Raw genomic sequence first — 69,314 nt, forward strand, 5'->3', positions numbered from 1 at the left:
TTGCCCCGTAGGTAACAGTGTGCTAAGCTTACATAGCAACATTCTGGTAACCATTTACCTATATTAAACTTTACACACAATGCCTCTTTTTCACATCTGTGGTAAAGTGGACACACATACTGCAGTGTTTGGGGGAACAAATATCTACATGTTATAACTGACTATAAATGTGGTAGCCTGAATGTCGTGTTATGCTGCCCAATTGAAGGTGGTGTCGGTAGTCAATCCTTGGTCCCCCTCTATTTTTTCACCCCAAAACATCCCTCCATTATCAAATTAAGCATGCATTTATGCCACAGGACATGTCCTATCAACCAGTTCCTTGTTTCACTCAAATTATACCACAAATTTCTATACTCCTCATTTGATTTAGTATCTTCTCGTCGGTAATCCAGTCTTCCCAATTAATTTTCAGCATTACCCCATAGCACAACTTTTAAAAAGCTTATATTCTCTTCTAAACCATTTGTCATCCACTTCATTACAGAGCTGCCTTCGCAAAAAAATTTCTGACAGATTTGTATTAGATTTTAAATAAATTGTCCTTTTCAGAACCATTTTTCTTGCTGTTGTCAGTCTGAATTTTATATCCTCTCTACTTTGCCCATAGCCAGTTATTTTGGTGCCCAAATAGCAAAACTTATATACTTCTTTTAGTGTCCAATTTCCTAATATCACTCCCTCAGCGGTGTCTGACTTAATGTGACCTACATTCCACTACCCTTGCTCCCCTTTTGTTGATATTCATATTATAAGCTATTTTCAAGATAGTTCCATTCTGTTCAACAGATCATCTTAGCCTTTCAGTGTGTCATTGGCAAGTCTCTAAATTTTTACTTCTTCTTCCTGAATGTTTATTCCATTTCCTAATTTCTCCTTGGTTTTCTTTGCTAGTCACTCAATGTAAAGACTGAATAACATCAGGATTCGACCATCTGGCCAAAAAGAAACACACAATGAGGCCCATTTTAAACACTGTCAGGTGTCGATAATGCTGTATCACAAGTGTATGTGGCATCTCTGTGTCCTTCACAGAAGTCACTCAACATCTGACACTGTTATTGCCCTTGTTATATACCTTACCAAGCCTGGGATCAACAGTAGTGGACTCTGATGGCCATTCTACCTGACACATAATTGCAGCTCTAATCATTTACATACCCGCTGACTGAGTGTACGAGTATGAAATTACACTGATACCATTTCTTCTGAGTGCTTTACTGCCCCCCCTCTTGTCTTTCTTTTTTATTTTTCCCCTCGTAAATCACTACAGACAAATGCCAGGATGGTTCCTTTGATAGGGCACAGCCCTTTCCCATCCAAGATCGTGCTCCGTCTCTAATCACCTTTGTGCTGATGGGGCATTAAACCTAATATTTCTTCCCACTTTTTTTGCCAGGTGGAGTATACTCCTAGCTCCTTCGGATAAACTGGTTCATGAAACTACCTCTGTAGGTTTTCCTGGGATAGTTGGTGTGTATCTTGATGCACCTACCAGTTCAAGTTTATTAGCAATTCTGTGATGACCCACACTGAGCCAAACAAACCAGTGACTATTTATGCCACCCTTCTTTGTACATGTTCAGTGTTCCCTGTCAGTCCTATGGGCCCCACAGCCTTGAGTAGCATTCTATGGTGGAATGTGCGAGTGTTTTGAATCCACATCATCATTCCATTTCATATTCCATAAAACTGTTGCAAGGAGGAATTTGTAGGAGTTGCCTGATTCAAATTGTGCACAGTTTTACAATGCAGAACATTAAAAGGGTGTAGCTGATTTTGTCATCTCTTTGAAATCTTATCAGGATCTGACTGGATATTTGTGCGCCTTTCTTTTTCCAGATAGCACTTCTAACGTTCTCTGGACGACTGGAGACAGTGTGGTACTGGGGTGCAAGACTCTCATGTTTCTTGCAGTTGAGTCACGTATTGTGTGCAGCCGATCTTCTTCTTGGGTCAGACAGCTGCGTTGATCTTCACAAACTCTTCTTCTCCAAAGACTACAGCTGGTTAAAAGAATTTCAAAATAGACTTCTTTTATACTCTTGAAATGATTCTGTACTCTCAGGATACTTTTGTTCAACTCTGTTATATTTTCATCTCCACAATAAAACAACTTCACAAGTTTCACACAAGCATTCAACTTTCGTGAGTCAACTCCGTCTTGGACCATTAGATACTAACAGATACAATTAAGATATGTTTGGTTTAATAACCACTAACAAGTCCAACATCAGAAAGTCGAATGTAAGTGTCTTTAGTGTAATACATAATTCATTTGTTCACAACAATTCAGTCATTACACCATCAAGAAATAGAGCACGCTTGCTCCTTGTACTGGACACGCAGCTTCTATGGTGCGTGCTGCAAACACTTGTCTGCGCTGATCGATCGTTACTGTCGGCCATATTCTCCCAATACACGTCCAACACAGAAATCGGCGGCGAGGTAGACATACACATTTCCACTCTCTCATCCCTGTACTTAAAATATTGGGTGTTTGAGATGGTGGGAAGCCGAGTGTGTCTAGAACTAGCACTGAAATTCTCGAGGCACTACATATCCCTCTCCTTAGCTCGAACACGCAATATTTTATACATATTCATTATGTACATTCACACAAGATAATTCTTTATTTTTTAACAGTGCCTCTCTTTTTACTAATAACCATGCATATTTTACCACAATTATAATACATGACCCTTTCCATCCATGCTGGAGTTAGTTCTTTGCAATCTTCTTTTCTATTCGTCTTCCAATCATAAATTACAGGTGTACATAACTCATTAATACTCTCCTGCTTTGTTCTTACTTCCTGTACTACTTTTCCTGTGTATGTACTTATTAATTACTTATTGTAATCTGGAGGAACTCTGGGTAAAATAAAAGTGTTCCCTTCTTGGACATTTGTAAACCTGAAACTTAATAGGGCTATTGATGCATAGAATTCAAACTTACCAGACTATTTCCTCTAAACGTGTGACTTCTGTATTGCCCTTTTTTCCCTTTAGGAACAGTACCTGTATCTTACATGGGTTGATCCTAGGAGTACCCGTTCTCCTTCCATTTTGGTAGATATGCCCCTTTCTTATTCCTATCCTCCTATGGTACAGGTCAATTCCCTTTTGGTGCCTGTCTGCACAGTATATGTCAGTCTTTCATAGGTCTGCCTATCCGCCCTTTTTTCTCATCCAATACATCTCGAGTGCGCCCTCTGGGAGTCGACCGCCAGATTCATTGCCCTAGCATACATTCTTATGTATACTATTTTTAAATATTCTCTGGTAAAATTACAAATTTACTTAACACTTCTATTCCACTTTCTAATACTTCATCTAATACACTATAGTCCTCTTTCACTCCTCACTTCTACTATATACAGATATCATGCCTACACATAGTAGACGCTAAGTCTACCTGTATTTACTAACTCCCAGCAGATACTATACCTTTTCTCAACGGACTAACACAGCGCATGTAAATATATATTTGAGAGAGACAAAAAAATAATGATGCAGAACCGTCACATATCAGCAATGTAATATGTGCATCTACTCAGATCTTTATTCCCCTACATTCCTTGGCAGTTCTGACATCACTTCAGGTTCCTAATTCATAATTCTCCTGTTTGTGTTTAAGTGTATCTTTGTGTGTATCCTGATTCTTCGGCCTACTTGTATGAAATAAGTTGAAGGTTATTGGAAACCACAGAAAATAAGGACTTCAGCGATATAAGTATATGCATGTGGAAAGAGGGAAAGACAGAGCAATACTCAAATGAGAAGTAAGGAAGGAAAAAGTAGACATGATTGCTAAGATTGAAGAAGAGAAAGAAGATAGTCCCAAAGACAGGAAAACCCTTCCCACCCCCCTTCCCCAGTATCCCTACTCCACTGGTACTTGAGTGAGAAGTCGGAGGAGGTATGATGTTAAACGTCTCCTACAGAACGGAGATTCTCACCTTCACCTTTGAAGCCTCTGAAGAAAAATCTTAGCAACACCTATGGAATGGCAAATAGTGAAGAATCAGTTACACTTGTCTGCGAGGGTTGTCTGAAAAGTGGGGTTTGTGATTAGTGTTAGTCCTGCTCGTACTTACACTACCCACCCCTTCCAAAAGTGATACAAACCCTCCCATTTACATTACAGATCACAAAAGGTATACAGGGTGTTACAGAAAGGTGTGGCCAAACTTTCAGGAAACATTTCTCACACACAAAGAAAGAAAATATGTTATGTGGACATGTATCCAGAAACGCTTACTTTCCATGTTAGAGCTCATTTTATTACTTCTCATCAAATCACATTAATCATGGAATAGAAACACACAGCAACAGAACGTACCAGCGTGGCTTCAAACACTTTGTTACAGGAAATGTTCAGAATGTCCTCCGTTAGCGAGGATACATGCATCCACCCTTCGTCGCATGGAATCCCTGATGCAGCCCTGGAGAATGGCGTGTTGTATCAGAGCCGTCCACAATACGAGCACGAAGAGTCTCTACATTTGGTACCGGGGTTGCGTAGACAAGAGCTTTCAAATGCCCCTATAAATGAAAGTCAAGAGGGTTGAGGTCAGGAGAGCGTGGAGACCATGGAATTGATCCGCCTCTACCAATCCATCGGTCACCGAATCTGTTGTTCGACTGAAATGTGCAGGAGCTCCATCGTGCATGAACCAAATGTTGTGTCGTACTTGTAAAGGCACATGTTCTAGCAGCACACGTAGAGTATCCCGAATGAAATTATGATAACATGCTCCATTGAGCATAGGTGGAAGAACATGGATCCCAATCAAGACATCACCAACAATGCCTGCCCAAACGTTCACAGAAAATCTATGTTGATGACGTGATTGCACAATTGCGTGCGGATTCTCGTCAGCCCACACGTTGATTGTGAAAATTTACAATTTGATCACGCTGGAATGAAGCCTCATCCGTAAAGTGAACATTTGCACTGAAATGAGGATTGAGACATTGTTGGATGAACCATTCGCAGAAGTGTACCCGTGGAGGCCAATCAGCTGCTGATAGTGCCTGCACACGCTGTACATGGTACGGAGACAACTGGTTCTCCCGTAGCACTCTCCATACAGTGACGTGGTCAACGTTACCTTGTACAGCAGCAACTTCTCTGATGCTGACATTAGGGTTATTGTCAACTGCACGAAGAATTGCCTCGTCCATTGCAGGTGTCCTCGTTGTTCTGGGTCTTCCCCAGTCGCGGGTCATAGGCTGGAATGTTCCGTGCTCCCGAAGACGCTGATCAATTGCTTCAAACGTCTTCCTGTCGGGACACCTTTGTTCTGGAAATCTGTCTCGATACAAACTTACCGCGCCACGGCTATTGCCCCGTGCCAATCCATACATCAAATGGGCATCTGCCAACTCCGCATTTGTAAACATTGCACTGACTGCAAAACCACGTTCTTGATGAACACTAACCTGTTGATGCTACGTACTAATGTGCTTGATGCTAGTACTGTAGAGCAATGAGTCGCATGTCAACACAAGCACCGAAGTCAACATTACCTTCCTTCAATTGGGCCAACTGGCGGTGAATCGAGGAAGTACAGTACATACTGACAAAACTAAAATGAGCTCTAACATGGAAATTAAGCGTTTCCGGACACATGTCCACATAACATCTTTTCTTTATTTGTGTGTGAGGAATGTTTCCTGAAATTTTGGCCGTACTTTTTTGTAACACCCTGTATAATTGTTCTATAAAAATCGAAAATTATACACTACGATAACATAGTTGTTTAGTCATTCAGTTTACACAGTTTGCAGTTGTACCATGATATTATCTTTATACTAGTAGTATATTCTATTCATTTCATTTCATGTCTAAGAGATCACTGTCCATTTGTGATTCTCTTAAATTCGTTCTAATCTTGTAGGCATATCCGGTTCCCTGCATACTAAAATCATAAGATAGTTTAAGAATTCAAGAACAGATTACAGAATAGTTTAAGAATTGGAGGGAATTCAGTGCAGGAAAACTAAGTTTGAAGAAACATAAAAAACAACTAGGGATCCAACGGTCATCACTCTGCCCATTAACACAGAACGTTAACGTCCCTGGGTGACAGATGTGACTCCGCCTGGATCCCATGGATCTGATATTAATCTCACTCGAGCAAATGCAAACCGGTACTTTTCGTTAAATTTTGTGTGAAAGTCTACCCACAACAAAACAATCACCACTTTACAACATAACACAACATCAGGTAAAGTTATTCTGTTTTCTACCTTGTCATGGACAAGTTTGAATTCTTCGCCCAAGTCGTTTATAACCTTGTTAGTATCATTAGGTTTGGAAAAAGCAGCAGTCGCAAACGTTTCCGGACATTCTATTCTCGGAAATTTCTCGATCTATATTTAGCTCATAAGGTTCTGCCAGACTACTTACATTTATAATGTCAAAGTAGACTATTTTTTTCTTTGAAATTTTGTTCTACATTATTTACTCGCGAACAGACATCTCATATAGTAACAGCTCATATACTAAAACCTGGAATTTTCGACTGCATAATCGATATTAATTCCATAGATCAATCTGTGCTCTCTTTCATGATACTTCCTGGCTTATGGAATTAAATTTAATGCTACGTGCATTTCCACAAAATTTTAATTTTCCACTAAATTCAGATTCTACATTATTACATTTATCTTCAATATCAAATTCTAGTTCTTTAGGTAAGTCCTGAAATTTGTTATCCTGCTTTAGGCTAAGGTAGGTGAATAGTTGGTTTATGTCAGTGTTTAAAGAACTAATTAGTTCACTCTTTAAATCTTATTATTAAGAGTGTCAAATTCAGTCTTTAACAAAACCATATTTGCTGCTTGATTGTTCAAGGTTTCACTTTGATTACTTAAAATTTCACTCTGAGCATCTAATTTACTATTTAACTGGGTATTCACTGAATCTAACTTAAGGCTTAAATTTGCACTCAGTTCATCTCTCTATGAAGCATTTTGAGCATTTGACTCTGTTCTCTGGTCTTCTAACTTAGCATCTAATCTAGAATGTACTAAACCTATTTCTCTCCTTAGAGTTTCATTCTGGGATTTAATTAGATTCATTAATTCAGACAAATCTGGCATTTCTCTGGTCACTCTAATCGCTGTGACTGGTTCTGCTAGTTATTGTTCTTGATCCATATTTTTATTGATTTTAGATCTAGTAATCATTTAAAGAAAATTCACCACTGACTACAATATCAACACTAACAGTTTATCATTTAATCGTCCCCTCCACTTTACCAACAAATTATTGCTTTTTGCTCACCCGGCATAGAGTTCTAGCTGCGTTGGTGAGCAGATGTGTAATCAGCACTGGTGGACAGTACTGGTGCCGGTGGCGTCGAACGTTGGTTTCAGCGTTGTCGTCGGGGAGCGGACGCGGAGTCAGCACCGGTGTGCAGTGGCTGGTGAAGTCGGCATCGGTGGTTGGTTACTGTGGCGGCACAATGTACGTGTGTGAAGACTGCTTACCCTCCATACTTGGTCTTCTTAGTCGAAAAGTTGAGGACTTATCTCCAGTTTTCTTTGTCATTACTTTCTCACGTCTTTTACAGCATTGTACTCCCAACTTTCTTTTATTTGTTTATTTGACTCAATACGATTACTGGCAACAGTTCTCATATGTTGTTAGGCCTGGTTGCTATGGCAATGCCTAGAATCTTCTTTCCATTTCTGTTTTTAAATTCCCATTTTCTTCGAGTCCTGTCACTTAGGTCGCCACGTTCTAACATTCTCTGAATGACTGGAGACAGTGTGGTACTGGGGTGCAAGATTCACACGTCTCTCGCAGTTGACTCACGTATTGTTCTTGGGCAGACAGCTGCGTCGATCTTCACAAACTCTTCTGCTCCAAAGACTATAGCTGGTTAAAGGAATTTCAAAATAGACTTCTTTTCTATTCTCGGAATGATTCTGTACTTTCAGGATACTTTTGCTGAACTCTGTTATATTTTCACCTCCACAATAAAACAACTTCACAAGTATCACACAAGAATTCCACTCTCGCGAGTCAATCCCATCTTGGACCACTAGGTACTAACAGATACAATTACAATATGTTTGGTTTAGTAACCACTAGCAAGTCCAACACCAGAAAGTCGAATGCAAGCGTCTTTAATTTAATACATAATTCATTTGTTCACAACAATACAGTCATTACACCATCGAGGAATAGAGCATGCTTGCTCCTTGTACTGGGCATACAGCTTCTATGGCGCGTGCTGCAAACACTTGTCTATGCCAATCGACCGTCACTATCGGCCGTATTCTCCCGATACACATCCATCCTGGACACAGAAACTGGTGGCGAGGTAGACACATTTCCACTCTCTTATCCTCGTACTTAAAATATCGGATGTTCAGGACGGTTGGAAGCTGAGCGTCTCTAGAACTTACACCGAAATTCTTGAGGCACTACACACTTTATTGTAGTTAACTGTAGCTTATTCAGAATGGGTCATATCTTTATTTCACAATGTTGTTATTGTTGCTGTACTCTTTGGTCTGAGGCCTGGTTTGTCAAAAACCTCCATATTATTTTGTCCTGTGAAAGGCCTTCCTCTGTATGTAATTATTGCAACGTACATCTACTTGAGCTGCAATGGAGCCTTGGTCTGCCTCACCAGTTTTAAAGCCACAAACCCCTCCGCCCAAACAAATACACATTTACTTCCATTACAAAACTGACTATTCCTCGCTGCCTCTGGAAATGTCATATGATGCTCTCTCTTCCTTTAGTCAAATTGTGCCACAAAGCTCTTTTCTACAACATTCAACTCACTACCCCTTCATTAGGTATCCTGTCTGTCTAATCTGCAGCATTTTTCTATAGTGAAACATTTCAGAAGTTTCTATTCTGTTCTTGTCTGTAAGGTTAAATGTTTGCATTTTACTTTCGTATAAGGCCACAACTCACACTAATACTTTCAGAGGAGATGACTAAGTCTTAAATTTGTATTTAGGGTTAACATATTTTTCTTTTTCAGAAAAGCTGTTCTTGCTATTGCTATTGTTAGTCTACATTCTTATATCCATTTTAGACTTCACAATATCAATTTTCTCTCTCTTTTTTTTTAGGTTATTGCCTAACGATTGTTCTGAAAATCTAAACTTAACCAGAATGTTTCATCTTATTCTAGACTCGTTTCCCTAATGTATTTTTACAATTTCTCAGCTTACCGTATTTACTCGAATCTAAGCCACACTTTTTTTCCGGTTTTTGTAATCCAAAAAACCGCCTGCGGCCTAGAATCGAGTGCAAAGCAAGAATCGAGTGCAAAGCAAGCGGAAGTTCTGAAAAATGTTGGTAGGTGCCGCCACAACTAACTTCTGCTGTCGAATATATGTAGCGCTACACAGGCATGCTTTGTAGGCACAGAGATAAATACTGGCGCCAAAACCTCTGCGTCAGTAAATAAATTTAAAAAAAAAAAGGGTGGAAGACGAGCTTTTTTTTTTCTCCGCCCCCAGTTTCGACCACTGCATTTTCATACATTATCCAACGAAGTAAATACAAATTCCATATTGTTCATCTTCGAAAGTAGCAGAATTTCAATGTACTACGAAAATCCGACTGGCAAGACTGTTGCTAATAGGAACCTGATGAAATGTGAATCACATGCAGTATTCTCTTCACCATAAGAATAATACGAATATAAACATTTTTCCATGTATTCTTTCGTGTTTGCTGCTATCTCATTTAAATCATGTCTGCCTAATAAACTACGAAACTAGAGTGAGACAACTCAGAAATGAAGCACGGCAACTCAATAGATTTTTAAATCTAAAATGACTAATTTCTGTGCAGAATTTGATGTACTAAAGAAGCGGCCGCAAAGATTTTCAAACGGAGAAAAATTTTCGCCTAACTCTCGTTCAGAACATGTTCTATCATACGCAGTCTATTATTTGGTTCTTGTTGATCATTATCAAAGAAAGCAGCAGTGTAAGTAACAACAAGTGGCAGTCACTTGCCATTGTTTCGCTAATGAGACAATTCCTCTCTTTTTTTAATTGTAAGCGGCGGTAGCGCGCACAAAAGCAAGCCATGCCGCGGGCGGCGACAGGCCGTAAACACGCACTATCAGAATGCGACAAACAATGCATGACGCAGTACAGTAATGCATTTTCAGCTTAGAGTGACGTAAACACCTATAACAAAGAAAACGGCACTTATCAGATCAAAGCAAAATAAGCAATCGATTCAAACCAGACGAAGCACTTGAAAAAGGAAGGGTACCCGTATAAATACGGACGGAGCGCCTGACGCATAGCAATGGCTACCTGGTAAAGCTTAACTGCTAAGCTTACGACTCGAACCAAACTATTGTAGCTGTATCGTCTTTCATTCGACCTAAATTGTGTCTCATATTACAATGGACCAACTTTGTTTCGATTTGAAGGTGCGGTCTAAAACTTTTCTCTCCCCTTGAATTTCGAGTCTCAAATTTCAGGTGCGGCTTAGATTCGGGAATTTTTTTTTCCCTTGATTTCGAGTCTCATTTTTCAGATGCGGCTTAGATTCGAGTGCGGCTTAGATTCGAGTAAGTACGGTAGTCTAGTCTGCATTTCACAGCAAATACAATATGGCCAGAGTCTGTATCCGCTTCTCAAAATATTTTGCAGTGTAGAGGCTTGTTTTTAAATCTCTGTTTCGCCATGATATAAACTAGCCAATGTCTCCAGGTCTGTTCCTCATAGGCAGCCTTCTTTCTTGATTCTTAAATGGAGGTTTTGCAATGATTAAATCATGCTGTATACCAAATTCATTTCTTTCTCACAGTAAGCTTTTTCCTGCTCTATCTTCCCCTCCTCATCTTCCTCCTCCTCCCAGACATTGAACTTCAGTCCACCATGGTAATTTTCATTTCCTTTAGTACACTAAATATTTTTCCTTTCTATAACATAACTATACGATTAAGGGATATAACATTTCCCCATTGGATCTGCAGTATACCTGATTTGTCTTTTCAAAGGAAAATTCAGAAGAGAAAAACTATAAAACTGCAAAGCGACCACATGATTGGCCAGTACTTCTGTTCAGAAGGAAAAATTCTGTAACTACCCAAACAAATATTTTAAAGTGAAAAAAAAAATATTCATACTTTTTAAAACTATTAGTTATTCTTTTCTTTGAGAGGAAAGAGGGGCAGGCTGGGGAAGATTAGTAAGGAGGACAGGTCACTTGGTTTTTAGGATGGGAGGGACCAAAACCTGTGTCACTGATGCATTGTTGCCTCCCCACTGCAGTAAGGCCCATGTTTTACAAGGGGAGGTATGTTGAAGTTCTAACAGCAACCACATAGTCTTCAAACAATTTTTAATTTGTTGTACATCCTTTTCAAGCACGTAAAAGTCTTGTGCTCACTGGACTGTGATATTCATTAAATGTCTCTGTGTATGAGCATAGTGATTTAAAATGGAATGACCATATAAAACTAATAATAAGTAGGACAGTTGCCGGACAAATTCAGTGACAGAATCCTAAGAAAGTGTAGGCTGCCCACAAAGGAGGTGGCCTGCAAACACCTCATTTGATCGACACTACAGTATTACTCCTCATTCTGAGATATTTACCAGATATGATTGACACAGGAAATACATAACAATAAATAAACAATAAAAAAGATGCCATTTCCATCACTGATTAATAAGCATGAAAGTGTCAAAATGTGTTTCTAATTCTAAAGACAGATGAAACAGGGAGAGGTCCTATGCATTGTATTGTGGTTTGCTGTTAAAATTCCAGTAATACTGATTCCTAGGAGAGTCTACCAACAGATTGCTTCCTCCTACATCTGTTTAGTGAAAAGGCCAAAAATGCAAAAACAGACAGATTTTTAACTCATATTGAGGATTACCAAGTCACTCTGTCTGTGCAGCATTTGTGATTGCACCCTAAATGTGAATTTGCCTTGAAGACAGAACTGCAACTACAATGAGATGGTGCCTACAGGTAATATTGAAGTGTGTATCTAGGTAGTTTTCATACCTTATAAAGGCAGTGATGAATTCTGTCACACCAGTTACAACAACATTACTTTTCAAATAAAAAGGTGAAAAAAATGTGTGTTTAGCATTCCATCAGACCATGGGATGCCCACTATTTACACTACTGGCCATTGAAATTGCTACTCAAAGAAGAAATGTAGATGATAAACAGGTATTCATTGGACAAATATATTATACTAGAACTGACATGTGGTTACATTTTCACTCAATTTGGTGCATAGATCCAGAGAAATCAGTACCCAGAACAACCACCTCTGGCCGTAATAACGGCCTTGATACGCCAGGGCATTGAGTCAAACAGAGCTTGGTTGGCATGTACAGGTACAGCTGCCCATGCAGCTTCAACATGTTACCACAGTTCATCAAGAGTAGTGACTGGCGTATTGTGACGAGCTAGTTGCTCGGCCACCATTGACCAGACGTTTTCAATTGGTGAGAAATCTGGAGAATGTGCTAGCCAGGGCAGCAGTCGAACATTTTCTGTATCCAGAAAGGCCCGTACAGGACCTGCAACATGTGGTTGTGCATTATCCTGCTGAAATGTAGGGTTTCGCAGGGATCGAATGAAGGGTAGAGCCACGGGTCGTAACACATCTGAAATGTAACTTCCACTGTTCAAAGTGCTGTCAATGCGAACAAGAGGTGACCGAGACGTGTAACCAGTGGCACCCCATACCATCACGTCGGGTGATACGCTAGTATGGCGATGACGAATACACACTTCCAATGTGCATTCACCACGATGTCGCCAAACACGGATGCGACCATCTGATGCAGTAAACAGAACCTGGATTCATCCGAAAAAATGATATTTTGCCATTCGTGCACCCAGGTTTGTTGGTGAGTACACCATCGCAGGCACTCCTGTCTATGATGCAGCGTCAAGGGTAACCGCTGCCATGGCCTCCGAGCTGATAGTGCACGCTGCTGCAAACGTCGTCGAACTGTTCGTGCAGATGGTTGTTGTCTTGCAAACGTCCCCCATCTGTTGACTCAGGGATTGAGACGTGGCTGCATGATCCGTTACAGCCATGCGTATAAGATGCCTGTCATCTTGACTGCTAGTGATAGAAGGCCGTTGGGATCCAGCACGGCGTTCTGTATTACCCTCCTGAACCCACCAATTCCATATTCTGCTAAGAATCATTGGATCTCGACCAATGCGAGTAGCAATGTCGCGATACGATGAACCCCGATAGCGATAGGCTACAATCCAACCTTTATCAAAGTCGGAAACGTGATGGTACACATTTCTCCTCCTTACACGAGGCATGACAACAACATTTCACCAAGCAAAGCCGGTCAACTGCTGTTTGTGTATGAGAAATCGGTTGGAAACTTTCCTCATGTCATCACGTTGTAGGTGTTGCCACTGGTGCCAACCTTGTGTGAATGCTCTGAAAAGCTAATCATTTGCATATCACAGCATCTTCTTCCTGTCGGTTATTTCACGTCTGTAGCAATTCATCTTTGTGGTGTAGCAATTTTAATGGCCAGTAGTGTAAAGAAAAGAGTAACATTCATTGCTCACAACAGAGTTTACAAAGGCGGATATGGTGTCTGCATACAAATTTGCTACATCATGGCATCATCATTTGGCTCAACATGTGAGATATTGACACTGTGGTGGTTTCAAGAAAATAAATAAAAGCTCTAAAAGCAGCCACTGCTTCTGTCATCACTGCCACCACTGCAATACTGTGCAAGAGATCCTACCAGTGTGCAAGAGATCCTACCAGTATTCTACTCTGCGGACAATTCTCTGTATTCTTTGTTAATGGCTTATGTTACTTGGGTATAATTTAAAGGCAGTAAAATACTTGCAGGAGTAGCTACTCAGTAATTGCGTGCTGGACTCTATACCCCAAACTTCAAGGTTTAAGCACCACTGGTTCCTGTACTAATAAGAGTGCCACTTCTGACAATGCTTTCAGGAGATGAAAAATGCTGATTTGCGTAACAGAAAAGCACTGATGAAGATAAATTGTTCTTCTGGCCTATTTCTGCTTTTCTTTAATGCACGCAACAGTACACTGATATTAATGAACCTGTCCCAAGGCAATAATTTTTCACTCCTTGCAAAACAAAATCAAGACTATGCTTTCATTCTAACTTGTTTATTGTATTTGCAAAACATGATAAATATGTGCTTACCTTATTATACAAAAACATGTTAACTGATACAACATAAAATTTGGTGATCACACAGCAAATAAAGATAACAATATGTTTAAATATAGCGAGACCTTTAATTTTATAATCAATGTACAAATTTTAATAAGTGCAATGTAACAATGATGCAAATCTAAAATCAGTTTTTCTTTGAGAAAAAGGAAAGAGCATGATCGCTTCAAGTTTATTAACAATTGTTCATATCTGTCAAGTTTCAGAAATATTTATATTTAAAGCTGTATGCTACCAAAAAGAAAGAAAAAAATATTACTTTCCCTTTTGATTTAATATGAAAAAAAAAATTGAAAACATTCGCAATATTTCTTACGCACCACATGCTACTTTCTGATTGACTATGGTGAAATTATATGGAGAAAACAATCATACAAAATGAACATCAGATCTTTAAAAATAGTCAGCATGAGGTTTAAAAATACAGGAATGGGCACTGGGAAAGGCTATTATTATATTTTCATGCCTCCTTAAAATAAAGGAGCACTGTACAAAATTATACGTAAATATGTGATTATACAATCCTCTCACATGACTTCGTAAACGAATAAACAGTCTCACATTGTTCCTTGGAAATATTTCATGTCTGTATCAGCACCATGAGAAAAATGGGCTTTTATTCTGGAAGCGCTGTGTGAAGGTATCACTGAATGAACGGAAACGTGATGTTGTTCCTACATGTCCCTTTGACCTGAAAATAAATTAAATGTCACAGTAATGGGTTCTGTACAAGTTTTATGCACTTAAAAATATACTAAAGATCTACAAATAAAGTTCAAGTAATCTGCTCAATGATGTACCAAGAAATACCATCAACTGGTGACGTTTCTTAAATTTATTTTAGCATCATTTCTTCCGGGAGTGCTAGTTCTGCTAGGTTAGCAGAAGAGCTTCTGTGAAGTTTGGAAAATAGGAGACGAGATACTGGCGGAAGTAAAGCTGTGAGGACGGAGTGTGAGTCGTGCTTGGGTAGCTCAGATGGCAGAGCTCTTGCCCGTGAAAGGCAAAGGTCCCGAGTTCGAGTCTCAGTCCAGACAGTTTTAATCTGCCAGGAAAGTTTTATTTTAGCATGCGTACCACTCAACAACTTCCTGTTGAACCAGTTCCTTCAAAATTCAGTAGCAGAGTTTTACAGAAACTAAAGACAGTAGCAATAATTTCTCCGAACTTTCATCAACAGGATTGTGTCGCTTCTTAGACTGATATATCTATACTACCAACAAATGGGTAACACTATCTGTTGACTATTGCTTCACTTCAAACTGAATGAGACAACAGCAAGAAACCAAATTACTTAGCATATACAAAATCTGGTACACCCCAAAAACACAGCTCACTTGCAATGACATTTTGTCCGTGATTCTTCAGCGTCTCCTACTGTAGACGATGAGATTGTAATTCTGAACTGCACCCAGAACATTATTCTGTACACATTTGGTCTCTTCTGTAAAATCAGTGTGAAGACTGAATGTCATTGAAGTTAAAGCAAAAGATCACGAAGGTCATGGTGCAGTGTGTGGATTTTTCAAGGCACCACATTTGTCAACTATTGCCAGTTTCAAGGGCTTTTTGTAAGAACAGCATATGGTGATATTTTACCACTCCATGGTATGATGGTGGCGGCTTAGTAGAGGCAACATTCTTGTCCCATTCTTTGCAAATTAGGAAGGAGCTAATTATGATTGTGTTGTAATGTAAATGCAGAATAGTTTTTGCAGCTACACAACAATGTGAGTGACATGTCTATGTTTGGATCAACATTTTGATGTTAACACACTTCTCTGTCATGGAGAGGAGAGAAATTGCAGGAAAGTCCCAGCTTCACATGCTAACTCTACAGAATGTCCAGTGGTAGCATGTAATCTGCCACCAAATATTTCATCTTTTGTAATAAAGAAATGTCACGTTGCTCAAATGTAATATACAGATAATGTTAAGTTTTTTCCTACTTTGATTGAACATTTCTGTCACATAAATCTAGTTACAGTGTATTTGCTTGGTAATTGTCACATCATTAGCTGTATCAAATCACGTGCACGAACTGTTAGCTCTGTATTCCTTCCATTTTCAGATGTTGTATATATATATATATATATATATATATATATATATATATATATATATATATGACTGAAGGAATGAAAAATGAAAGTAAGTTATTTAACTATCTGCTATAAGGCCTCTTGACATTCAACATTATCTCATTGTGGTAAGGACACAGAAAACTAATTGTTATGTTCTGTCAGGAGAACCAGCCTCTCCTTTGATTGCAGCAATTCACTGACAATAAAACCAGAAAGAATGAACAAGAATTTATCATCCCTGTGTCTGTCACAGAGATACGCTTGTGCACAAACTTTCAACTTTCTTCCCTCTAAGCTTAAACACTTAGTGAATATAAAATAGCCTTTCAAAACGTAATGAAGATATTTCTTCTTGAATCATTTATTCGATTCTATTGAGGATTCTGTGAAAGGGAACTTACCAATGAAAAGACATAACTACACAGATTCAAGATTGTTAAATGTTAATACCCGTATTTTATGTAGCTCAGGTTATTTTTTGTCACCGTATAATGTTAACACGTATTTTTCTAGTACAAGTACTGCTATAACAATTTCTCTGCAGTATGACGATAAATGTGCCTGCCTACCTACCTTTTCTACACAAGAATTCAAGTGTGAAGATAATAATCATTTATTGTTTTGTTTTAATACTGCAGTATCTGTAAATATGTTGAGTCAAAATTGCAACTGAATACACATGTAAACATATTTAAGCATAATCTTGAATCATTATACACCCATGATGAGCTTATAGCTGTATCAGCGATGGCCAAAGACATCTACTGTGGCCTCAAACGTCTTTACGTGAAGTGGGAGATTAACGCAAAGGCTCAAAATCAGCAAAGAAATATTGGAAACCAAATAATTGTTGATATGAATCTAGCATCAGTCTTTCATGAGTACAGCCCTACCTGACTGCACTGAGTGCTTTTCTGACCTAACAGTTAATTTGAATGTATTATATAAGATATAAAGACCTAGGACCTTCATGGGCATGTGTAGGCAATTCATTCTCACTCTTTGTATAATGGGCATGGATGACAAACTTTTCACATTTTTTCTATTTTTTGGGAAAAGTGATCACCTTTATAATTGTACATGAAACTGCATTAGCAATCACTTATCAATCAATCCATTATTTAACATTTTTAACAGCTCTTGGCGGAATGTGGAGGATATATTTAACATAAATAGAGTTCTGAATACCACAGTACACTGAAACTTCGTGGCAGATTAAAACTGTGTGCCGGGCCAAGACTCGAACTCGGGACCTTTGTCTTTCAAAAGGCAAAGGTCCCGAGTTCGAGTCTCAGTCTGGCACACAGTTTTAATCTGCCAGGAAGTTTCATATCAGTGTACACTCCACTGCAGAGTGAAAATCTCATTCTTCCACAGTACATTATCTGTACAATCGAAAATGACAGTAATATTCATTTTCATCATGAGATTATGAATTTTGAGGAAAGAACCACAAAACTTAATGTTGAGGACATTAGAAGCAGAACCCCTTTTCTCTCTAAAGCAAGTCCACTGCCTTAACCAATGTGCTGTCTTATTCTGTTTAAGGATTTTTAAACAGACGGCCATAAACAGTATGGAGTATGAGGAACTGCAGGACTTATCTTGCCTGAGAAAGCAGGAAACCATGGAAAAAAAGGAAGTCCACAGCTCTCTAAATATGAGAATGATAAATCTTCCGTAAATATGACAACCGCCAGTATCACCCTATAAATCACGCACTTGGCTCACCCATAATCTTTATCTTAACGTTACCATATTACATTAGCCATATTACACAAAAATCAAAACCACACACGTCAGCTTGTTTATCGTGTCATTTAGAAATTTCCCTTTTTCAATGAACCACAATTTTGTTAACAGCTCATACAGTAACACTACTGTAGGTGTTCTGCTCATACTGTTTCACTTATTTTATAAAATTCTCAGCTTCTACTTGGGTTTTGGTATGCTTTATCAGACCAGTGTTGCTATTTCATGGCAGTTGTGAATGTGAACATTTATAGAAATCACTGCACCAATGCCTTGTGTAATAGTATGTTTTAGGGGTAGTTTATGGCCTTTGGTTTGTATTATGATAAATACAGAAATTTTTTGATTAACTTAAAAAACTGATGCTTCAACCAAATGAATATTCCGTTCCTAAAGGAAAGGTTTATGAAAGGTAAAGTACTGAATATTAAGTACTGAAATTTAATGCAAACTTCTACGGCCTTTTCCTAAATCAAATTTTTACCACAAGTTAAATGAATTTCTTGTGCATAGCATCTGTACAAAAGATGTGATTTTCCGGTTAAGTAAAATTTCTTTTCAAGGCATGCTTATGCAGTTGCCAGATTATTATTACCTGAGCCCGAATTTCCATGTAATGCATGCTGTAAGTATATTTGTATATTTTGGCCATATGGTGAGCAACTGCATATTTTGAAGATTTTTTTATGTACAGCTGCATAAATTTAAGACATTTATATTGCATAGCATATTTTCTGGCTTTAGCGCATATTTATAGTAATTTGCATGATAAAAACTTTTATTGACATTTTTTCATATGAATTATGCCAAAAATGCACGACATGAGTAATTTTGCAAATTTTGTTACAAGTGAAAAACTTTATAGTGAGCTCTGAAGATGCTGGTGCAAGTTCATATACTTTGTGCCTTTTCTCACTGCTGTCATTCATTGCTATCTACAGAGAACGGTATGAATTATTGTACCTGAGCTATGCAGCATGAAAAGTATGTTGCTAGCACTGCAGGAGATACTGCCCTCCACAATGGTATTCTTGCCCACTTCTTACCCTCACACCACAGTTGCCTCTGAAGTGAGCTCAATACAAAATTTACAGTCTGCATGCCAATTATTACTTTACAAGTGAAAAAATTAAAGCATTTATGAAACAAGACATTACTCTGGATAACAGTGTAGAGTAAAATATGGCAACAACATGTCACTAAACCATTTCCTTCCTGCATTTGTATTTTATTGTCATTGACAAAAGTGGCTGAATTCTGTACTGCCCAGAATCTAACGATTGCGGACATGGAGTTTGATAGCTGGAATATTGAGGACAGACTATGACAAGCCCATTTAATGTGCTGCAAAGCTTTGCAGAAAGTAAATCATTTTATAATTGCAAATTTCTTTGACGAAGGAATGTGTGAGTAACTGTAAACATCTTAGTAAACCCGAGTGCCATTGTTTCTATCAGCAAAAGTCTATGGATTGCGGCTACTACCTATCTTTGTTATTTATCAGTATTTTCATGTGTTCCCACATGCTTAATTTAATTTCCTACTCATTACTTCAAACAGTACAATATTTCAGCATGAGCTTCTTTATCATGTGCTTTCACATTACTTTGTTACTGCTTCTTCAATAGTGCTACAGCCCTTGGTGAGCTTTGGCTTCGATTGCTGCAATATTCTTTTTTTTTTTTAATAGCTAGGGGCTATTAGCCCCATGCCCAATTCCCAACCTGGAGGACCAGGATTTGTATTAGGTTCACTCCTCTGGGGAATCTGCCTTTACTATACCTCTAGAGCCCTCCCCACCCTATGTTGTGGGACACACTGCGTCTGGCTCCTCAGTTGAGACCAATCCGGCTTGGGTGACCCTGCCAGTAGTACACTACCACTGGCACAGCTATCGACTTCAACAAAGTACGCAAACCCTCCTGCCTGGCAATGAAGGTGCCTACTGTAAGGCAGTGTCCCCTGGGAGGGGTTACTTTGTTATTGGCAAGTTCTATGTGATATTTCTAATATAGCTAAAGATTAACATGAAGTTTATGTTATCGGCACTGCACGAAGTGATGGAAACTTAGTCTCCTTGCACCACCTCTCACCTTTCAAAAGTCCTTATGCTCCTTCCTTCTACCCGCAAACCGAAAGAGCTAGTTTTGCTAAAATGTTTACAGACTGTATGCCATACTTGACAATCTAGCAATTCACAGGGACAGAAAAAGGTAACCTACTCCAACTTTTATCAGTGATGTGGAGCTGGGATATTTTTGAAAGAACTGTTGTGTAACAAAATAATATACTGGTGCAGCGAACGAAACATGCAGACACCTTTCCTATCAATGCAAGAAGCAGAGGAAAGAAGGTCAAGATGTAACAGCTGAGTACCATTTCAATACACAAAGACAGCTGATACTGAAGGTATTACGGCTGTACTACCAAGCCGACTGCTACATACTATATGAACTGGGCAGTCCGAGATGCTACTCCAGCAAAACAAAGTCACTGGAAGAGAGATGCCATCATACTTGTTACCACGCACAGTTAAATAAGAAAGTGTAAGTTGGACACAAGAGTAACTATTCAGTACACTGATGTTGCAAAATCAGCCAGACTGCCTGAAATGTAAAGCTGAGAGATCGCTCAGAAAAGATGATCAGATGGGAAAGGCAGGCTAAATAACGCCTCGGTTGCTTCTAGGCAGCCTAATGAATGTGGTCCAGTTTAGTTTAAAAATTCTCACTTCCAGTGGAAGTATCTCAGTCTGAAGCCGAACAGTCTGGAGGAGGAACCTATGTTGGCTACCATCTGCTTCTTTGACAGACTATCTGCTTATCTGAGAGACTACGAGCCTCTAAGCTACAGCCAGTTCCACCCTCAGGACTTAAGACGTTGTTAGCCACTGCACCGCCATCCATACTGAGTCTGATGGGAAGGACTTAGATGCCTTCAAAAGTCAGGTCATTTGAGGGCCGTACTACAGTTGCTGCCACCTTCCACCCCGAGGGTCTGTGGTTCCCATCCGGGATGTGCAGCTGTTCTTCCATCATTGAAAAGGGGTGTAGTCTCTGTTATCCATCCACTGCTCCTGAGTGCAGACTCGGCTGCCTGTGGCTGCTGCTCCTGTGCACGATCTGATCAAAGCTGTTAACTGCCTTGGTCAGCGCAACTGCAATGGGTGCCTACCACCAGTGCACCTGCCAATGTTAGCTGCCTGGAATGTCAATACATCACCCATTGTATTTTATGGACAAATGTTTGTTGTCTTAATATTGATTTACGAACGTCCATGTTGAGTGTCCAACTGGCTTCAAAGCACTCTGCAGTGCAACCCACAACAGCAGTAAGATCCCCAGCATCTACGCAACACTGGTTGGGGTTATACGACTCTTATTCAATGTCAGTTAATGTGTAATATTTACCTCAAAAAAATCAATATTTTAATATTTAGTGTACTTCCACAGGCTTTCTTGAGAGAGTGTATCTTTCTTTGCACTGAATGAACTACACTTTCGCACACCATAGGCTTGATTTCATGGAAACAGACATGAACTATCTTCTCTGTCAGCTTGACTTCAGATGCACAGCAATATAAGCATAACTTTTTGGACGTCCTGACATTTTTACAAACTGAATTCTATCTGTGATGATGTGTTTCTTAGTCAGCATATGTTTCATCTTGAGAGCCTTCCTTGCATACATCTCTAAAATACATCTAAGCATTGTTTGATTTAAAATACTCTTCTCAAAATCTTGTATTATTTTAGGAGCAATCTGATGTGAACTCATTGACCTTTCTCACTTTGCTAGCATTTTTATCGACATGCACAGTCATGGACTTGGTTCCTCCTTATGAGCATATCTATGTCACAAGCTTGATGTCCCAGAACCTCTATGCTTCATTTAAAATGTTGTGGTCACTGAACGGCTTTCTTGCAATTGCCCTAATTTGCATATCCTGCAGTTTTAAGGTTAACACTGTTCCTTGCTTCCTTGATGAAACAACTTTCTTCCAACACGTAACATAAAATTGAAATTTTAGGTTATGTATTCTGCAGGAACCTTCTACAAGTATTTAAAACGTACGATGATAACAATGGCATTTAACAACAATGAACATTTGTTTAACAACAACAAACATACAAGATACGATGTTGAAACTTATTTTGAGTTGTTTTCACTATGAACTAAAAGAAAGGGACTTTTTCACATTTCAGTAACTGTTAGGCACAAAATGTCACAAGGGAGCAATGTCATGCCACTGCATAAGTTATTTAGAAAATGATAAATGTTAAACAAAATCAAACAATGGAAACTCCAGGTAGGAATACCAACAATGTAGACAAAGAGAGATTGCTTCTTACCGCAACAACATGCTAAGCCGGCAGACAGGCACAATCAAAAGACACTGAACATGAGCTTTCAGCATCAGCCTTAGTTTGGAAAAAGGGAAACACACTGGTCATTCATACAAACAAACACAGCTCAGGCCTGAGCTGTTGGAGTTCACAGTCATGTGTCCTTGCTTGTGTGAATGAATATGTGCTTTTCTTTTTCCGATGAAGGTACAGGTCTAAAGCTTATGTGTGTCTTTTAATTGTGCCTGTCTGCAATTTAGCATGTTATCTTTACAGTAAGTATCAATCTATTGTTTCTTACGTTCTTGATAAATGTTACACATCTTGTCAACAGGATTATCCAACCAGCAAATAAATTTCTCTTTATACAGATATTTTAAATCATTTAATTAATGGTTCTGGCTGATGTAGGGTTCTGATAACATCAACTTTAAAGCAGAACATCAAGTACAGTGAAGTGAAATGTGAAATTATTGATTCAAATAAGTGGGGATATTTTGCTGCACATTAGGGTAATCTGATACTATTTTTTTGAAGGAATAATGTGGCCAATAAGGTTAAATAGAAAAGAATCTTGTTGTTCCCAAGCGATACTGCCCCATATATTATGAATATCAGGAGGGCAATTAAAACATTTTATCCAGATTTAACACACATTTTATGTTTAGCCCACGAGCTACATGGTGTAGCTGAAATAGTACATCTAAAATGTCACAATGTGAACATTCACTATGAAAACTTGCAATTTCCTTAATCTATCTTTTATCAGAGCCCGAAAAAAACATTCTGAATGCAATTGTTTAGGTATGTATTATTGGTTGGTATTGCACATGATAACATAAATTGTGACTTTAACATCAGCATGGACAACAACAACTGGAAAAAATACTAACCTTTCAACAATTACAGCTGGCATCTGAACAAGCTGCACAGGGCTTTTACCGTCCTTCAATGCTTGGGTCAAATTGAGGATCTGTCCTCTCATGACACTCATCTGCCTCTCAAATAAGTGACGATCAAAGCCCTTGTCTTGCTGAAAACACAATTATAGTTATTAGTGAATGTGTCTATCCTTTCACTTCGCTTTCAGTTCTGCTATGGTAGGACACATTATACTCAAACATTTCACTTAAGAATGCTATAAAAGCATGAATAAGCAAGTGGCAAATCAACTTAATGAACACAGTCAACAAAAAATATAAACAATTTTATCTGTTTACTGACTGATGCCAGTTTATAATTTGCATGACCACAAACAGTGACACAGAAAATTATTTAACAGATCAATTCCATTCTTTCAGAGGGTAAAGTAAGAAATGATTCAAGTTGTATGAAGGTTAAGAAAGTCAGTCAAAAGTAGGGGAGATATTACTTTGCAGTGGTACACAGTAATCTTCATTTAGCTTTTGATTCGATTTATTTTACAAAGAAAGAAAATAGTTACAAGAACGCCTGGAATTCAATACACAATTTTAACCCCAAACAAAGAGAAAGCAGATGTAATCTTCTCTCTATTCCTTATATGCTCTACTCTGTGAACTCCTTTTGTATTGTTGTGCAGTCTCTGAATCATCTGTCAGAAGGCCTGCTTCACTCTACTCTGCTACCTCTTCCTTGCCTTGTGTGTCCTTCCGTACCCCCTCCCCACCTCCATCAGTCAAACAGATACTTTCAATAATCGATGATCAATAATCAGCCACACAGCAGCTATGAGAGAGAGCATTTTGGTGTCTGTATGGTTGTGCATGCGTAAATGTGTGTACTTTTACTAGTAAAAGACCAAGAGCTCGAAAGCTAGTGCGAATACTGCTGTCTGTTGCATGTTCCTATGCTCCACTCATAACCGCTGTTTTGTGAGTGGATGTTTTGCTTATTTTATGTATTGTTCCACCCAAGTTACATACTGTTACACATGAGAACAATTTTATGGTTAATACATCGGCATCAGCTGTACAATAATTATAAAAAGAGTTTTACATAGCTTCGTATAGTAGGAAGCATGTTATGAATGAGAGTTTATCAGAAATCCTTATGATTCAAATACTGAAGGCTTGCAAAGAAAGTTATGTCCATGGAAATACTAATTTATCCAATTTGTAAATACACATTCTGAGGCAGACATGAAAAAAAAGCTGAGGAATTTGTTACAGTACACTTACTGTACAGAGAAGATAACCTACTTTCAAAGATAAAACTGTGTGTCCCATTACTACTATGGAATGTGTGTGTTACTTACACTGAGGTACAAGGAACAGTGGTCACAAGAATAACTGCCAAAGAGAACAGGCTGCCACTTTTGATGACATCTTCAGTGAACTGAATATGGACAAGACATTCAGTAAGAAAACAGTGTAATATAAGTCTGCAATCTATAAGGTGGTTATGGTTAAGCTGTCAACACTTGAGGGAGTCCATCACAAAAAACCGAGAGATCAGAGGACAATGAAAGTTAGTGGAAACAAATGTAAGGACATGCGGAAGAGAAATAATGAATAAACTTTTGAAAGAAACACGCTTTAATTTCCACATGAGAGGGTCACATTTCTTGACTGCTTACCATGTTTATATTCCAGATTGTAAATGTTGCTCAATGTAACGACCATCTGCATCCACAACAGGCCAGAACCACATTAGAAATTGCTTTACAGCTGCTCAAAACACCTCGGGTGGTTGGCTACCCACCTCGCTATGCTCCTCTTCAATCTCCAACAAGTGTTAAGTGTCCCATTAATAAACCCTGTGCTTCAGATACCCCACAGCCAGAAGTCGCACAGATTCAAATCTGTGTAACGTGTGTCATTCATGCTGGCACTTCTTTTGTTCTTGAAGTCAAGAGTCCTCCTGTCACCATACCAGTACCAGCACCTAATGGCAGGTCATGACACTAACACTACTAACACAATTTCTACAGCACACAGTCCAAACATCATTCTTGTAAAGTTGGGTACCCATATAGTATATAGTTTTCTGTCTACACTATCTCACATACCAGAAGTTTAATTATAACCACGATGTACATAATGAAACTGAATTTTGAAAAATTTCCACACTAGTGATAGTTCAGTAGAAGAATTACCTGCAGATTGCGGAAATTATAACTGATGTATACTTCTGGATAGCGTGAAAAGTGCACCACGTCGATTTGGGCCAAAAATGAAAACTCAGCATTAATGAGTTTGGATACTGTGCAGTAGAACTGTTATAATATGGACTCCCAGAGTGTTTGAAAATATCTGCTGGATAGTCTATTTGAAAGACCCCCCACAGGATGTATGAATAGAATGTTATCATCCAAAACACAAAAATAAGATCTCTATCAAGCAGGAGAATCACAGTATCATTAGATATGGGTTCCACAATATTTGTTCTACACCTGAGGGTGCACTGGAGGAACTAGATTGAGTACAATCCTCAAATTATTTCTACAACCTTCGTAATGAAAGATAAGTACACCAGACAAAAAATTAGTTGCTCACAGAAGATGTCAAGGTATTTTCATGTAACACCACCTCTAAGTCTTCACAGTGCCCTCAATTTGATGCTGAAGAGTGTCAGTCCAGAAGTTTCCCCATGCATGCCATATTAGGCTGAAGCCTGTAACGGAACAACTACACTTGACAACAACATACAGGGTTAATACAAATGATTGAAGCGATTTCACAGCTCTACAATAACTTTATTATTTGAGATATTTTCACAATGCTTTGCACACACATACAAAAACTCAAAACGTTTTTTTAGGCAATCACAAATGTTCGATATGTGCCCCTTTAGTGATTCGGCAGACATCAAGCCGATAATCAAGTTCCTCCCACACTCGGTGTAGCATGTCCCCATCAATGAGTTCGAAAGCATCGTTGATGCGAGCTCGCAGTTCTGGCACGTTTCTTGGTAGAAGAGGTTTAAACACTGAATCTTTCACATAACCCCACAGAAAGAAATCGCATGGGGTTAAGTCGGGAGAGCGTGGAGGCCATGACATGAATTGCTGATCATGATCTCCACCACGACCGATCCATCGGTTTTTCCAATCTCCTGTTTAAGAAATGCCGAACATCATGATGGAAATGCGGTGGAGCACCATCCTGTTGAAAGATGAAGTCGGCGCTGTCGGTCTCCAGTTGTGGCATGAGCCAATTTTCCAGCACGTCCAGATACACGTGTCCTGTAATGTTTTTTTCGCAGAAGAAAAAGGGGCCGTAAACTTTAAACCGTGAGATTGCACAAAACATGTTAACTTTTGGTGAATTGCGAATTTGCTTTACGAATGCGTGAGGATTCTCTACCGCCCAGATTTGCACATTGTGTCTGTTCACTTCACCATTAAGAAAAAATGTTGCTTCATCACTGAAAACAAGTTTCGCACTGAACGCATCCTCTTCCATGAGCTGTTGCAACTGCGCCGAAAATTCAAAGCGTTTGACTTTGTCATCAGGTGTCAGGGCTTGTAGCAATTGTAAACGGTAAGGCTTCTGCTTTAGCCTTTTCCATAAGATTTTCCAAACCGTCGGCTGTGGTACGTTTAGCTCCCTGCTTGCTTTATTTGTCGACTTCCGCGGGCTACGCGTGAAACTTGGCCGCACGCGTTCAACCGTTTCTTCGCTCACTGCAGGCCGACCCGTTGCTTTCCCATTACAGAGGCATCCAGAAGATTTAAACTGCGCATACCATCGCCGAATGGGGTTAGCAGTTGGTGGATCTTTGTTGAACTTCGTCCTGAAGTGTCGTTGCATTGTTATGACTGACTGATGTGAGTGCATTTCAAGCACGACATACGCTTTCTAGCCTCCTGTCACCATTTTGTTTCACTGCGCTCTAGAGCGCTCTGGCGGCAGAAACCCGAAGTGCGGCTTCAGCCGAACAAAACTTTATGAGTTTTTCTACGTATCTGTTGTGTGTCGTGACCATATGTCAATGAATGGAGCTACAGTGAATTTATGAAATCGCTTCAATCATTTGTAATAGCCCTGTATTAAGATATTAAAATTTTTCCATAAATATTTTCTATCTGTTGTGATCAATCGATAAATTATGTTACATACCCATACATAAATGGAATGCGGATATCTCTGTACCTTACAAAAGTAACAAGTTTCTGAATATTTATTAGTTAATATGGAGGAGTTGTAATAATTATTTTTGTAAATGTATTTTATTGCACAACTGAGAGTGTTTATAAAATAACAACTTGAGTTTAAAAGTAATAATAACAACAGCTGCGAACTGTGACAGACTGCACGACAGGGACACACAGTGGTGTTGTGAGAAGCAAGAAGGACAGGACAAACTGAGGTTTTGACTGAAAGTAATGTTGTCTATGGCTGGTGACATAAAAATTTTTTTATAGTAAGAAGTGCGTTTCGACAACTACAAAGTGATGTGGCACTAATCTGCATGCTATTAAGTGGTGATCTGAAATTTGTAGAGTATGGTTGGGTCATTTGGGGGAAGAGACCAAACAGCGAGGTCATCGCTCTCATCGGATTAGGGAAGGAAGTCAGCCGTGCCCTTTCAAAGGAACCATCCCAGCATTTGCCTGGAGCGATTTAGGGAAATCATCGAAAATCTAAATCAGGATGGCCGGACATGGGATTGAACCGTAGAGCATTGATGCAAGAATTTGCACACTAATGATGCTGAAAGTTTCGGAGTGGTGTTATATTGGTCAACAAATAATTAATGAATCAGAGATGTGAAAGAATAGTGCAACTTTGGTTTGTCGATTGCTCACCTAAACAACACACACAACAATGTACGTCACTACATGGCAAGGTAGAGTTGGCAACACTGCGCCGATGCGGACTCTTCGAGTATTTGCTGCACTAAATAATTATAAAAAGCGTTGTTATTAAGCTATTTTTAAACGTGTACAGGTGTTATAAATATAATATAAGTGTTGTTGAATTAGTGGAAGTGTTAGTGAAGTACAAAATAAGATTAAACGGGGTAAGAAGTTTATTTTCCTTCTCGCGCCTATAGCACGGATTTTAGGCTTAATTTCACGCGCGTGTATCGTAAGTAAATAGTGAGTTATATGTAATCACCAGTTTTTTTATTCAGTACTCTTTCAATTTATTTATATCTGCCTGAATAGTTTCTAGGGTCCTTTGTTTACGTTTTAGTCACTACTTAAATCAGCTCATACGATTTCTGCTTTTACCATGAGTGAGAAGTGTGTGACATGCCGTAGGATCGTTAGTTCCGGGGTATGGTGTGATGGGTGCTCTAGTTTCTTACATTGGGGCGAATGTAGTGGCGTGGGAAATGGGGACATAAATGAGGCTCACCAGTGGTATTGTAGGATCTGCAGTAGAGATAGGAAAATACTGGAACAGGAAGGGAAAATTGCAGCTCTTCAAGCTGACCTAGACAAGGCAAGGGAGGATCTGGACAGGTTAAAGAGGGAGAAGGGTGAACAGAGGTGGGAAGTGGCAACAGGTAATAGGGGGAACAGGCAAAGGAGAGCATCAGACAGCTTTGTCATAAATCTTGAAAATAGATTTGACCTGTTGCCTCAGTCAGAATCGGATGAGCCTCATGTAGCTGAAGCTGCAGAAAGTGCACAACAAGCTTTCAAGGACTTGAAAAAGGTAGGGAAATTTGTAAAGAGAAAGAAAGTTCTGTTGTTAGGTAGTTCCCATGGTAGAGGTGTTGGCCAGCTACTGCAGGAAAATCTAGGTCCAGAATACCAGGTCACAAACTTTTTCAAGTCTAGTGCAGATCTGGGTCAGGTAACAGAGGATGTAGGTGCTTTATGCAAGGATTTCACAAAGGAGGATGCCGTGGTTATAGTGGGTGTTCCGGGAAATAGCATTGGCAGAGACTCTGAATATTCCATAGAGAGTGACCTGGTGAAGATAGCGTCAGCAACGAAGCATATGAGTGTGGGATTTGCGTCTTTGTTGAGACGCCATGATCGGCCTCATTTGAACTCTTCCGTAGGGAGGGTGAACTTGGAGTTGGAGTGGCTGCTTAGGACGGATATAGGGTCCCATATTGGTTTGATTCCTGTGGATGCTATCAATAGGTGGGACTACACTAGGCATGGCCTTCACCTCAATAGGAAAGGGAAGGGAAAACTGTCTGGGTTGATTGCAGAAAACTTAAGGGGGGGACACTGGCACAAGTGGTAAAATACCAGTGGTCACAGGTGTCAGAGGGATGCCTTTTTTAGGATAGGGAAGGGGGAAAGAAAACGAGTTTTAAGAGAGATTGGCAGACACACTCAGTTTGAGAAAACAGATGAACAGGAGTCAGATTTTATCATACAGCCTCCATTTAAACAGTGTTTAACAGAAAGTAATCAGAAACTGCCAGTTCATCTTCGCCAAAGCAGTTACAACCCCATTAGTATGCAGTATCAGTTATCTTTATTACACCAGAACATTCCGGGACTTAGAAATAAAGTTGATGAACTACTCATTTGTATCGATGAAATGAATTCATCTAACCAAATTGACATAATCTGCCTCTCTGAACATCAAGTGACCACTGATATAGATATGTTAGACATTTCAGGATTTAAGCTAGCTTCCTACTTCTGCAGAGTAGATATGGATGGAGAAGGAGTTGCCACATTAATCAAAAACTGACATAAATTCAAGAACATTGACATTAATAAATTCTGTTTAGAGCAGCATCTAGAAGCATGTGCAACAGAAGTAGAGTTCCATAACAGATCCTATATAATAACAACTATTTACCGAGCACCTGCAGGAAATTATAATCTATTCTTAGATCATCTAGAAGCTCTTTTGGGTTATTTAACAGGAAGAAACAAAGAAATTTTGATTGCTGGTGACTTTAATACAGATTTTCTAATGCAATCTTCCAGTAAATATTCACTGCAGTTAGTAATGTTGTCTTTCAATCTAACTGACACTGTAAACTTTCCAACTAGGATCACTAAATCCTCAAGGACAACCATTGGTAACATTTTTATAGACAAATCAAAGGAACAAAATCATTTCATAAAACCTGTTATAAATGGACTATCAGATCATGACATGCAGCTCCTTGTTTTAGATGTAAATTCTAAGCAGATTATCAAGACTGCTAAATCTGAGTACAGGAGAGTAGTCCAACCAAAAATTGAGTGTTTTAGAAAACTGGCAAAGATATGAACTGGAAAGATGTTTATAGTGCTCATGACATGAATGAAAAATATAACACATTCATGAACAACGTCAGTACCATGTTTGAAAACTGTTTTCCTCTAAAAGTTACTCAAATTAAACAGAAGTCAATAATAAAACCATGGATTACACAAGGAATAAAGATTTCCTGTAAGACAAAAAGGAAAATGTATCTGTCAACCAAGAATAGCTCCAATGCTGATGATTTAGCTAAATACAAGGAATACTGTAAAACATTAAAAAAGTAATTCAGATGTCTAAACAAATGCACTACGAGAAGAAGATAGCAATGTCAGGGAACAAAATAAAAACAATATGGGATATAGTGAAAGAGCAGACTGGTAGAACCAGAAAGGAACAGGAGCAAATAGCACTAAGGGTAGATGACACATTAGTAACTGATGGGCATAGTGTGGCAAATCTATTTAACAAGTACTTTATATCCATTACTGATAGAATAGGACTTTCAGGATCAGTAAATAATGCCCTTGAATATCTGAAACTAGCCTTCAAAAATAGCTTCAAGTACATGAATATATCACTCACTTCACCAAAAGAAATAATGTCCATAATAAAATCTTTAAAAACAAAGCATTCTGGTGGGTACGATGAAATATCAACAAAGTTAATTAAGGCATGTTCTTGTGAGTTTAGTACAATTCTAAGTTACTTGTGTAACCAGTCAATTATAACTGGGACATTTCCTGACTGGCTAAAATATGCAGATGTTAAGCCTCTATTCAAGAAAGGGGATAAAGAGATACCATCAAACTACAGACCGATTTCACTTTTGCCAGCATTCTCAAAAATTTTAGAAAAAGTAATGTACAGGCAGCTGCTCAACCATTGACCACAAATAACATATTATCAAGAACACAGTTTGGATTTCTGAAGGGTTGTGATATCGAGAAGGCTATTTACACCTACAGTGAAAATGTACTTAATTCATTAAATAACAAATTACAAGCAGCAGGTATTTTCTGTGATTTGTCAAAGGCATTTGATTGTGTGAACCACAACATCCTTGTAAGTAAATTAGAATTCTATGGTGTCACGGGCAGGGCTGCAAAATGGTTCAAGTCATACCTCACTAAAGGGAAACAAAGGGTATCAGTGCAAGGGACTAGTGAATTAAGTCATCAGTCATCATCAAAATGGGAAGAAATTACATGTGGTGTCCCACAAGGATCCATCTTAGGGCCATTGCTTTTTCTTGTGTACATTAATGATCTCTCATCAGTTACACTGCCAGAAGCAGAGTTCGTTTTGTTTGCAGATGACACAAGTATTGCAATAAATAGTATGTCAAGTGTAGTTCTAGAAAGATCTGCTAATGATATTTTCATGGATATTAATAAATGGTTTAAAGCCAACTCACTGACATTAAACTTCGAAAAGACTCACTATATGCAATTTAGAACCTGTAAGAGGTTTCCACCCAGCATATGCATAAAATACGAAGAAGAGCAGATAGAAGAGGTTGACAGTCTTAAATTCCTGGGATTACAACTTGATAATAAATTCAGTTGGGAAGAGCACACCACAGAACTGCAGAAACGCCTTAACAAATCTGTATTTGCAATTCGAGTGTTAGCAGACATAGGCGACATAAAAATGAAAAAGCTTGCATACTTTGCCTACTTTCATTCCATAATGTCATATGGTATAATACACTCCTGGAAATTGAAATAAGAACACCGTGAATTCATTGTCCCAGGAAGGGGAAACTTTATTGACACATTCCTGGGGTCAGATACATCACATGATCACACTGACAGAACCACAGGCACATAGACACAGGCAACAGAGCATGCACAATGTCGGCACTAGTACAGTGTATATCCACCTTTCGCAGCAATGCAGGCTGCTATTCTCCCATGGAGACGATCGTAGAGATGCTGGATGTAGTCCTGTGGAACGGCTTGCCATGCCATTTCCACCTGGCGCCTCAGTTGGACCAGCGTTCGTGCTGGACGTGCAGACCGCGTGGGACGACGCTTCATCCAGTCCCAAACATGCTCAATGGGGGACAGATCCGGAGATCTTGCTGGCCTGGGTAGTTGACTTACACCTTCTAGAGCACGTTGGGTGGCACGGGATACATGCGGACGTGCATTGTCCTGTTGGAACAGCAAGTTCCCTTGCCGGTCTAGGAATGGTAGAACGATGGGTTCGATGACGGTTTGGATGTACCGTGCAGTATTCAATGTCCCCTCGACGATCACCAGTGGTGTACGGCCAGTGTAGGAGATCGCTCCCCACACCGTGATGCCGGGTGTTGGCCCTGTGTGCCTCGGTCGTATGCAGTCCTGATTGTGGCGCTCACCTGCACGGCGCCAAACACGCATACGACCATCACTGGCACCAAGGCAGAAGCGACTCTCATCGCTGAAGACGACACGTCTCCACGTCTCCATTCGTCCCTCCATTCACGCCTGTCGCGACACCACTGGAGGCGGGCTGCACGATGTTGGGGCGTGAGCGGAAGACGGCCTAACGGTGTGCGGGACCGTAGCCCAGCTTCATGGAGACGGTTGCGAATGGTCCTCGCCGATACCCCAGGAGCAACAGTGTCCCTAAGTTGCTGGTAAGTGGCGGTGCGGTCCCCTACGGCACTGCGCAGGATCCTACGGTCTTGGCGTGCATCCGTGCGTCGCTGCGGTCCGGTCCCAGGTCGACGGGCACGTGCACCTTCCGCCGACCACTGGCGACAACATCGATGTACTGTGGAGACCTCACGCCCCACGTGTTGAGCAATTCGGCGGTACGTCCACCCGGCCTCCCGCATGCCCACTATACGCCCTCGCTCAAAGTCCGTCAACTGCACATACGGTTCACGTCCACGCTGTCGCGGCATGCTACCAGTGTTAAAGACTGCGATGGAGCTCCGTATGCCACGGCAAACTGGCTGACACTGACGGCGGCGGTGCACAAATGCTGCGCAGCTAGCGCCATTCGACGGCCAACACCGCGGTTCCTGGTGTGTCCGCTGTGCCGTGCGTGTGATCATTGCTTGTACAGCCCTCTCGCAGTGTCAGGAGCAAGTATGGTGGGTCTGACACACCGGTGTCAATGTGTTCTTTTTTCCATTTCCAGGAGTGTATTTTGGGGTAACTCTTCAAGTCAAACAAAAGTTTTCAGAGTCCAAAAAGCGTGTAATACGTATTATTTGTGGCGTAAATTCACAGACGTCCTGTAGAAACCTCTTCAAAGAACTGGGTATACTAACTACTGCCTCTCAGTATATTTACTCATTAATGAAATTTGTCCTAAATAATATATCTCTTTTTCCAACAAACAGCTCAGTTCATACATACAATACCAGGAACAAAAATGATCTGCACAAGGACTTAAAAGCACTTACTTTAGTTCAAAAAGGGGTCCACTACTCAGGAACACTCATCTTCAATAATTTGCCAGTAAACATAAAAAATTTAGTTACAAATAAAGATCAGTTTAAAAGGAGCCTGAAAGACTTACTAGTGGCCAACTCCTTCTACTCCATTGACGAATTTTTTAATAGAAACAAATGATGTATTGTATATATTCATACTATTAGTATTGTTATTTCAGCTTTAAAAAAAAATTGACATGTTCCACATCCACGAGGATCTCCTCAGCACGGATCTACGGAACGTAATCTAATCTAATCAAGGTAAGACTCTTCAACTAGTTTTCTTAAAGACTAGAAATGTAAGGGAGCTTCGTGTAATTTTCTATTATGTTTTGTTTGGTGAATTATTAGTAAATAATTCTTAAAGACAGAACAAACGTCTATCTGAAACATTTCCCAAGGAAATTTCAGAACTATTCAAAATATTTTTTTTCCTTCTAAATCACAGTGTTTCACAATATAAAAGACTAGAAAACAATGAAATTAAGACTGTTGAAGTAATTTTGATCATTCTCACTGAGAGAACGAAAGTTTTAACTGAGTGCATAGGTTGCTTTGTGATTCAATTCTTTTATATGTAAATATTTTGCTGCATTAACTTCAAAGTTTTACTGAGGGCTTAATTCTTCCTAAAGGAAATTCATTTCCATTAAGCGATGTGTAAAACTAAAGATGGATATGAAGGAATCAGAATCTAGCTTCCATATTGAAACAAAGCAATTAACATCAACTGGAATTGCAATCCAGTAACCATCCAGAATTCAATTCAAAATTAAAGTACAGTAAATTAGTTCCCTCAGAGCTTGATGATTGTCAAGGAAACACGAGAATACTTGGTAACAGTATTTATTAGAGGAAGAAAATACAAGGTGAGTCACAAACTATTCTTTTCTGAGCCGAAATCTTTGACTCTGGACTGACTGATATAATCATGACATCAAAATATCTCTGGTATCGCGCGCATGCGGAATTTGAATCCATGCAAGGCAACATGGATGTCGAAGACCCCTAGATGTCTCTGCACCATCGCACTGTAAGCCATGGCAGCGCACGCCTCCTGGCCCATAATTAGTGTGAGGGTGTCACAGTGGAACACGTGGTCCCAGCGGCCAATAGCAGTGTCCCCGATCATGTATTTAAGCACCAGCCTCTCGCTCAGCCGGCCAGTCTAATCTTGCCTACGTCTCTGGACATATTGCTTCCCCCTTAGACAATGTATTTACTTTCTTATTCTGTGTATGAGTGGACATAGTTGTCTAGTTAGGTGTTCTTGTGACTCCGTTGTTTCAATCTTGTAGTTGTTCGTAAGGTCCATCATTTGTCGTGTCCGTCATTTCCCATTTGTGTTGTTTTCGCATCTCCCAGCAGGCCCTGATCCTGCCTTTGCCCAACAGGAGGTCCTCTGCTTTCACATTGATTCCGCCCACTGAGATGCACTGGACGGTCTGCCTCTCATGGCTGCTCACATTGCTGCAGCTACCCGCTGTGACCCTATCTTGTGGTAAGTTCTCCACTACGTGGACCACAGGTGGCCCTCCTATGTTACTCGTTGGATGCAGTCCGATTACAGCCCCTGGTGCACCTGCCCACAGGCTCTCTGTGGCTGATGATGTCCTGTTGGCCACGGAGTCGGATGCCCATCGGATGGTCATCCCTCGGGATTTGCAGCTTTGAGTGCTCAGTTTGTTACACCGCGGGTACTGGGGTATACCCCGTATGAAAGTTTTGGCTTGCCGACACATGTATTGGCCCGGCATTGATGGCGATATTGACCGCCTGGTCCGTGGTTGCACTGTGTGTGCGTGTCACCAGGCAAGCCCCCCTTAGTTGTTTGCACCCTGGCCTGTGCCTCGCCGGCCCTGGGATCGTATCCATATCGATTTTGCGGGCCCATTTTGAGGTCCATGTGGTTACTTATTGTTGATGCCTACTCCAAATACCCATACGTTGTCCGCATGGCATCCACCACCACGGAGGCTACACTCACAGCGCTGGCCCATGTTCTCGCCATTGAGGAGCTGCCACATGGTCTCTGATAATGGCCTGCAATTGTCGGTGTCATCCTTTCACGACTTCTGTCAGGCCAACAGTATCAAACATATCCGTAGCCCCCCCCCCTTCCCACTCTTTGTCCAATGGCGCCATGTAGACGCTTTTCCGCACTTTTTAGCAACAGTTGACAAAGGCGGTCAACACATCTCAACCAAGTCGGCCCTCACCCTGTTTTTGAGCACCTATTGCACTACGCCAATTGACAGACGCAGTCCGGCAGAGCTCCTTCATCGGCGACATCGGCGACAGCCGTGGACCCTGCTCCCCTTCCACCCCCACTCCTGGTCTGTCACGTCACAGCATAGCCGTGTGGGCCCACGAGTAAGGGTGCAAAGTGGGTTGGACGCCCGCCATGTTCGTCGCGGCCCATGGGCGGCGTGCGACATTGAAAGGGTTGGAGTGCCGCCATTATAATCAGCTTAGCCCACGTGCCCTTGCAGGACTCGAGCTACCACCTCCTCCCCTACCTCCTAAGGGTACGGACGTGGTTTGCGAGTCGCCGCCCCTGACCCCGGTTGCGCCTCCCCAATGGCCTGCCGCTGGCCCTCCCCGCCCCCGGGTGGATCGGCAGCTCCCTCCCCCATCCTGGACTCTGGGTCGGCTGTCATGGATACCTCGGGTGTCCCTTCCTCTCTGCCAACAACGGCTGATGAGCCCTGCTCTTCTTCCCACTGCCGCCCACCTTGGCACCGTCCAGGGTGTTTCCGCCCCTGCGCGCAGGTTTCAGGGAGGAGGAATCTGGTACTGCGCACTGCTGAATTTGTATCCACACCAGACGACATGGATGTCGAAGACCCCTAGAAGTCCCTGCACCATCATGCCGTAAGCTGTGGCGGCGCGCGCCTCCTGGCCCACATTTAGTGTGAGGGCGCCACTGCGGAACACGTGGTCCCGGCAGCCAATAGCGGCATCCCCAATCATGTAGTTAAGCACCGGCCTCTCACTCAGCCGGCCAGTCTAATCTTGCGTATGTCTCTGGACATATTGCCTCGCCTTAGACAGCGTATTTACTTGTTCTGTGTACGAGTGGACGTAGTTGTCTAGTTAGGTTTTCTTGTGACTCCACTGTTTTGATCTTGTTTTGTTGTTCGTAAGGTCCTTCGTTGGTCATGTCTGTCCTCTCCTGTTTGTGGGCCTCTCCGCAGGTCCCACCGCGTGTTACGTTACTTCAACCCTGCGACCGTTCCGGTTGCAGTTACGATATCAAAAGTAGGCGGTGTTAACATAAAGATAGTGGTTTCTGTGTCCAACAGGATGCCAACAAGACATGACAATCAAAGTGTGCAGTAATGAAGAAAGTGATGTCAAGTGAGGTTTCCACACAGAAAGCTGGTAGCACCGAATTCAATAACAAAACACCTGACTTCCAGAAAACAGTGACAACATGTGCTGTATATCCTGCCCAATTTCTCCTCAGATACTGTTGACACTGGGGAGGGAGGGGGTGGGCGTATGTATCGTGTAGAGCATCACATCACGACAACAAGCACATTGGCAGTGTGCATAAATATTCCGTGCGACATGTACAACTCTGTGTGTTGTGTTATTCTTTGATTTTCAACTGGTTTAGTATTACATTCTTCATGTATTAGGGAATCTGCTTTACCTATTCAAGACATTATTAATGTAGTTTAATATGTGGAAATAAATCATTAAGTCTCAGAAGTTAACCACACCTACATCCATCACTCACTTTGGATTAAGTAGTTTATTGTCTTTATTAAGCTGAAACAGTCAAAGTTGGGCACAAATGGGTCGACTGAAATGCGCCAAAGGTGATACTGTTACCTGATATATTTTAATAGGATTGGTGTGCTGCTAAATGAAAGTGAAATTCTTGGTTGCAGCTTAGTTTCAGGTCACATGCCGCCACAGTTTGAGCTAATGGCAAGAGAGAAAAAACAGGGTGCAGCGACCGAGGGCATACACTGTGGCTTGTCATCACAAAAAAACAGAAGCTCTAAAGCTACCTGTTCAACAAAACAATATCAACTAAAACAATAAACAAAATATAATGCCTCTTTGTCAATGATCAACAGTCACTGTAGAACTGCTAAGATAAGAATTTGATGTGATTTGTACAGAATTTGTCATTACTTAGAAAGTGAGGATTGAACTATAGTCCGTGAGACGGGTGATTGGTACTGACAGTTCCGGCCGGCAGACGGCGCTGTTGCCGAACGTGGCTCACAGCACACGGCGCCCTGTCTGCTACACGCATTCTCTAGCAGCAGAAATAAAAACGAGACAAAATACAAGTCGTATTGGTACGCGTGAATTTATTTAAAGTTGATGTTTGAAATATATTAACTCGGGTGTTCCATCATTCCAGCCTCTACGTAAAGAATGGCTGGCATTGACCCAAGTTTCATCTAACCACACTATACTTTCGAATTCCACACCCACGATCCTGCGCAGAAATCTGCACCGCCATGCAACTACATCTGTCCTTTCCATTAATATTTTGCGTCCGTTAAACAGTGAATAGCTGAAGCCTATGTCTTTCAACACTATACGCAATGAAAATTTGCTCCCTTTAAAAAGATCGTCTTTCTGAAGCGACACCTGTAATTTAGATAGAGTGGGATGTTCCCTTCTCTTACAATAGCTGTATATATGACGACGAATAGCGTCTTTCTGAAAATCGTCCAAAGCTGTCACCTGCTTATTTCTCGGTCGCTTCTTTCCTGGTGTGTGCAGCTTTGTTGTGCCACTCTCGTCACAATCTTACAACAGTGTTCTTACTTATTTTCAATGCTGCTGCAGTTCTCTTCACAACCTGAACAACAGGAATTAAGGGCCCACTTTTGTCCTTTTCTTTCTCAAAGTAATCCCTCACAGAGCACACGAATTCACGGGCCTGGGTGTGTAGCACACTTTTCTTCCTCCGTTTCACTTCTTGTGTTGGGCTGGTACTACCCGCCGCACTAGACATTGTTTACAACGAAACATAAACAAAGAAACACTAAAAACAACAAAAACAAAATAAACTGCGAATTCAACTTCAGACAAACGACGAACGACCGCACCGCCTGCACGCGAGACACTGGTAAGTTTCATAAGCGCGCGCGACCGGGTTTCAGAGCGGCAACGTGGCCCTTGCTACCCGCTCAAAGTCAGGCCGTCACTGGCTGCCTGCCTGCGGTCGCTAGGCAACGGAAAGACGCTACCGAGCTGTCAATACCAAAGACTCGTCTCCCAGACTATAATGTACAATATTATGACGGTTTCCTCGCAAGCCACTCACTGATGTTTAGGACTGCTATTACTTTCCATTTACATAAATGACCTGGTGGACAGTGTGGGAAGCAAACTGCGGCTGTTTGCCGATGGTGCTATGGTCTACGAGAAGCTGTCGTCGTAGAGTGGCTGCAGGAGGATACAAGATGACAGTCAAAATTTCTAGCTGGTGTGATTAATGGCAGTAAGCTCTAAATGTAGAGAAATGTAAGTTAATGTAGATGAGTAGAGAAAACAAACCCGTTATGCTCGAATACAGCATTAGTAGTGTGCGCTTTACACAGTGAAGCCATTTAAATATCTGGGCATAATGTGGCAAAATATGAAATGGAATGAGCATGTAAGGATTGTAGTAGGGAAGGCAAATGACAGATTCTAGTTTACTGGGAGAATTTTAGGAGAGTGTGGTTCATCTGTAAGGGAGACCACATAGGACACTACTGCAACCTATTACTGAGTGCTGCTTAAGTGTTTAGGATCCGCACCAGGTGAAATTAAAGGATGATATTGAAGCAATTCAGAGGTGGGCTGCTAGATTTGTTAGCGGTAGGTTCGGACAACATGCAACTACTACAGAGATGCTTCAGAAACTCAAATGAAAATCCTTGGAGGGAAGGCGATGTTACTTTCAAGGAACACTACTGAGAAAATTCAGAGAGCTGGGATGTGAGAAAATTTAGAGAGCCGGGATGTGAAGCTGTCTGCAGAACGATTCTATTGATGCCAATGCACGTTTCATGTGATGATCACAAAGATCAAAGAAATTATGGTTCATGTGGAGCCATATAGATAGCCTCTTTTCCCATTGCTGTAGTTTTGAGTGGAACAGGAAAGGAAATGACTAGCAGTGGTACAGGGTCTCTCCATAACGAGCCTTATGGTGGCTTGTGGAGTGAGTATGTATGTATGTACATGTAGATCAGACTCTGCAGAGCTCCCACATTGAAGGAACTCATGTGTACAGCTCTGTGATCATGGCTGTTTTCATCTTGGAGGACAAGAGTGTCCACAGCGTACATTAAAGAGCAACATTCACTCCCAGAAATCTTAATATAAACAAACTTTATCATGTACATGACAACCTGAATGCAAGTGCCCAAGTCGTGGTACAGAAAACATACTGCAGGTTAAATGCCTCCCTGAGAATGATATAACTGTAGAAACGGCTTTGGCCAATAGACAATGCATGTAAGGATTGAGCTGATAACCTCTGTAGTCTCTGCACTTTGCTTATCTTGCAATCAGTAGTTTAGTTGTCGGTCACTATTGTTGCATCTCTGTCAATATGAAAACAGACACAACATCCTTGTGTCTGACAATGTATGGTTTAATAATGAGTTTTTACAGTTGCCTGTGCTCTCGCATGGCAGTTGTTGGAAAGGAGTCTACAGATGCGATCAGTTGTGAACACTTAGCTGAAGAAAGTAGTCTAAAGGTAGTGAAGTAATGTACTGAATGTTTTGTCAGATGTTGGAAGATTACTGGATGGTAATCCGCAAGTAGGGAATGTCATCCCAGACTGAAGCATTCACTAAAGGTGCCATCTTATTTGAATCTTGTGGCACAATTTTTTATACTGTGATTCAATCAATTATCAAACAATGCCAAAGATGAAGCAATCTATCACAGATAATAAGTAATTAGCAATTAAGGGAGCTCACACTGTGTATGTAACACAGAGTGTACAGCACTGATTTCAAACAAATCAGCAACTGGTCAACAAGCCTCAACCCTGCAGCACAGTAACAAATTCAATATAACATCTGTTGAACACAATATGCCGATTGCTACTTGAAGAACCAAAACAGAAATAAACAACACATTACACCCTAAGACAATGTTATGATAATAGATTTTAATTGCTTGCTGCCAACTTCGTGTCAAAGAAGTTAAATATACACAACTATTAACAGTTCTTCCACAATCGCCAATCATCTCAGTACTGGAATGTCCTGTAACGAGTGAAGCCTTATACTGATGGTATATTACAGCTTTCTTAATAGAACCTCTACTAGTTATTTCACGGGTTTTATGCAACTATAACTGTACAATGTTTTTCTATCATTTAATTTACTGAAACATCTGAGTTTGTGTATTTGTCATTACTTACCTTGAACAGTAGGTAGAGATCATCACAAAGATCCTGAACAAAGTTCATATCAGACAGCTGAGGCAGAACAAGTTCTCTAATTTCTTTGCTGAATGGAACTTTAGCATAAGGCAGCCATGCCCAATGATATGGATATGCTCTCCACGAGTCAGGATGTTTAAAAGGGAATGCAAGACCATTATCTATAGCTGCTATATCTATCTCTGGTAGCTGAACAACATTCCATTCCTAGGAAAAAAGATCTACTATAAGCGATGAAACTAGTTTTATACATTGACGTAACATATACATATCTTCCTGAGTAATCTTCTCTAAAACATAACAAGAATGGATATACAATTTCATTTCACTAGTTCTCAGAATATTACATGTTAACAGCCAAAAATATCTGAAACAGGGAAAAATATCTGACAAGAAGAGAGAAGTTATTTGAAATATTTGTAGAGCATTATCACCAATGTACTAGCTTTCTTGGTTTTTATGAATACACATTGGAATTGTGGGTGTTACAATAATTATGTTAATATCTTCAAAATATCCCAGCATATAAAACATTCTTGTAAAAGATCAACTGTCTATCTATTGTTTTACTGTAAACTGACAAGCTTTTGGAGCCAGTGGCTCCTTCTTCAGGCAGAAGGGTTGAAGGGAAGGAAGAAGGGCGAAGGGAAAGGATGGGAGAGTTCTAGGAAAAGGGGTAGATTTCACGAAAGTCACCCAGAACCACACGTCAGGGATGAGAAGGAAAGAGTCTTTCCTTCCCCTTCAATTCTTCTGCCTGAAGAAGAAGCTACTGGCTCCAAAAGCTTGCCAATCACAAGAGTCTTATGTGTGTGTTTGCCACCGCTTGGTGAGTAGATTTTTTTTATCTATACAATTAAATAATTTTATCATTCTATACAATTAAATAATTTTATCAATAATCGATTGTTTTCATTGCTACAAACTCAAATGAAGATAGACTGAAAGTACATCCACCTGCTTACCATTTCTCAAAGAGCCTAAAATTCCATGTTCCAACACTCCTCACGTTGATTAAAGGCCATCACCATTCTTTTCTTAACATAGCAAGATCTGATTATTGCAGGTGTAACCTTATCTTCAACACTTAATTCTAAATCTGTATCTTGTTTGAAAACAATCATAAGAAAGCCAGGTTTTATCAGCTGTAACAATGCAGTCCGCATATTGTAACACAGCTTTTACATTTTTCTGAAGATTTATCTGCAGCGTCAGATATGACTTACCTTCAGTTCTACAGTCACAGTTAGTAGTCACAAACAATACAACTTTGTGACTGTAACATTGTCGTACAGCATTATCTGAACTGAAAATTCAGAATGAACCAAAAATTCTTTTTGAGTGTAGCACATTGGGCCTACTCCTCATTTACCTCTCGCTTCCGTACTACAGAAGCATTATATTCTATGATGAACAAAAATTAATGAAACGAGCAGTGAATGTCTTCGAGGGTGCAGAACAATAAGATTTTCATACTGAAATGTCTCAACTGCTTGAAGACAGTAAACAAGGCAGTGACTGATGTACTGTCAACTTTAGGGCAAAGCTGATCTGAACATCTGCTCACCACTTTTTTTTTGCGAATGAAGTCATTTTACAGTAATTAAGAGACCTTCGTGCTACAAAACATTTATGGGCTTGTTTGAACATGCGCAGATTCAGTATGAAGTTGCTCAGCTAAACCTTTACATTGCACAACCCTAACTGTTTTTCCTATTAGTCATAAATGACTTGCGAGAGAGAGAGAGAGAGAGAGAGAGAGAGAGAGAGAGAGAGGACCACAATAAGAAAAACTTACTGTTGCATCCAGCAATTCTCCACCATTTGAATTAATATGTGACTGAATATTTGGTTGATCATATTTTATGAGCCAATTATCATTTCCTCGATCTGTATTTCTAATTATATAATCTAATACAACAAGCCGTTCAAACTTCAGCTGAAAATCTCGTTGAACTTTTGCAGGTAAAGGGTCCAATTCAAACCTCCTGAGCCAATAATCAGCATCCTTGTAACCATCAACAAATAACTGGAAAGACCCAACCTGAAAAATCAGATCAATTACATATGAAAGGCAATCCATACACATTTAATTGAAAAAGCGGAATAATAAAATGTGATCCTTCTACTCCTTGAAGTAAAATCGTGTAATCCATGCAGTCATTAGTTATTTTTATCAAGACACTTTACCTTCGGCCTAAGGCCTATTCTGTTGAAATGTCGTCCCACATTTGGAAACTGTGCCATAATCGCTCTCTTCATGCGGGCCTTTTCTCGATCAATGCGTGGATAATTGAATGTTTCACTTACCAATTTCACAACCTGAAACAAATTTATGGTAATAAAATGTGGAACTAGTTATTTTAAGTGGAATGTTCATTCATTTGTTCAGTTCACAAAATTGAAAATTCTGGATGCAGCAATATGTAACGTAGGGAAACGCAAAACTCACCTTTAGGTGATCAAAGCTTGGAGCACAGAAAACTAGGTTTTGAGCCCCCCCCCCCCCCCTGCCCCCTTATTTTTCTACCCCTTTAGCTTACATGTTTACATCTTTTATAACGAATAACAATATATATAAATTTAACGGCATAGGTATTCTGCAACACAGTAAAACTCTTTTTCAGTGAGATAGTCTTTACATTTCTTTGGAAAGTCGTTGTCAAGTACACTATCTTGCAAGTTTTTAGGCAGACTTCTTAGTAGTCTGACACCAGAGTACTGGGGTCCTTTTTCTAGCATTTCCAGTCGGTGGGGTATGCTCTGTACTTCATACTTCCTTCTTGTATTGTGAGTGTGTACACTAGCATTTGTAATCCAGTCCTCACTACCTTTTGTGATGTACATTATTGTTTTGTATACATACAACAATGAAAAAATTAAGATACCTAACTTCTTGAAACAGTTTCTGCATGTTTCAGAGGTCTTTCTTCTTAAAATGGTCCTGATTGCCACCCCCCCCCCCTTTTTTTTTATGAAGACTCGTTTTGTCTCTTGTTTGAGTTTCCCCACACAATCATTCCACACTGTAAGAAAGGTTTGAAAAGTCCGTGCTACACTGTACACAGAAGGTTCTTGTCTGAATACAGTGATAGCTGCATCATTAAGAATATGATAGAGCTCAGTTTCTTACAGACATTATTAATATACATATATATATATTTTTTCTCCATTTCAGTTCATTATCCACAAGAATACCTAAGAATCTAGCAGATTGTACTTCTTCCAGCCTTGTTCTGTCCACCTCTAAATCCATGTCTACAGCCTTCTCCTTGCTTTTAAACACGGCATACATAGTCTCTTTTAGATTTATAACCAGTTCATTTTTCAACAGCCACTGAGCTGCGACATTTGCAGATATGTATCCTCTTCTCTCAAGCTGTTCCATATTTTGGTCACTATTTAGTATTTTCATGTCATCAGCATACAATAATTTCTTTTCTTCCTCTTCAACACCTATATCATTAACAAACACATTAAATAACAATGGCCCCATTACCGAACCCTGCGGCACTCCATATCTGGTGGGTTTGGTTTCTGATTGGTACGAGTCTCCTAATGATACATGCTGCTTGAGGTTGCACAAGTATAATTTTATCCATTCACCTGGTTGCCATCGAATGCCATAGTTGCCTAATTTTTGTATCAGCATTTCATGGTCAATGGTGTCAAACGCTTTTAAAAGATCCAGAAACACTGCAGAGACAACCGTTTCTTTTCATCTAAGGACTGTAAAATTTATTCTGTTAGACTAGCAATTGCAGATTCTGTAGATTTACCCTTTCTGAAACTATGTTGTGAGGGTATGAGAATGTTATGTTTGTCCAAATAATTAACTAATCTGGTATACATAAGCATTTCTAGGATTTTCAAGAAACGTGATGTAAGTGAAAATGGTCTGTAGTTGTTGGGGTCATCCTTATCCCCTTTATTGTACACTGGCACCACCTTCATTATCTTCAGTTTTTCTGGAAAAATTACATCTCCGAAATAACAGTTTGCTATGTTCAGCAGTGGTGTTATTATCTGCTCACTTACCAGCTTTATTACATGATTTGATATTTCATCACCACCGGCTGATTTCTTGGACTTCAGTTTTGGTATAGTTTTCAGTAGTTCATCTTCTGTGACTGGTCTTAAGACCATAGTCCTGCATGATCTTTTTGGTACCTTAATACTCTTCTGTTGTTGAGGATTTCTCTCCAATTTTAAGTTTTCTACTACACTGATGTAGTTACTATTCTGTACCTTTGCTACTTCCATACCATCTGTGACCACTGTGTTGTCTATTTTAATTGACCTAATACCTTCTTTGTTTGACCCATCTTTTTCCTTTCTTTCAGCATGGTGCTTATGCTGTATACTAGTAAACTTGCAGACAATAATAATAGTAACCACAGATTTTTTCACTATGATGGCAGTTATCCATAAGCAAGTACTGTTCAAAAAAGCTGCAGAAGTATTCAGTAAGACCTTGCACAATTTCAAAGGTTTGCAGAGACTGGCAACTTGGTTTAAATGTTTAGAAATGTAGAACTATGCACTTTATAAAATGAGAAAACTTAAGTGTCCTATGACTACAATATCAGTAAGTCACAGTTGGGATCAGTAAGTCATACAAATATCCGGGTGCCTCAAATTGTACTGATATGAAATGGAGTGAGCACATAGCCTCTGTCATAGGTAACACGGTTGGCAGATCTCAGTTCATTGGAAGAATAATGGGGAAACACAACTGGCTAGAAAAGAGATTGCCTACAACACAGTCGTGGAACACACGCTAGATTGCTTTTCATGTGACGGACTCATACCAAATAGGACTAACTGAGTATACAGGATGTTTACAAAGAAAGGCAGTATGAATGGTCATGTCCGAGAACGGACTGATGAGTGAGCATCATGGAGATGCTTGCAAAACAGAACTGGCAAACTATCCAGTGAAAGCATACTTACGAAGTTACAAGAAACAGCTTTAAGCTGTGAGTGTAGAAATACAATAAAACCACGTATGTATTGTTCCCATACGCATTATGAAGACAAGGTTAGATTAGATACAGCATGCAGAGAGAAATTTAAGGAAATATTCTTCTCACATCCTATATGTGAATGGAATGGGAAGAAGCCCTAATAATAGTTACAGTGAGACTCAGTTGTTGGCTTTAGATTTAGAAGAATTGCCAGGTTACATTACAAGAATGATGTTTACCATTTGAAAGAAATTATATGTAACCGAAAACGCAATACTTCTTTTATTATCTTTTTACCCATGCATATATCTGAAAAGTCACAAATAAAGTATTAGTCTGAATGGTGTATACAGTATTTTATTTGGAACTGTCAAGAGGATGATGAACATATGTGTGTATAAAAAGAAGTTGACATACTTGTTATGCCTTTTTGTGACAGTTATTCAGTTAGAGTTGCTCTCATACTATACAGGAAGGGAATGAAAACCACACTAATGAAAATTAAATAAATAGTAGTTTAAAATTAATTCAGTTCAAAGTTCATTATGTATCAGAACAATCTGACTGAGAATAATCAAATGTTGGCAGAAAAAAAATTAAGGCTGTAATTTCCTGAGTGCTGGTCCAGATTTGATGCATTGGCATGGTATATGCAAACTTAACAGTTGTTAACTACATACGTGCTAAAATTTATCTTAATGATCTCGTTAGCAAAAAATTGTCTATTTTAGCACTACTGAAATATTTACTATTAATAAAGTTTGTTGTCCCTATCTGTGACTAAGCATTTCCACTAAATGGTTAGTAGCAACTATCCTTTTCATAACATATTAATTATTCCATCATGCATTTTCCACTGTTTAAAGTTATATCACACTGTCTTAAGCTTGCTACATTCCTCCACTGAGCTACCACTGTATGAAATACAGGATACTTTCTTGCCAACTGTCACTTCACCCATTTCCTGTCCCAGTCGTTAATTATTTGTGGGAAGAATCTACATATCTACTCTGCAAACCACCATGTAGTGCATGGCAGAGGATATGTCCCTTTGTACCAGTTATTAGGTTCTTTCCTTTTCCATTCACATATGGTGCGCAGGAAGAATGATTGACTGGATGCCTCTATGCCTGCAGTAATTATTCTAATCTTATCTTCACAATCCCTATGTGAGCAACACAATGGAGGTTGTAGTACATTCTTAGAGTAATCATTTCAAGCTGGTTCTTGAAACTTCGTCAACAGACTTTCTCGGGATAGTTTACGTGACCATTTGTGCCGCCTTTCTCTGTATACATTCAATAGCCCTTGTCAGTCGTATCTGAGACAGGTCCACACACTTCAATATTCTAGAACTAGTTGCACGAGTGATTTATAAGCAATCTCCTTTGTAGACTGATCGCAATTCCCCAGTAGTCTACCAATAAACTGAAATCTACTATCTCCTTTACCCGCAAACCTATGTGATCATTCCATTTCATATCCCTACAAAGTGTCACACTCAGGTGTTTTTTTTTTTTTTTTTTTTTGAAAGTGCAAACTTTTACACTTCTGAACGTTGAGAGCAAGTTGCCAACCTATTCAGCACATTGAAATCTTACCACAATCTCACTGAATATTTATGCACCTTCTTCCAGATAGTACTTCATTATAGACAACTGCATCATCTGCAAAAAGCCTGTTTTTACTATTAATATTGCCTGAAAAGAGACGGATACACTAAAAACAGACAGATACACTAAAAACAGACAGATACACTAAAAACAGACAGATACACTAAAAACAGACAGATACACTAAAAACAGACAGATACACTAAAAACAGACAGATACACTAAAAACAGACAGATACACTAAAAACAGACAGATACACTAAAAACAGACAGATACACTAAAAACAGACAGATACACTAAAAACAGACGGATACACTAAAAACAGACGGATACACTAAAAACAGACGGATTACACTAAAAAGAGATGAATACACTACGCAGATTCAGAAGGATGTAGGCTGCTGTAGGTACTGGGAGATGAAGAAGCTTGCACAGGATAGAGTAGCATGGAAAGCTGCATCAAACCAGTCTCAGGACTGAAGATCACAACAACAACATTGCCTGAAAGGTCATTAATACACAATATGAACAGCAAGGGTCCCAACACACTTCACTGGGGTACACCTGAATTTACTTCTACATCTGACAATAACTCTCCATCCAAGATAACATGCTGTCTCTTCCCTACCAAGAACTCCTCAATCCAATCACAAATTTCACTTGATACCCCACATGATCATACTTTCCACAATAAGCGTAGGTGTCATTACTAAGTCAAATGCATTTTGGTAATCAAGAAATAGTGTATCTACCTGGCTGCCTTGATCCAAAGCCTTCAATATGTTATGTGAGAAAACTGCGGGTTGATTTTCACATGTTTGATTTTTTCGAACTCCATGCTGGTTGGCATTGAGAAGATCATTCTGTTCAAGATACCTCATTATGTTTGAGCTCACAAAATGTTCTAAGATTCCACCACAAATTGGTGTCAAGGAGACTGGATGGTAGTTTAGTGGATCCCTTCTACCACTCTTCTTGTAAATGGGTGTGACCTGTGTCTTTTTCCAAGAACTGGGCAGGGTTTTTTTGTTCAAGGGATCTATGATACTCAGCCACAAATTCAGTGGAGAATCTGGCAGGGATTCCTTTGGAGCCTGGAGCTTTGTCCAATTTTAATGATTTCAGCTGTTTCTCAACACCACTGACAGTAACACTTATTTCATTCATCTTTTCTGTCGTACGAGGCTTAAATTGAGGCAATTCTCCTGGGTTTTCCTTTGTTAAGGAACATTTGAAATCAGAGTTAAGCATTTCAGCTTCTCTTTTGCTACCCTCAGTTTCAGTTCCTGTCTCATTTGCTGGGGACTCATCACTAACTTTGGTGCCACTAAAAGCCTTTACATATGACCAGGATTTCTGTGGGTTCTGTGAAAGATCCCTTGACAATACTCTGCTATGGTAGTCATTGAAGGCTTCACGCGCTGCTCTTTTGACAGCCAAATGCATTTCATTCAGCCCTATGCTTTGTTTTACACCTATTATGCAGCAATCTCTGTATCTTTAGAAGTATCTTTACAGTGACTGTACACCATGGAGGTCCCCTACTAGTATGAACTGCTCTACTGGGTACATATCTACCCAGTGCATGGTCAGCTATCCTTTTAAACTTGAGCTAGAATTCCTCTACATGCTCTTGCCTGTGATGAAAATTTCAAATCCTTCACTGAGGTATGACACTACTGATTTTTTTATCTAGTTTACTGAACATACATATCTTTCTGCTTGTTCTAATTGTCCTTTGTACTTTGGCAATCATAGTCACTGATACCAGTTTTGATGTGGATATCCTCAAAGATGTCGAGTCTATTTGTTGCCATTAGATCCATATATTTCCATCATGAGTATGATTAATGAATATCTGTAGGTAGTTTTCAGAGAGGGCATTTAGTAAAGTTTCACAGGATATCTAATCACACCCACCACTAACAAAACTGCAATTTTTCCAATTAATTGTTGGTTGATTTAAAGACTCCACTGATGATTACAGTATGATTTGGGAACTTATGTACAAGTGAACTGAGGTCCTCTCTAATGTTTTCAGTCACATCAGGAGATGTTGGTTGGTTGGTTTTGAGGAAGGAGACCAGACAGCGTGGTCATCGGTCTCATCGGATTAGGAAAGGATGGGGAAGGAAGTCGGCCGTGCCCTTTCAGAGGAACCATCCCGGCATTTGCCTGGAGTGATCTAGGGAAATCACGGAACACCTAAATCAGGATGGCCGGATGGGGGATTGAACCGTCGTCCTCCCGAATGTCAGGAGATGTGTCTGGTGGGTTATAGAGGGATACAATAACCATTTTATGCCCATCCCTGGTACTGAGTGTTGCCCAAACAATCTCACATGCAGCTTCAATTCTACCTCTGTGGACTTGAGTTTGTCCACTGTGACAAATATACCACCTCTATTTTCCATTTGCCTATCCTTTCGATATGACAAACTTTCCTCAAAAATCTTACGGCTATCAATTTCAGGTTTCAACCAGCTTCTGTACCTAGTATTATGTGAGTTTCGCTGCTCCTAATGAGCACTTCAAACTCTGGCACTTTGCTGCGAATGCTTCGGAAGTTTACCATTGGGATTTTAATACTATCACCTGTGCGAGACATTTCTTTCTAGCTTACTGTGGTACTTCTCGGTTTCCTTCAGCTATCGTCATCTGGATTGGTGAAGTCGGTCAATTTAAAACAACTCTTGTGTGCACCCCACACTCAGTCAGCTACCTGAGTAGCAGCCTCCAATGTGCAGTGCATACCTGACCTTTTGAGAGGAACCCTACAGTTCTCACCCCTATGGCACAAGTTCATTAAGCCGCAGCCTTGCTTGTCAGCGAATCTTCCTAGACTCTGGTTCAGTTTTTCCACTCAGCTCAGAACCAAAAGAACATGATCAGTTTTGGGACAATACTGCAAATTGGGAGCTTCGTTGAAACTCCAGGCACAAAATTGGTCTTCTCAACCTTCTCTGCCATTCACTGGAATGAGCCAAGGATGACCTCTGAGTCCTGATGACAGGCATCATTTGTTCCAATATATGCACAATCTGCTGTTGGTTGCACCTTGTACCATCAATAGCTGCAGGAATATCCTCTTCAACATGCTGAATGAGGCATCCAGGCATACCCACTGAACGAATGATTGTTAGTAAGCCTCTTGGTCATTTCGAGACACACATGTAGGAAGAAGCAAATATTAGTGGATGATCCTACGAATGTACATTGCACCCTAAATCACACCATGATGTAGAAAGGCTGCCTCTCAGCGTCTGCCACTGGAGTTGGCTGAGAACCTCCGTGACTCTTTCAAGCTTACTGAATGAACCTGTAATGAAATGTGTTGCTGCTCTTTGGGTCTTCTTGCTTTCCTTATACACTATTCTTTCTGGTGTTGCCAGCAGCGTATGTAATTCATCATGTACATGTGTTGCTTCTCTTAGACATAATCACCTCATAACATCGTTTTTTTTCACTTCAGCTGCATCATCAAGCCTATGATGTGAAACACTTGACAGACAGCAAAGTTAGCACAAAAATAAAAATTATCTTATTGGTGACAGATTCTGCTCTATAGCATTATTTTTCTTTAGAAATGTTTAGCATATAGAGGGGGTGTTTCACAAGTTAAGGGTTAAATTTATACAGACGATAGTGGTCGTAAAATGCAAGTCTTTGAACTATAAGCCACTTCATTGAATTGCACATCCCTAATCTACCCCTAATAATAATGAGAAAAAAAGGATGTATGGTTTAACATGGAATCCAAACCACTTGTTGTTCCTGGCAAATATTCGCATTACTGCACTCAACTCTTATAAGGGTAAAAGGTATGTAGTAGTCCCCTTTGCAGTTTTTGAAGTTTATTTACGATACATGTATATAATATGTATCAAAAACTTAGCAGAGACTTGTCTGTTATATTATTTGGTTTGCTGAACATACATCACAGTTTTAGTTTTTGTAATGGAATGTTCATTAAATGTGGCATGCCCAAACACATTCACGCTATTCTTAAAATTAATCTGTTACAGCTAACTTTATTTAACATTCACATTTGTTGGCTTCACCAAAGCACAATCAAATGATCATCTTCCAAACTAACCTACACTTTGGCCTTCGCTACACAAATGTCTGTTATCACAGATAAGATTTCAGCAAACGGGCCCACTACCACACAGTAGCCTCTTGTAGACTAGCCTATTTTAGATTATAGATGAATCTCATATCATTGTTTCAGATCTGGATCTACAGCATTATGAACAGTTTCATACTAAATTATCACACTATGAAAAATGTTTCTATTTAATGTTGTAATATAAGGGTGTTACAAAAAGGTACGGCCAAACTTTCAGGAAACATTCCTCACACACAAAGGAAGAAAATATGTTATGTGAACATGTGTCCGGAAACGCTTACTTTCCATGTTAGAGCTCATTTTATTACTTCTCTTCAAATCACATTAATCATGGAATGGAAACACACAGCAATAGAACGTACCAGTGTGACTTCAAACACTTTGTTACAAGATATGTTCAAAATGTCCTCTGTTAGCGAGGATACATGCATCCACCCTCCATCGCATAGAATCCCTGATGCGCTGATGCAGCCCTGGAGAATGGTGTATTGTATCACAGCCGTCCACAACATGAGCACGAGAATGTCTATATTTGGTACTGGGGTTGTGTAGACAAGAGCTTTCAAATGCCCCCATAAATGAAAGTCAAAAGGGTTGAGATCAGGAGAGCGTGGAGGCCATGGAATTGGTCCGCCTCTACCAATCCATCGGTCACCGAATCTGTTGTTGAGAAGTGTACGAACACTTCGACTGAAATGTGCAGGAGCTCCATCGTGCATGAACCACATGTTGTGTCGTACTTGTAAATGCACATGTTCTAGCAGCACAGGTAGAGTATCCCGTATGAAATCATGATAACGTGCTCCATTGAGTGTTGGTGGAAGTAGTAATAAAATGAGCTCTAATATGGAAAGTAAGCGTTTCCAGACACAAGTTCACATAACATCTTTTCTTTATTTGTGTGTGAGGAATGTTTCCTGAAAGTTTGGCTGTACCTTTTTGTAACTCCCTGTATAGTGTGTGTACAGAAAGATGAATAATAACCACTTTTTAGACTCTGATGACCATACCAATGCCACTACAAAACAGAATTCACACTACTAAACCATTGTACAATTTTTCTTGCACTTTTGACAACTTTTCACTTTTCAGAATCCTCAGTCACATACCTTAGTCTTAGGTACTACTTTCAGTTGCAGTTTCTGGTCCACCAAACTGGCACCTGCTTCAGAAAGGTATCCTTGGTTTGGTATAAGGCATGACCGTCCAAAGCAACACGGACAACACAGTTTATGCATCCATTTAGTCCACTTGGGATTCAGTCTTCCATAAGGTTCCTCATCCTTTGGTTTGAAAACTCCAATAATTTTCTGTAAGCATTGGACACTTTGTGAGACACAGTAATAAATTTATGACAATTTCTCATTATATCCCTTGTATAAACTTCTGCACTTCCACACTGTTTTTGATTTTTTCATAATTTTATTTAAACACCATAGATTTACAAGCAACAAACTTGTTTTTATTTTATTGTTACTACTTTTTTCACTTTAAAGAATGGGGGGGGGGGGGCAATGTTTGTGCCCAACTGTTATTAACAATCCTTTCTCACAGCCTGTGAGTGAATGCAAAATTCATTTAATCAAAAGATTAAAATTCGAAGAATTATATGCACATCTTAGTGTGTCTCTTAAGTTGTTTTTTCTGAGATAGATAGTGTGGTTCTTATGGAATATGTTGCAAATTATGGAAGACACTAAATAACCAAGCAAACATCTGGTAACAGTTACAGTAGGTGCTGGTACTTCCACTGTTTAGAGTATCATTACTTACACCTGCAGGATTTTTAACAAAGTAACTTCCACTTGACCCTTGGTAAATTCTTTCGGGGTATATTCCATTGTCTATAGCGTATTCTGCCTGTCGCACAAGTTCAGAGAACTGGGGATCATCTGAAACCAAAAAGTACAAATATATTGTAAACTTAAACCAGACTTTTTGGGTTAAACCATAGTCAGTACAATGGAAAGAAAATTTGAATATCCCAATATTCAACTTTTATATAAACACAAAAAGGCCTTTACTACTGTTCAGATTTATAATTTTAGACTTACATTAAAAATCATTTAACTAGGCAACTAATTATTAGAGAAAGGACACATATATCAGCAGTATAGACATAAAAAGGGAATTTCATTGTGATGTTATACACAAGAAACTGTAACATCCTCAGATATGCAGTTTTTGTAATAATGATCACTCTTCAATTGTCCATTGAGGCTCTGAAGACAACACTGTGGTTTGAAGGGACCACTCTCTACTAAAATAATCTATTTTAAACACCTATTCACAAACTGTATATGAATTGTCGAAAGTCCCAAAATGGATGTTGACACTGTCATTATACTAAATCGCAGGTTTCAGTTCTTAAGTTAACATGTTCACAGTCTGTGTAACTTAGAGAAGCTTCTAAATACTGACAACAACCATTTCAACAGGGTCTTTTAGCATAGTACATAAAATGTATATCAAGAATATAAACAAACAGTTTGAACACTATAGGCTACAGTACAACAAAAGTTTTGCTGGCAATACAATGGAACCACTCAGTGGTAAGATCTTTTAAAAAAAGGCAATGATATGTAAAACATTATGTAACATTACATGTCGTTTCCCCCGTCTGTTCCCTCATATTATATGATCAACTGTATTTTACTCCTCTCTATTCCCCCATAGTATATGGTCAACTCTTCCTTCAGCTATGCCATTATGACTTGCTTTATAAAACATACAGCCGACCTGCATGTTATGGAATTCAATATAGGTTGCACGAAATGTGTCTTTGTTAAAAATATGAAGATTTATCTATTAAGATCTAACACTCAAACTTGAATTTATTATAATGCACCAAAAATTTATTTCTGATAGCAAAAGTAGGAGATCACACATCTTTAACAATATATCAAGGAAAAATCTAGAGCTCAGAGTTTTTGAATGTTGTGTACAAAGAGTGTGTCACAACAGATTCTCGACTGATTGTCAATCCACCATGTTAGTTCTACACGATACACTAACGAAATAAGATTAAACTGAACATGTCATGCTACTAAACAAGCTAACCTTACCTGTTTTCGACACAGCAAAGTGAAATTAGCTGTACACAAGTATCACTCACCCGGAAAGTTATTGAATGTGACATCCAATTCCATCCGCCCTAAGAGCGGCTGGTTTTCTCTATTAACCCGTGGGGAATCAATTGTGCCACTATTGTTTGAACCCGGCGCGAAAGTCACTTCTGGCAATATGCTCACTTCGTCTGACACACCAGACGATGACAGCGACACAACAGAATTTGCTCGACTTTTCTCTTCGGTTAGTAACTGTCCTTTGGGTAATGTGTGATCTTCGGTCATTGATGTTGTCCAAGGATATTCATTCACTTCCTATATGACGATTCCAGACACATAAAACACCAACAAAATGCTGTTTAGAACGCACGCACTTCCAACACAAACAGCTGCTACCGCCCGCGGCAGCCATTACCACAGATGACAGTAGACAGCAGCCTGCTGTAATCCGATGACTTCGCAGCCACAACCACAACGCTGGTAGCATTTCCTTCGTAATACAAGTCACAAAACGACAAACAAATATTTATCGTTTACAGTTCAAACTGTCTGTGATTCCCACTATCGCCACGGTATGACAGACTAAAACGCTACATGCGAGGCATCTGAGATTACTAAAACATAACCGAGACAAAAACCAGGACTGCAATCCTGACGTTTACGTACAAGTTCATCTTTCTTCCACTTACCTCTGCGGCAACACGCGTAGGGGCAACCACGGTCGGATATTTCTTCATAGTTGTCTTCCATGTTTCACATTTTATGCTACAGTAAACATTAACAACAACACAGTTTATTTGCTTCGTGAGTCCTACGATATTGTTCTTTAGCGCCTGCGCACAGCGGAGGCGGCGTTTTCACCTATTCCACTGCACATACAGCACAAACTCTTATCCTCTCCATTGATAAGATACATGCCACGAATACGTGAGCTGCCAGTCGTTGTTTCTTAAACAATACGCCCGCTTCAATTTGCGTTCACAGTCTTGCCAACGATGCAGTGACACAATACTTACGGAAACATGATAAGCGCTTCCGTGTACACGCGATTATGCTGATGATACATCGCTAACTGGTACAGCAGTAAGGACAATAAGTTACGGTCCATCTGCCTGCAGACGCAAACGTGAACTTCCGTGTCTAGTGTTGTCATTTACAATAAAATGGTAGTATTCTGTGAAATGGGGGAGATTAAATCCCTCTCCTAATGACTCACCAGAAATCGATCAACAGGCCGCTTTAAAGCTGCCATTTGAGATTATTCTGAAGCGAATGTTTGTTTATAAATTCATCTTTATTTCTGAATACTGAGGGAATAACTCGCTACACTGCATTTGAAAACGAATATCGATGGTGGACAATGAAAACATCGTGGTTCCAGTAACTCCACTGTAAAAGAGAGATTTGAAAGAGTATGGATTTCTCTAATCTGTCAATAACTAGGCTTCTACTATATAGTTACACATGAAGCAACATTATTTGTATCCCTTCATATATTTTTTAAGAAAATGTTCCGTTTCTCCTGTAAAATTTAACAAAATGGAGTAACGAGATTTTTACTGTCTACCATCGTTATGGTCTGAAAATTAGTTTTTTGTATCTAATTAGGACTAATGAATCACATATATTATATGATGTAGAGACTAGTTGTGACGCCACGGAAATTCAGTGAGAACGAGTATGTTTCGGTGAGGAACTGATGAATGTCTTGCTACCTATTGTTATGTGATGATTACCTTAAATAATATTCTCAAAGTTATAGTTTCGCCCCTTACACGCAGATTTTACTGACGTACAGAAAACACTATTTCTGAAATGTAACGCCAGAAATGTGGAATGAAAAATGAAAATTTTGCTACACAAATCCTCAGTTTGTTTCACGAATTTTAAGCATTTTTTTGAAATTATTAACGACGTCATTCAAACTGCTTGGAATAACACTTTATATACATTATCAGGTAGTGAGAAGACCGGTAGACCATCTACTATGACATGTATCTTAAATTTGGCTTCAGTAAGGTACCCCCTCCAACACCGCCCACATTAATCGCCCATGCCTGCTGCAAGGAGACTGTCATCTGAACCTCCTTGGCGGTGTGTGATGAGTTTGCACCAGAAGTCAAAGAAACATTGTCTTCAGTCCAGTGCGTGTAATTTTTGGGACCGTGTGAACTGCACAAGTGTCCAACATATACAACATTGCCGCTCTAAGCCGAATTACATTGCAAGCCCGCAAATGTTTGGCAGTCATAATTTAGTTTCGAAAGATATGCATATCTACAGATGACATTATTGATTTCTCACTATATTACTAACTTGGGCTTGTGCCGTTTTTCCCGCGGATACGCAGGGTCGGCATGGTTAACCGGATGTGGCAATATTAGTTGAAGTGGTGGCCGGATGCCCTTCCTGCCGCCACCCCATACCGCCCTGGAAGGAATTGGTGTACCCCAACTGTCTGCGACTAGTGTAATCCATGGAATAGTGCGAAAGTGTTCAGATGCCTGCGAGCCGCGTAACTGAGGCGGGACGTGGGGACCAGCCCGGTATTCACCTATGGGGATGTGGAAAACCACCTAAAAACCACAGCTAGGATGGCCGGCACACTGGCCCTCGTCGTTAATCCGCCGGGCGGATTCGATCCGGGGCTGACGCGCCTCCCCGAGTCCAGAAAGCAGCGAGTTAGTGCGCTCCGCTAACCTGGCGGTTCTCACTATATTACTAAGAAAAGAAGAAAGCACAGCTTCTTTCGCGTAAAAAAATAAGACATAATATATCTGTGTACTTTGTTGCCTTATTTGGTTTAATCTTAGGTTTTATTCCCGTAATATTATATTTCACTCCATTTTTTAGGTTTAGTCATTTGTGTATTTACTTGTTCACTGAACAAAAATATAAAGAAGTTTGGCAACAGTATTCAGCAGAGACAGGTTTCACTCATACGAGCGTCAACTGGACGCTGTATCGGAGCGTCTCCTGGCTGTGTGTCCTCACAAATGGTAATTTCACACTGTAATGTATGCCATAGTGTCGTATGCTGAAACATCTGTAGCAACGTCCAACAGTTTGAAGAACTCCTAAAAAGCAGAGGAGCTCGTATAATACTAGGTAAATAAAGGTGGCTAAAATCCAAGATTGAGAGCAATGTGTTTTCTTGGGGTAAATCTAAGCGTATATGGAAAGGATAGGCTAACGGAAAATGAAGGTGGTGTATTCGTAACAGTAGACAACAAACTCAAATCCACAGTAAAATAGAAGTGGCGCGCGAGATGGTTTGCGTAAGACTCAGTATCAAGACTGGGCATAAACTTATAACTCCTCCAATTGACCACCAGACTCTCCCAAGAAGTAAATGAAAACTTTAGGAAAAACTTTAACTCGCTGACACAGACATATAATTCCCAGTTGTACTATCGTCACCGTAGGAGGCTTTATTCATCCAACAATCAATTGGGATATTTACATATTTACAGTTTTGTAAATGGTGGGCTTGTCAAGATATAGTCGACTGAGAAATTATACTCAATGCTTTCTCTGAACTCTACTTTGAACAGAAGCTTTTGAAGACCATACATGACGGAAATATTTTAAATTTAATGGTAATATAGAGACCAAATGTCTTTGAATATGTTCACAACGAAAATTGTACCTGTGAGCATTAGTGAATTGGAGCAACGGTGACTCCTTGGGAACAAAGATCAAACCAAGATAAGCTGAAAGATTTACACGTTCAGTAAACTTGATAAAGAGGAAGTAATGTCATATTTCAAGCAGGAACTCGGAACATTTAGCAGTGAATTAGAGCAAGCAGGGAAACTGCCTCAAGTTTAGAAGGCGAGTTGACCGAACACTAGATAGAGCAGTTAATGATTGGAGGGACTCTTCGTGGTATGCAGTCATTGTAAAACCATTATCAAAGAAACAGCGAGTACTGCACAAAATATGTAACACAAATCACAGTGCTATAGATAGAAATATGATAAATGAAACAAGTTCGACTGTCAGAAGAGCAATGCATGAAGCCTTCAGTGACTACCACAGCAGATCTCATTAAAAAAAAAAAAAAACGTGTCTGATAAAACACAAAGAAAATGTGATAATATCTGAATACTGTCCATGACACCCAAGCTACAAGTACAGCCCAGGCGCTCATACATCGTGGTTCAAGTCTAGCATCACTGCAATGATGGGTGATAAAGATATACTCGTTAATAACGATAAAAAGGAACTGAAATTGGCATCACTGGACATTTTTTTTCTTTATTGTTATTTTAAAACCTGTACAGCAGGCAGGCTGGCAGCAGCATTCTACGCCGCTCTTCAGCCATAGAATAGACAATGAGAAAAAAACATAAGGAAGACACAGAATTTACACATGGTGGGTAATAAAACAGTAGACACATTAATACAAACACGGAGCCGTTCACACTCGACGATAATCCACACTACAAACTGTTGACACGACGCACAAATACTGAACATGTCGATGGCACAGGTGAACGATGGAGTGTGACGGTGTACACTGAACACAAAACACGACGGCACACACGAGACACTGATGGCGATGATCTCCGGGGACCTGCCAAGAGGGGAAGAAGGGTGAGGGGGGGGGGAGAGGGGAGAACAAGGATGCCAAGGGCAGAGGAGATGGGAGGAGGAGTAGAGGGACAGGGGAGGGGAAGCCCAGGGGAGGAGTGGGGAGAAAGAGAGGAGGGAGGGAAGGGGGAGAGAAGAGAGGGAAGGTGCCCAAAGGAACAAACACAGGAATGGGGAGGGAGGATCAAAGTTGGTAGGAGGGGTAGATGGAGGGGAGGAGGGCATCATCAGGGAGGGGGAGCTGGCGGAAGCCACCTTGGGAGAGGTGAAGTGAGTGAGGTGAAGGAGAGGGTCATCGGAAGAGCAGGACGGCTGAAAGCCACACTGGGTAATGGGAAGGAGGCGGTGCTGGCGGAGATGCGGGTGAATGCGTCGGGTGAGGATGGATTCCAGGACCTTGCTGAAGACCGAGGTAAGGCTGATGGGACGGTAGGAGGAGATGGCGGATGGCGTTTTACCGGGTTTAAGGAACATCAGGATATGAGAGGTTTTCTACTGGTCAGGGTAGTAGCCGGTGGACAGGACTACATTGTAGAGCCTGACCAGGGTGGAGAGGAAAGAGACAGGAGCTTCACGAAGGTGGCGGTAGGTGACATGATCGTGACCAGTAGTGGTGTTTTGTGCGGAATGTAGCAATGAGATCCTGTGTAGTGATAGGGGCATTGAGTTCTGTGTGTGCAATGTTGTCCAAGTACTGGAAACCAGGTGCAAGGGGAGGGACAGAGGTGTCAGTTCGATCGCGGACATCCGGGAAGAGGGACTAATCGAACTGGGGATCGTCGGAGATGGAAAGTACATCGGAAAGGTAGGAGGGAAAGTGATTGGCCTTACTAAGGGTGTCAGGGAAGGGGTGATCATCATGGAGAAGAGGATAGGAGGAGGAGGGTTTAGTTCCGGTACGGTGATGGAAGGCTGACCAGCACTTGGACGAGTTTATAGGTAGGGTAGCATTTAAACGGGTGCATGTATGTCGCCAGTCCCGGTGTTTCTTAGCCGCAAGCAAGTTTCGGAAGTGTCCCTGGAGTTGCCGGTGGCATCGTACTGTGTCCGGGTCACGCATGTGGAGGAAGGCACGGTAGAGACGGCGGGATTCACGGAGGAGGAGAACGGCCTGTGGGGGTAAGGTAGGACGGTGGTGGTGGATGGCGACAGTAGGGATGTGGGCCTCCACGGCCTCAGACAAGGTCTGCTGGAGAAAGGAGGCGGCATGGGTAACATCGTCAGGGTGGTGGTAGGTGAAGGGGTGGCCTTCGACCTGAGTGGAGAGGGTATCCCGGTAGGCATTCCAGTCGGCATGGGAATAATCATGGACGTACTTTGGGGGAGGGTCATTACGACGGTTGGGGTGGGGGCGATGACCGTCTGAAATGGTGAGAAGGACAGGGAGATGGTCGCTACCAATGGGGTCCAGGACATCCACCGCTGTGCGGTAGGGGGAGGAGAGGATGACATCGGGAGTGGAGTTGGATTCGGGGCGGGTGTGCTGGGGAATGGGGACGAGGTCGCCTTGGAGGGTGGAGAGGAACCAATGCCACCGCTGTAACTGGGTGGCGGAACGACTATGGATGTTGAGGCCGGCGGCGATCACGTAGGAGGAGAAGGTACAATCAATGTGGGAGAAGAAGTCGAAAGGAATAGGGGCGTTATGGCGGACATAGATGGTGGCGCAGGTGACGGTGAGGCTGGGGAAAAGGGACTAAGGATCAGGTGTTCAGTGGGGTCACGAAGGAGAGGTTGGAGCCGAACCGGGATCTGGCAGTGGTGACCAATGGAAACTCCACCACGCGCAATCGGGAGGGGATTATTGGAGCGGTGGAGAAGGTAGGGCGAAGTGTGGATGGTGTGGTGGGGTTGGAGGAAGGTTTCATTGAGGAGGAAGGCATCCACGCGGTGGGTTGCAAGGGTGTGCATGAAGAGGTTCTTGTTGGAGGGAAGGGAACGGATGTTGTTGAACAGGATACGGTGCTGTTGCGCTATGACAGGGATTTAGACGAGGGTGTTGAGACGGGAGAAGGTGAAATGGGCCTGGTTGTGGGAGTAAGTGGCATACATTTTTAGGTGGAAGATGGAACGGACGGCGAGGGAGACCTGTTGGAGGGTGTGAGGGCGCTGGAAAGGGTGGATGTTTTGCAGGACAATGGTGAGGAACCTGATGATTTCCTCAGCGGTGGGGGGGGGGGGACGAAGGGAATTGCTAGGAGGGGTGGGGGCGTTCAGAGGGTGGACAGGGACGGTGAGTTCAGGAGTGGTCGGAGGGGGTCAGGCTTTACATTTTTGGGAGTAGGTGGGATGGGGGACATTGCAGGTACTACAGGAGGGAGGGGACTGAAGGCTGGGGCACTGCTGGAGGAAGTGCGCTTGCTTACAACACGGGGAGGAGAGGGCCTCGCGGCACTCAGCTGTTGGGTGTGTGTTGTAGCGCAGGCACCTCTGGCAGCAAAGGGATTGAGGAGGGGAATGGGAGGGGTCAACCTTACATCGTTGGTTGAAGAGGAGGGCACGCTCCTTCAGGAGACGGTCAATGGAGGGGGCGTCCTCGGAGAAAACCCGCATAAGGCGGGTGGGGCCGGCAGAGTTAAAAATGCGGAGGACCGCTCGCACCTCCAGCTAGGGAAGTGCCTTGAGCTCCGCCAACACCTGCTCCTCCCTGATCGTCGGACTAAGCCGAGTGATCACGGTGGTGAGGGTCGGCAGGCGACGAGGGGGTTGGGGTTGGCAGGTAGGAGATTGAGAAGGAGCAGGGATGAGGGAGGCGTTGGGGCGAAACCGTGTGATGGGGAAGCAGGAGAGGATGTCAGTATGGAGGGTGGGGCTGGGGGCGGAGATGAGAACTGAATCCTGTCTGGGAGTGAGGAGTGTGATGGGGGCACCAGGGAAGTGTTGGCGGAGGAGGAGGGAGAGGTTCCGGGCATCGAGAAGGGAAGGATCGGGATGGGAGAGGAGGTATTAGTATAAAGAGGGGGGGAGGAAGAGGAGGAGGCGGAGGGAGCAGGGCCAGGCGGGGAGACATCCATGGCATCCTGGGGGGGGGGAAGGAGGATGGGGCGGGGCCTTCTTGGGAACGGAGGAGGTGGGGGTGCCACTAGGGCGTTTAATGGCGACGGAAGGGTGGGTGGTGATATGAGGGACGGAAGCTATAGGGAGGTGGCAGGAAGTGGCAGGTCCTGGCGTGGACGCAGTAGTCGGCGCTGAAGATTGTGATGGTGAAGGCGACGGCGACGGCGACGGCGGTGGCGGTGATGGCGAAGGCGGTGGGGAGAGCTGGGCATGGACAGTGGCTCGTCGGGCCACCACCCTAGCTGGAGCTGCAGTGACAGGCTGGGGGAGTGGGGGGAAAGGATCAGAGGGAGAGAGCGGGAGGAAGAAGCTGGGGAGAGGGCGACAAAGAGCGAGGGAGAAGGGAGAGTTAGAAGAGGAGGGATGGAAAGGGGGGGTGCGACTGGGCACACCATGTAGTGGTGGTGGTGGCGGCAGAGGGTGAAGTATACACTATAGCAGTGGTGGTGGTAGTAGTGGCAGTGGTGGTGGGGGCTGACATGGCGACGGCTGGCAGGAACGCCGCAGCTGCTGCTGCCACGGACGGGGTCAGGGCCGCTGCTGCTGCTGCTGCTGCTGGCTGGACCGCTGCTGCTGATGCTGCTGCTGGCTGGACCGCTGCTGGCTGCTGGCCGGGACCGCTGCTGGCCGGCTGGACTGCTGCGACCGCTGCTGCTGCTGCTGCTTCTGCTTGGCTGGACCACTGCTGCTCAGCTGGACCGCTGCTGCTCGGCTGGCTGGCTGGCTGGCTGGCTGGCTGGACTGCTGGACGGCTGGACGGCTGGATGGCTGGCACCTGCAACCCTAACGCTTCAATTAGTGCATGAAAACACTAATCGAAGGGCAGTACTCGTGGCGAGGTACCGCCGGAGATGTGATCACTGGACAAGACTCCAGGCCCTTATGGGTTCCCTGTCAGATTCTATCAGATTTAAAAGCTCAGTTAGCTTCTTTTTTAATCGAAGTGCACTGTAAATCTTACGAACAAAGAACTATGAGGGGCGTCCAATAAGTAATGTAACACATTTTTTCTCGACCAATTTTGGTTGAAAAGAAAAAAAATGCAGAGTTTGTGTGGGACATGGTGATAAATTTCCGCTTCAGTCCATGTAGTTTTATGAAGTTCCGATAGGCGGTGGCGCTATACATAGCCTTCAAAATGGCGTCTATAACGGAGGCGTGTTCCAAGCAGAGAGCTGTCATTGAGGTTTTTCTTTTTTTTATTTTTCTTTTTTTTTTGCGGAAAATCAGAGCAGATATCCACAGGCACTTACAGAAAGAGTACAGAGACCTGGCAGGTACTCGCTTCGGCGGTACTTATACTAAAATTGGAACGACAGAGAGAAGATTAGCATGGCCCCTGCACAGGGATGAAACGCAAAATCCTGAAGCGTTCCACATTTTTTCACCAGCTGGGGTGCCGATCGGTCTACCCTTCTACGACTGTATCAGGCGTCGATTCAGTCCCGTCTCGATTGTGGGAGCCTGGCTTATGGTTTGGTATGGCCTTCCATGCTGGGGTTGATCCGACTTGCAACCGGAACTTTCTGCACAAGCCCTGTAAACAGCATACTTGTGGAGACTGGTGTTCCTCCATTGCGGATCCGGCGCCAACGACTACTGGCAACTTATGCTGCACATGTTTGTAGCTTGCCCAGGCATCCAAATTACCATCTCCTGTTCCCTAACTCGGTCGTCCATCTTCCAGAACGGCGGCCCCGGTCAGAGTGTCCGGGTTCTCTCTGGGCTTGAGTTTTCCCTCTCCCATCTCTTTTCCAGGCCCATACAAGGGTACCCCCATGGTGGTGTGTAGCCCGCCCATGCCTTCAGCTGCATTTGGCACAGAGCCCGAAGGACTCAGTCCCTCCTAAGGCCCTCCACCGCCGCTTTCTTTCCATACTTGCCGCGCTTCACGGCTCTGACGTGGTCTATACCGACGGTTCGATGGTTGCTGGTCGAGTTGGTTATGCTATTACTCTTGGAGATCATTCTGAATAACACTCATTGCCAGCTGGCTGCAGTGTTTTCACTACCGAGCTGGTAGCCATCTCTCGCGCCCTAGAGTATATTCGCTCCTGCTCAGGTGAGTCCCTTGTTATCTGTAGTGACTCCCTGAGCTGTTTACGAGCTATGAAGTAGTGTTTTCCTCGCTCTCGTCTGGTGATGGGTATCCAGGAGTCCATCCATACTCTTGCCTGTTGCGGCCACTACGTGGTTTTTATGTGGACCCCGGGTCATGTCGGCATCCCGGTGTAACTCCCCAAGGACAGAAAACCCCAATTAACAAACTTTGTGGAAACTTAAAGTAGGGAAGTGAGTCATCTTGACAGCGATGGCAACTATTGACGATAAAATCTACACTGGTAACATTTTGATTAACACCTATATCATTAAAATACTGAGAACAGCATACAAAAAGGGGAGATAAAAGGAAACGATTATCATAGATTCTTTATCAAACATCTATAGAATAAATTCAGAATCATATGAACGAAGGTTAAATCTAAGAAAGTAATTCAGTCAAAGATAAAGTTTACCATGGAAGAGCGTTGTAGCCGCATCGAAAATTTGCGATAGTTGTCTGGACGCAAACGCTATTAGATTGTTTCAGTTTTGGAAGTTTGATAATTCGTGAGGTAGAGACTGAAGTACTGCTCAGTCATTCGACTGATGAAAGTTAATCTTTACCGTTCTCAACGCGACTGTATAGTAAGACGAGTGTTAGATATTGGTTTATCGGACTTAGCCTTCGTACTGATGAACGGTTACAAACCTTGAGAGCAATGGATCAACGACAGAAAAACCATTCGTAGTCTGGAGTAGGACACAATAAACCGAAGACACGAAGAAAGACAAGTACGCCGATTAGTCAAAAATTGTCGTCAGCATCACGGTTACTGAATTGAATAGAGGTTAATCTTGAATGATATATCAGTGTGCGTGTGTTGTAGGGACAAACAATTAATTACAGAAAGAACAATAAAATCTGAGTCAAAAGATAAATCTTACATGTCACCTAACTCATTAAACGGACAATACAATGTGTATTAATGCAAGTTGATTGACTATTTAAACATTTTAAGTGACTAAGTGAGTACATGAATAATGGACAGAGAAAAGTGATTAGTTTAAATCAGTATTAGGGCGTATTAAAAAAAAACAGTTACTCCAACGTAAGTTATCTCTGGATTTACGTCGGACCGTTGTTAATAACTTGACGTAGCAACACCATAGCAGCGGAATAGTAGACAACAAAATTTCATCCTCGCTATGTATGATATGAAAAATTAACGTAATGATGAAATCAAGAATCAAGATTTTATTTCGTCACGGAACTAACCGAGCATAAAAATAAAAAAAACGATTGCAGTTTACCAGTTCGCACAAGTTGAGAAGGCTGTTGCGAACAGATAACAGAATATTTGTAAACCACGAGAGGCGTTTTGTTCTTACGAGAGTTACAGGTGCTGTTCCACGTCATACCGACGGGGACGAACATCGTTACGAGTCGCGTCTCCTCCCGATGAGTGAAGAAGGAGGGAAGGGACGTCACACCGGCTAATGAATATGTTGACACTCTGGCCAAACAGCCTGTCCGTGCACCGGTCCTGGAGATTGGCCTTTTGGAGTGTGATCTCCAGTCAGTTTTGCGGCAGAAGGTACTTGGTACCTGGAGTGATGAATGGCGCACCCTGCCTTCACCCAGTAAACCTCGGGTCGTCATGGAGACTACCGGTGTGGGGCGCTCCTTCTTGCGGGCCTCTCGCAAGGACTCCGATGTACTCTGCTGGCTACGCACTGGCCACACCTGGCTGACACACGGTCATATATTGCGCCACGAGATCCCACCTGTATGTCGCTGTGGATCAGCGTTGACAGTGGTCCACATCTTGTTGGCCTGTCCGCTTTTAACTGCGCTCAGGCAGACGTCTGCGCTGCCTGATACGCTCCCTGCACTTTTATCGGATGACGATGCAATGGCAGGCTTAGTTTTGAGTTTTATTGAGCAGGGGGCTTTTATCGCTCGATCTGAGGGTTTGTCTCTTTTGTTGTGTTGAGTCTGGCCTTTGGCCTTCGGTTTTAGATAGAGGTTTTTAGTGTGTCTCTTGGTGGTTGGTTTTTTCTTTTTTTTGTTTCCATGGTCGGGCAATCACTGTAATACTCTGTGTGCTTTTAATTCCTCTTTTCTGGTCTTTGTCTTTTTTGTTTTGTGTCGTCCCTTGTCATTTCTGTTGCTTGTTTCTCTTCCTTGTGGGTGTTTCATGATCATGGAAAAAGGGACCGATGGCCTTTGTAGTCTGGTTCCTTCAACCCCCACAAACCAACCAACCAGACCTGGCAGTGAACAAAAGCACGGGGTGTCGTTGGACGTCTTCATCACAACAACGACGCCCAAAGCTGTCCGATCCCCCGTGTGCTGACCGGCCTCACGAAACTGTAAACTGTTGAGAGGTGACATGAGCACCCTCTCATATTTCTATCTCACTCTGAGTAATTCGATTTGGGGAAGTATAGCTGAGTATAGTCATTACAAGGCTAGTATTGAGACCTCTGAAGATATGAATATTTTCCTCTCTAATTGCATTTGGTAAAAAGTTGCTATTCCTTCACGTGCGGACTTCCCGCGCAGCATCTCTCGTCACGCGGATGGTCCGGTGACAGGCAGGTTCTGCTGATTATGAAAGGGTTATGCCAACGGGTGTGAGGGAGTCGAGTGGATGCTGTCCAGACGCCGACATTGTCATAAGAGCGGGGGCGACACGCCCACAGGGGCCTGAAGGAGCGGCTGGGGCTAGAGATTCTGTTATTTCGCAGAAACTTAGTGAAAACACTTTCTGACGCCTACCAGCGAGGCGTGGGAATGACGTGTGTTCCCAGGCAGTCTTGGCAGGCAAATTCCCGCGTTTTCTGCAAAATCATAACTGTGATTGGCTTGCTCAGGGGATAGCTCCGTGACGTAGCAAAATCGGCGCAGAAATTGGCGCCAAGTATCTCCATTGGTGGAACAGTAGCGCTTTGGTAATAGAGTGGAATTTTCAGCCAGCATTCGATTTACTGATTGGCATGTGTAACCACGGCCACTGTCGTGGGGGCGGAAATGTTCTGTGTTCGGCTTGTACGGGTGCTCTTGGTAGGAGTCGTCTCTCGCCTTTCGGTCGGAGTAGGTTACAAGACTGAGCTCTTGCTGCTCTGGACAGTCTACCTTACATTGGCTGTCTAATATACTTTAATTTAATTGTAACTGTTTGATGAAGTTGCTGAAGTTTCGACTTCAACGTAACTTTCCGAGTACAGTTGGCAATTGAGCGTTCTGCGTACAAACGGCCTATGTTGTCAGTCTTGAGCAGTTTTGGCTTAAGTTGACTGTATCAGAGTTACTGTGTGACTTCGCTTGTTAAAATCAATGACTGTACCGTCAGTGATTGTGTAGCGAGCCTTCTTCGTCTCATTCAGAGGCGCATTTGTATTGCTAGGAAGTCTTTAGTCTGGAACAACCAGACCAGGATAATTTGTTTCGCGCTATACTCGCGACATTATCATCACCACGACGGGGTGTCGAAGCAACCAGCCATAGCCTCCAGTATGCCAGATCGTGTCCTTGCAGTTAAGAACTCAAGATCTGAGTTGCAAGGAATTGGTTCCACATACCACTTGGTCATAAATGTCAGAATCTAGTTTATGTACAACTTCACCTTCACAGCATTTATTTGAGTATCCAATTAAACGTATTGTAAATGCTTCATGTGTTTTGTTTATTATTTTGTGTTTAATCATAATAAATCAAATTGTTATTTTGGACAGAACTTTCATTCTGTTGATCGGTAGAGCAACCCTTTCATTTCTCACTACGTTAATGAAACTTTCCCTTATCAAATTAATTTCTATCAAATTAAATTATTGCAGGTGCCAAACTCTTTTCTACTTCACTTGCAGGGTCGATTACAGTCAGTTCGCGTTTCTTCTTAATCCATGTGCAACAGCAAAAGTCGGAGTTAGAAAAGGGGGGCTTAGAGCATCATTTCCATACGAAGATTCTAGAAGAATTTAGTGTTAAATACACTGCTAGCCCCGGCACCTCGCACTGTGACCCCTGCAATGTTGGGACGTGTGGGCACTATCACTCAAGATGATCGACGTATCACAATCAAACACTTCGCTGCTCAACTGGACGTCTCTGTTGGTAGTGCTGACACACTGATCCACCAGTTGGGTGGGCGCCTGCTGGGTTCGTCGCTGCCAACAGACGATCGTAAAGAGCAACAAAGGACTATCCTTGAGGAATTGCTTGCGCTGATAGCGACATTATTATTATCTTTAGCCGAATGTCGACACAGTCGATCAAACACAGACTCTTTACTTCAAACCAGACACAAAATGACAATCCGTGGAGCGACGCCTCGCCACCTGTCCTTCGAAGAAAATGTTCAAAGCCGCACCTTCAGCAGATAAAGTCAAGGTGATGGTCTTCTGGAACTCTGAAGGGGTTACTCTGCTTGATGTCCTCCCTCATGGTTATTGTGCTACCCTCATCAAATTGAAGAAACG

General features: G+C 41.4%; 1 protein-coding gene and 1 non-coding gene across 3 annotated transcripts; one reads left to right on the plus strand and one right to left on the minus strand.

The window, feature by feature from the left end:
• Positions 1 to 14,328: 14,328 nt before the first annotated feature.
• LOC126259881 (phosphatidylinositol 4-kinase type 2-beta) lies at positions 14,329 to 56,136 on the minus strand. 2 transcript variants are annotated; one of them, XM_049956950.1, is made up of 8 exons: positions 55,184 to 55,764; positions 53,842 to 53,960; positions 53,178 to 53,378; positions 43,550 to 43,681; positions 43,158 to 43,403; positions 41,339 to 41,566; positions 23,301 to 23,440; positions 14,329 to 14,916 (listed from the first exon to the last, which is right to left on the minus strand). In XM_049956950.1, exons 1-8 carry the CDS (start codon positions 55,419 to 55,421, stop codon positions 14,817 to 14,819), a joined length of 1,404 nt encoding a protein of 467 aa, XP_049812907.1. In that variant the 5' UTR covers positions 55,422 to 55,764; the 3' UTR covers positions 14,329 to 14,816. The 2 variants fall into 2 exon arrangements, with proteins under 2 accessions (XP_049812907.1, XP_049812908.1); XM_049956951.1 differs by lacking the exon at positions 55,184 to 55,764 and adding an exon at positions 55,826 to 56,136 and having other exon boundaries at positions 14,331 to 14,916.
• Positions 56,137 to 64,066: 7,930 nt separating this feature from the next.
• LOC126261379 (U6 spliceosomal RNA) lies at positions 64,067 to 64,173 on the plus strand. The gene has a single exon (XR_007546691.1). It is a non-coding gene; the product is annotated as a U6 spliceosomal RNA (small nuclear RNA).
• The last annotated feature ends 5,141 nt before the right edge of the window (positions 64,174 to 69,314 follow it).

Source organism: Schistocerca nitens, chromosome 5 (genome assembly GCF_023898315.1).
Source record: "Schistocerca nitens isolate TAMUIC-IGC-003100 chromosome 5, iqSchNite1.1, whole genome shotgun sequence".
NCBI classification, from domain to species: Eukaryota; Metazoa; Arthropoda; class Insecta; order Orthoptera; family Acrididae; genus Schistocerca; species Schistocerca nitens.

Coding starts and splice junctions, on each gene's coding strand:
- LOC126259881 (XM_049956950.1), bottom strand. CDS start 55,421: ATGACCGAAGATCACACATTACCCAAAGGACAGTTACTAACCGAAGAG. Junction 53,379..53,841: donor TTGTTAAAAATCCTGCAGGT/GTAAGTAATGAT, acceptor CAATGCTTACAG/AAAATTATTGGAGTTTTCAA. Junction 23,441..41,338: donor ATCTCTACCTACTGTTCAAG/GTAAGTAATGAC, acceptor TTGTGTTTTCAG/CAAGACAAGGGCTTTGATCG.